Source organism: Cydia fagiglandana, chromosome 19 (genome assembly GCF_963556715.1).
Source record: "Cydia fagiglandana chromosome 19, ilCydFagi1.1, whole genome shotgun sequence".
NCBI lineage: Eukaryota > Metazoa > Arthropoda > Insecta > Lepidoptera > Tortricidae > Cydia > Cydia fagiglandana.
The window spans coordinates 15,696,041-15,768,129 of record NC_085950.1 but is presented as its reverse complement, the minus strand read 5'-3'; the positions used below and the strand labels follow the sequence as shown (position 1 = coordinate 15,768,129).

Sequence of the window (72,089 nt, the reverse complement as noted above, 5' to 3'; positions counted from 1 at the left end):
CTTTACAAAAAGTATTGATATCCCACCAAAAACATAAATGTAAAAAAGGAGAGCCAAGTTCAATACAAAAATTATGCTTGGCTGTGGGGCTCGCCGCAAAAAGAATGGAGATCTAAATGAGTGCCACTGCCAAGTTCTATGCAAAATCCAAATATGTATTTATAGGAACAAAATAACATTATAAACAAGTATTAAACTCTATTTCTTTGCTTTATTGGATACCTATAACAATTGCTGTTATTTAAAAAAATGTGAGATCTTAAAGTAGGTTAGATTTGGCTTGGCCAGGTTTTATCAGAATTACAATATATATAAAATGATTGATATAATGAAAACTGGCCAAGTCAAATCTAACCTACTTTAAGATCTCACATTTATTTAAATAACAGCAATTGTTATAGGTATCCAATAAAGCAAAGAAATAGAGTTTAATACTTGTTTATAATGTTATTTTGTTCCTATAAATACATATTTGGATTTTGCATAGAACTTGGCAGTGGCACTCATTTAGATCTCCATTCTTTTTGCGGCGAGCCCCACAGCCAAGCATAATTTTTGTATTGAACTTGGCTCTCCTTTTTTACATTTATGTTTTTGGTGGGATATTTCATCACTCCAATTACTTTCATAACCTTTTTGAAACACATGCTTATATTTAGTGATTCTAACATGATCACCTACATTTAGTTTTTTAGTTTCTGATGAAATTTGCCTATCTTTTTTGCGATCATATAAATTACACCAAACAGTCATAATATTATTAGAGCTAACATCAACTGGGCGCATTTTAATGCTAGAATGATAGCTATGGTTGTAAGAATGTAAAAGATCTTGTAATATATTTGTGTAGTTATATGTATTCTTATGAGTGAAGTAACGCCACATTTTCATTTTAAGTGTTCTTTGAAACCTTTCTACTATACTTGCTTTAATGTCGGGGTTATTAGTGGTATAATAATTAATATTTTTGCTCTTAAAGTAATCTCTAACCGCCCTTGAAACAAATTCTGTACCTTTATCAGATTGGATGTGACGGGGAACAGAGTTGGCTTCAGTAAATATGCTTTCAAAACATTGTTTAACAGTTACTGAATCCTTCTTCTTCATGGCTCTTGCAAAAGCATATTTACTGAATACATCAATAACACAAAGAATATATTTGTACCCATCATTATATTGACTATAAGTACTCATATCACTTAAATCGGCTTGCCAAAGTTCATTAAAGTTCGAGAGAATGTATTTATTTCTAGTAAATCGTCTATGAGTAGGTTTATGCAGCGTGTACGTATCTTGAGATTGTAACCATTTTTTCACTTCCTCTTTGTTCATTTGACCTTTCATTTCCTTTGATAAATTATTTAAACTGCTATAGCCAGCTGGATTAGAGACATCATAGTAGATTCTGTTAATGTCTAATAAGGAGTCCATCTTTCCCACTCTATTTTCTTTCCGGATCGCTTTTGCTCCCGTGTAGCAAGAGGTGTAGAAGTATTATTATCTTTATCTGTTGAGGCTCTCGTCTTCACAGATGTGGAGGGGGTAAAGGGTTCAATCAAAGGAGTACCTTTAATAAATGCTAAATTTGTAGGATTACCTATGCATGACCTAGGAACTTCGATATCTTTTAAAAGTAAAGCAAACAGTTCCCATCCAATTGGCTTAGGACGTTTAAGACATCTAACGGTGTCGCTTACCAAATCAGTAATATTACTATTTTGAATGGTTTGGTTATTTATAACAACTTCACCAGTCTGTTTCCACCAAATTTTCGGTTTACTTGAAACAATGTAATCTAACAACGTTCGAGCTTTTCTTTCATAAGATTTAGGTAATATGTTTATAATTTTTGATGGACTAATTGGCATTAGTTCTTGATTTATTTCACCAGGTGGTGTATTAAACGATGACGGTGGGCTGCTTCAGTTATATTATCTGTAACTGACTCATTATTTTCATTCTCCTCCTTTTTGTTCACTTTTGTTTTTATAATATCATTACTTTCGTTGATGACTTGATCTAGCCCCTCCATCACGATGGGTATTCTAAACGGTTTTCGATCTGTTTCAATAAAATGTAGAAATCTTTGTAATGCTTGAGAATATAACGTCCACTTTTCGCGATCATTCATTTTACTTTTAAGGATCTTTTGCATCTCTCCATCTAGCCGAGATGAGGAATTTTCGGGTGGACTCTCATTCCGTTTCAGTCTTTCAATAAAATCTGATTCTACTAATAACATTTTTTTGTGTTTTCCATTTTGTTTATGATAAAGAGTTCACTAAAACACTTAAAACTGCACCTAAAATAATAGGTAGAAATGCACCTCCTTTTTGAACTATAACAGTTTTTCTTATTTTATGTTTCCCTTTCGAAACTAATTTTCTTAAAATATCTTTATATTTTTTTAGTTTCGTCTTTTCTTTTTTTTCTAATGGAATTTTCCCATTTAGGACGTTATAAATACACTCACAAATAATGTTGATCTCTTCATCGTCACAAGATTTAAGTAACGCAGTACGATATTTGGGTTTAAGCAACTGCAATGCTTCAAGTAAATGTTTATATGTGTTTACTCTTGCATGCATCATGTAGAACTGACTAAAATATGCTGATTTTTATCATATTTAAACCCCTTTTTAGGTACATACACTGTGCAATGCCCATCGAACGGAAATATTTTTGTTTTGAAACGGCATATGTCATTTGTATTTTGTTTCAGGTCAATCATGAGGTAACCATGAGCCTCCTTTGTAGCATCTTTGTAGGCTTCGTCCACAAACTTTGAGTTTTCTGGGTAAACTTGTCGTGACAGGTAGCGTATTTGAGTTTTATCCCTGGGATTTTTAAAAAATACAATGTAGCTTGTATTCAATGAAATATCACGTTGACCTCGACCTTGATGAAATATGTTTTGTGTAATATAAAAAACACTTAAGTTTCTATGATGACTACCTTTCGTAAAAATGTCAACGATTCGTCCATCTGATTCTCTCATCAAATCATCTATAATAAGAAGTTTAGGTTTCTTCCCATCAAAAATTGAAAAATCTGGTATTCCTTGACTATAATTTACATTTTCCAGATTGTAGAGAGGTTGCATTTCATCATAACACCAAATAATTTCATCAAATTCAACATTACATATCTCTTTGGAGTTATTCAAAAAGTTTGTGACAAATTGAGTTTTACCACAGCCACTAGGACCTGCGACAATGGTGGTGAAAGGATGATAAAAGTGAATCATTATTAAATATCGTAATCTATGTCTATGTGTGTGTGTGTGGGTGAGTGTTGATATGTTAACGGATGGACTTTAAATGGTAATATTCAGAAAGAAGATTACTATTTAAACAACTCAGATATAGTAGAAAAAAACAAAAGGATTACGTAAAAAAATAAATTTATTATATATGATCACACTTTTAATTTTTTTGTTTCTTATTTACAAAACTTCCTTAAAAGATACAATAAAATAAAATTCATACATTTTTTTTTACATGTTTACAAGTAATATCTTAAAAACATACAATGTACAAACAATAATTTGAAATTCGAATGTTCTGTGTGATTAAATTACAACTTTGAAACTTTTTAATTATTGCGGTATTTTATAATGACCCCACGCAAGAGTGTCAGAAGAGTTTTCTAATAAGTATCGTTTTGTATCTTCATGCGATAATGATATTTTATTTATTTTTTGAGTGAATATTATATGTTTTATAGACTTAAATCTTAGCATTTGAGCGCGTTGCAAATTTTTATTAAATAAACACGTTTTGTAATTGTCAAGAGTTAATTTTTTTGTAACACATTTATTGACTCCTTTGGCTTTTGATAAAACACCGTATTTTTCAGTTTTCTCATCATTCTCGTCATATTTTTCAACATCTAAGGTATACATTTTAGATCTCAGACCTACGAATTCTTTTAAAATTCTACCATTATTTTCATCTTTGAAAAACCCTAATCGCTTTTTATTAATTAACGGCAAATCATATTTATTGCTAGGAGGATAGTCAGATGTATCAAAATATAAATTAAGGTCTGATTTTATATCTGCGTAATAATTTTCCGTGAAAATTTGATATACTAAGCTATCAGTATCTGTATAAAGAAGCTTAAGATTGTCTGGATATTTGGTTTTCATGTAGCTGTAGTGAAAGTCATACATCAAAGTTTTTGATACATCTAATACGCAAAATCCCAAATAAATCGGTTTATTATAAAATATTCTAGTTTTATTCAACTGAACGGCCACTAAATTCTCAGAGAATATGGATAAACTATGGAACTCGGGTTTCGCTATCAAAGATTGAACCCCCTGCATTTTTCCTCGATTTTCCCAGTTATTTAATAATTTGACATTTACACGTTTTGCAACATTTTCCATGGTCTTACCGAACACTGAATTATTCATTAGTTTAAAGAAATCTTTTTCAAAATCGGATGATGCCTGTGATCGCATGTGGGTGTTCAAATCTATGTAACTTTTTAACCACATAAACTGCTGAAATTTAAGAATGCGATGGATTTTACTCAATTTCAAACCATTTTTTAAACACTGTTTTAGATTTCTATAGTGAATGACATAATTGGTTTTTTTATTTAAATTAGGAATTATTTTTTTTTCTTTGGAATTACCCAAACAAACGTTTTCAGGACAGAATGGCAAATCTGAATGAGAGTCATGCAACTCGTTAGGGTATTCGAGATCAACTTCTAAAATTAAACCATGATCAGCGTCATCAGATATATTAAAGTCAGTATCTGTATTTACCCATTCAAATTTACCGGTAGGAAGACATTGAGACATAGCCCACCCGTAAAGGTTATTTGCATCAAAGTACATAAGAAATGACGATGGGATATTTTGATTATAATCTGACAAAAAAATATTATTAGCTTTCGCATATCTATTACTACATTGTGATATGCCACCTCGAATATTTTTCGCTATAAAAGCTATTTTATCGATATCAGTTAGGAGTTCTAGTTTTATTTTTGTAGTTCTTAACATTGCATCCCAACTTAATCCCGGAGCAGTATAATAATGAGCGGGGTCTAATCCATACGTCTTAAGACAAAGGTTTCTAAAATTTTCAAATATATCAGTTAACAATAAAACATCAGTTTTTAAATATAAATCAGAATAATCACCCATATTTTTGCATTGAAAATGAGACCAAACATCTTTTGCGTGATCATAATCCTCCTCTGAGATATGACTATCAGACAAGGAACTAAAGAAATCATCTTTAGAGGGAAGAGCTGTTAAGTTTAAAGAATCGTATGATGACATGTGTTCATAGGGATATACACCCTTTCGTAATAAGCGTTTAAAATCCTCCTCGCATGAAAAATTCAATTTTAATTCATGAAATTGTTCAGGCAACAAGTTTTTTGCCAATTTGTCAAGACTACTGGACATAAATTTAAGTGAATCAACAAATCTCAATTTAACTGTGCGATTATTTATTTGCAAGTTCTTAGAAAATGAAATGTATTTCTCTTTGTTCTCTGGAATCAGTTCAATGTCGCCTTCCATCAAACCAAGCCCATGCACTATAAAATGACTATCATAGTTACACAAATTATGGAAAAATACAGGTACAAAATTAGGTGCCCTGTATTTTTCAAAACAAAATTTATGTGCCACTCCTTCATAAAGACCAGTATGGTAATTATAGGAAATGACTGAATCCTCGTTTAAATTTTTATCACAAATATAACATGTACTACTCTGAGAAATATGCACATTATTTGCATTAGATAAAGGCAATGGAGTTTTTACAAAAGTATTTCTCCTACAAATGGCCTTTAAGTCTTGTTCCATATACTTCATAAATTCCTGGGTGCAATTTTTGCCTTTATATGTTCTGTACACTGACAATTTATCATTATAAGAACATTTAATATAGTATCCAAAACTATATACCTCATGTTTTTGTATATTTGTTGTTGAGGATGTAGTAGGATTAATTTTACCTGTTTGAATCGGGTTTAGAAAGGCCTCGAAATCAGCATAAATAACAAAAGGTACCCTTAATTTACGTTCATAATTATCGAAAGTAAGTATATTGGAGGAAACCTTTTCATTGAACCAGTTTTTCTTTTTATCCTGTTCTGAAGGTAAATGTGTACAAACATGGAAACAATCGTTTCTTTGATGATTCATTAAATTGTCACGAGTTGTAAAGTTCGACAAACAACCATCACAAATATGTGCGGCATGCTGTGTATTTGATAATTGTTTGGATACTAACCTAGATAAATTTTTGATATAGCAATAATGCCCCTTACTGTCTTTGGATATGTACAATAAGTTCAAGTGGGTAGCTTTTTTGCACTTTGTTAAGTGTAATGGGCCTACTACGTCATGTATTTTACTTTTCGAATTGTATTCAAGACCAAAAACGTTTATACTTATATCATTCATTTTTTCAAATTTCTGAATATCTCCAACTTTAAGTGGGAAAGTTAAATTTCCAAAATTTAATTTATTTTTATGCGCTATATACGATTTCGTAGTGTTTGAACGATGACTTGTAGGTGGATACAAGCCTGACAATACAGCCCATCTAAAACATTCATGATCACTATTTTTTACATTAATAACTGCTTTTCTGTTCTGAATATCACGTGGTAATTCGATATAGGAAGAACCACGCAATGGATTAAATTTGTTTACATTGACATCTAGATAGTTAAATTTTACTAAACTCCATCCACTATCTTTTCTCTCAAAGTTAAATAATTTTGTTAATATATCTTTAACAACTGACTCGAAAATCTCATCTTTGTCGCTGCTAACATCAACTACATTGTTACATAATTGGAAATCAAATGTATTATTTACTTGTTTGCTCTCTTGAGTAAAATCCGCATTTAAAATAAAGTTTACTTTTAAAGCATGGTGATCAGTGAGGGAACGATCCAATAATGCAAAGATTTTATCTTTATTTCCTAGTAAAATAGATTCGGGAGTAAATGGTTGGTGAACATTTTCATTTAATAGTATTCTGTAAGTGGCCACCCTATTCTTAAAAGCATTTTCAATTAACTGAACATTAACCCATTCAATGTCAGCCCTTAAAACATTATTTTTGTGAAGATTACTATTTAAATGATTTTTAAAATATCTTTTAGAGACAAACTTATTACACACAGAACATTCAATTTCATGATTATTATTTGTACTCACAATGACATCGGGAACTGGTTCGGGTGATGTTGATGTGACAGGTTCAGCAGCTGCTGGACGGTTTTTCTTCAACAAGAATTCTTCAGTCTCCAAAACTGCAGCTGTCCTTTTTACTCCCCGTCCTATTTGAGAAGATCTATAACAATACAAAATAAACATAAATATCTTAATGTGAGATAAAATAAAAATAATTACTAAAATGGTTGGTTGTATATACTAACGTAAGTCTTTTCGACACTGCTGACAATAGGCCTGCATCATAAAAACTCCATCAATCACATCTGATGACTCAGTATTCCCCTTGGAATTTTTTATATGCCCATCACATGGTGTATAATACGGTATAATATCAGAATCTTCCAGTAACGTGTGAGGTAATTTGTTTGAAATGTACCACATTCTAATATTTCTATGAAAATATGATACAATAAATTCTTTACTTAATTCCTCAATCTTATCACGAGGTAAGGTGAGACCAATATGATAATAAGTAAACACCATTATGGGAAAGGATATCACAATACAAGCACGGCACCAAAACACTGAATGATATGAACTCGAGATACCCCGCTTATATAACCAGTCCTCTCCCACCCCACGTTTATCCTAACAATTAGTTCAGGTCACAACAAGTTACGGACCCATCCTTTGTTAAACAGGTACCGGTTAAGAGTTATAAACATGTATGAACAGGAATATTTTTACTTACGCCTCTCGATGAAGTTGGCTCACAAGACGGGCAGCCTCGCATAGATCTTCATTTTCTTCTATTTCTTCACAGAGTCTGATAAGTTCAAGATCGTAGACATCACAGCTCAAAGAGTCCATTATGAAATGAGAAATCATACAGTGCTTTCTTTCATTTAAATAGTTGACTACACGTATAAGATTTCTAAGAGTGGGGACTGTGACCTTTACAAGTGAGAAGTTTAAATTAAAACTTGTTGTAATGTTATACAATAAAAATAATCTGTTACATGGAAAATGTACTTAAGGAGAGGTAAAAAATGAGAAATACGTTAACACAATCATTAAGCTACTACTATCATTAATAATTATAACTATCACTGTTTCTTATTATCTATAAAATATTTCACACTACTGTCCTTAGAAGCTAATTGCTTTGTTATGTTATAAATAATATTTCGCGTATTTTGTAGCTCCAAATCGTCTTCCAACGCAAAATATTTCAATCTGAAGTCCGCATGCTTCCAGTGTTCCATGGGTGGGACGTTTTTAATTGTTTGCATATCATATATCTCGATTTTAATCAAATGTGATGCATACGCCCCGTCGTCTTGTCCGGATGATAAGTTTGCAACACCGTCTGGTGAACTTTTGCTCACATTCGAAGACCGTTTCACAATTTTGGGTTGCTTTTTAGGTCGTTCAAAGAAACTATCGATATTGTTTCCTGAACGTTTCTTTGCGATGGCTTGTTTAACTTTGAAACCAAGCGTACCCTCTTCATCGCTTGATTCGTCTTTATTATTATCCGGGTAGTAATAGTTCTTAAAAGTATTTTCAGTGAACTGAAACAATATAAAACAATAATTTACACACTGTCTACAATCTTGATAATTAAAACACAAAGAACACAAGTGAAAACAAAACAAAGTAAGTTACGGTAATAAAAGACATACTTACATCCATTGTTGGGTCTTTCTATAAACACTTAAACACTTCACTGTTGAATTAACACTATATTTCTATATACTGCAATAGATACAAGGAGCTCTGATACAGTGGACTGCCACGACGGTAATACTTACTCAAACTCATTTCTCTTCGGCTTTTATACTGTGTCACTATGACCAGGGTACAGTACCGTTAAAATCATGTCTCAACAAGTTCATCTAATACATACGCTCTCTTTACTAAAACCCAAATTCAAAAGCATAATAGGAAACAATAAATCCATTGTCGGTATAAAATATAATAGATGTCTACCAATAAAGCAATTATGCTGTTATAACAATGAATAGCAACGCACAAGAAATGTTGACGTATTAGACTAAATCATGTTGAAACCAGTTGACACGTCTCGTTCCTTTTTTTTAATCACACAAAGTAACATGTCTCAACAAGTTCATCTAAACAGACGTTCTCTTTACTCAAACCCAAATTATAAAAGAATAGGTATAGGAAACAATAAATCCATTGTCAGCATAAAATATAATAGACGTCTATTAATAAAGCAATTATGCTGTTATAACAATGAATAGCAACGCACAAGAAATGTTGATGTATTAGACTAAATCATGTTGAAACCAGTTGACATGTCTCGTTTTTTTTTTAAATCACACAAAGTAACATGTATCAACAAGTTCATCTAAACAGACGTTCTCTTTACTCAAACCCAAATTATAAAAGAATAGGTATAGGAAACAATAAATCCATTGTCAGTATAAAATATAATAGACGTCTATCAATAAAACAATTAAGCTATTATAACAATGAACACAAGTGCACAAGAAATGCCTCACACGCCTCGTTATTTTTTTAAATAATAGAAAGAAACAAGTAACTACGAGTTTACTTTATATCGGAAGACTAGGTGAAAGCAGGTTAGTTTGAAATGAGTTAGGTTGATTTTAGTTAGGTTTGGTCAAGTTAGGTTTAGGTTAGGTTTTCGAAGAATAAGTTAGGTTTGGTAAAAGGTTAAGGTTAGTTTAGGCTGCCAAAGGATTACTAGTGTAAATTCTAGGTCAGAAGAAGGTTAGAACTGTATTCCTTATAAATCGAAATAGCTCCAAGAGGTAATAAGATAATGCGGGTTATTAGAGTTGATAGTTAGAGTACCTATGCATCACAAATAAGTACCTATCGCTAATACCTATTGCAAATAGCTGTCGCTAATACCTATTGCAAAATACCTATCACAAACACCTACAGTATACACACATAAAGAAGGCATGAATGGAGACGTCGGTGGGTTAAGGAAAGGGTCCAGGCAGGTAGTATGCTCGGTAACACAATAGCGCGCCCGAGTCGAGATCGAACAATAGAAAAGGGTCGATAAGCCTATTGTTACCGTGGTGAACAAGGTGTATTGTTTATTTCGTAAGTCCATGAAGGAGGCGCCGGGCACTGCTGAGAGCTAGCTCAATCAATTCAAATGGGGGGCTAAATGGTTTTTTTTTTTTTTTTTTAGGTTCAGCAGGGGCGGTGCCTCGGCCTTGGGGTCAGGATCGGGGACCACTGAGAGGCGGGGCCAGAATCGGGGAATACTTTCTACTAATACTCATCGAGACAATTCTAACAACCCCTAACACAATTAGGTTACGTTGTTTCATCAGCATCACAGAGTTCCTATGGCCACCTCCTGTCTCCATCATCAGATCAGCTCAATGGTACCATAATATTGCATTGTCATCCGATACATGCTTACATAAATTTCAGCTCAATCGGAAACCGGGAAATGGATCAAATTTAACTTGCAAGATTTGATTACACACAGACAACGGTTGAAACTAAATAAAAGCTTGTAAAAACAATGATTTTTCGGGAGTTATTTGCGAAATTATTTAGCAGTTGCATAACATCACTTCTTCAAACTATAGGAAGAGTTAAAATCTCACCTGAAAGTTGAACATTTCAGTCATAATGACGAAGGGCAGCGGCTGCAGGCCGGACGCGTCGGCGAAGATGCACACGCAGAGCGCCGCGATGGGCACCCAGCCCGCCATGTACACACCGATGCTCTGCAGGTAGAACCACACGCCGAGCAGACACATGCTGAAGCCGGCGAACAAGCTCGTCACCGCGAGGAGCGGCTGCAATGAGGGGAATAATTATAAAGATTTCTAATAGACTTTATTATCGTGTGTTTAGAAATACTAGGGAAGGGAGTGAGGTCTGAAGTAGTGTTGGCTATTTGTCGACTTTTAGTTTCCACATCTGGCACTTCGCTTATAGCTAATGGTCCGCAGCACAAATCGCTAAGCGGGCGAGGTCAAAGTCAAAGTAAACGGCAGTCCAATACTATAGAGTATATGTAGAGTGTGCGCAGATTTTGTGTCTTCGGCCGAGAGCTCTCTTGGCTTTACTTTCTAATGACGGTTGCTAGTTCTCGCCGGATGATGACAAGAACGGACCTTACTGGGGAAATCATTAAAACGTCAATTGCCTGATATGATGATTAGGTATCATGATAAAAATAATATAAGACATTTGTGCCTAGTAGCTAAATAGCTACTGCATAGACGTAGGTATGTATAAGTTATAGGTAGGTACTAGATTTCGCAAGAATAAATCAGTCGCATCCATAGATATAAACTATGGATGAGCGCATGCATATGAATTGCCCGTTGCGATCTTCATGTCAGCAAAAAAGCGCCATCTGTTACACACTGCGTACAACTACGTGAGCTCGACTCTCGCGATAACTTTGTACGGGCGTACAAGGCTTGTTAAGTTTATTCGCGGTTTATATCAGAAGAGCGTCGATTAAGTTTATGGTTAATCAAAATTATTTGTTGTATTTGTTGGCGTTGTTTGATATCCGTGTCGTCGACACTGACGCTCCTTCTTACCTCTCAAGACCCGTGACATCTGTACTAAAATCAGCTGAAGACGAAAAACAGAGAAAATATTCCACGGCCTGTGAAATGCGACATGCAACTTTCACACCACTTGTAACATCTGTTGACAGCGTCTATGCACCCCAAATGTCCTCCGTTATAAAACATATGGCAGAAACCATATCTCAACGTTGGAACCGATCTCTAAGTACTGTACTGGGCTGGCTGAGATGCAGGATCAGTAACGCCGTTATACGTGCCACCACCATGTGCATCCGAGGCACACGCCACCGGTTTAAGTCCCCCGCCTGGTGGCTTGGGTTCGACGACGGTGCCGCCCTTCCACACATCGACTGAAACCCCTTTTCTACCCTACCTACATATGTCTTAACCTAACCCTTTGCCTATGTATTACTTATGATTCTCGTAATAAATGCTTTAGTTAACATATTTATTGTATTAAAATGGGCGAACTTATCCTTATAAGTTTCCGTTCTTCTACGTTATTTCGTGATGTCATTATCGTCTCAGGTGGCAATGCAATATTTTAAACATTCGCGCAGTGCGGTGTGCCGCCCTGTGTAAGCCGGCTCTGTCAAGGTCGACAAGTTGGCCGAGCTACTAGCTACAGCAGTACAGTTCGATAAGTACCTCCCGAGCTTTCGCGAGTAAAATGCGGCGAACAACTATTTCTGTTAGTTTCTTGCTTGCAAAACAGGTAGAGTAAAAAAGAAGGAAACAGCAATACAAACTAACTATTTTGGCTCAGTGATCCAAAGAGAATCTTGGCCTCCGAAACGAGAGCGTGCCACCTGTCCACAAATATGATGCAAAAATATAAGTAGGTAATGGAAAGTATTAAATACAGCGATGTGAATTAATCGGTGTTTGAAAATGCGCGCTTTGTTTCTAGCGCTCACCTGTTAATTTTTTTTGAGTTTTACCTACAGTTAATTAAAAACTTTAACCTGACAAGAATTAATATACTAGGTACCTAAGTCAACGAATAAAACAATAACAAATACTTGATCTTGTTATTTCGAATGTTTTTAATAATTATGTAAAAGAAACGGGAACAAACTCTGTAAGACAGACAATAGGTACTTTAATTTCGGTAATTATATCCGGTAGGTAATCAACTAATCATATTTAAGTAAATTTACCTATACAAATCACGCAGTATGCATTTCTACTTCATAATAACTTCCAAAGAGAAATGACGTCCTTACAAGGTTAATGCATTAGCGCTATGACGTACGAGCGAACATTAGTTGCTCGTGAGAATGAAATAAAATTATCGTTTAAAATTGGTTTTAAGCAATAAATAAACCTAATTGGAAATTACTTACCGATGATATGAGATCCCATTTTTTTTCTTATACTTCCTATAATGGTTTTTGCACCCTTTTACAACGCAATAAGGCATTTTTGTGTTATGCTGCGTGACAACTTTCTACTGCGCAATTCGCCACACGACTGAGCGCCGGGGTGTGATAAATGCAAATATCACACCCATGTAGCGGCCCCCTTTTTAGTGCTCGTTAGCCGCGTCCTTACGAAGTAATATATATGTCCATGGTCGCATCGCATATAAGTCACGCTAAGCATGTGCGGTATATTGACCTTTGGTTGGCACGAGTCTTCGATTGATTCTTGCACGTGGTGCGTGGGTCAACTGATAGGGAACCTCGGGCTATGTGCGTCAGCATGTCTGGCTGGTTTTCAGTAATTTTACCAAACAGGATATGCGTGAATTTTCTGTGCTAACACTTTCGCCATCATCCAGGGTTAGCCGGCTCCGGCATTAACTCGGGGTTAACCGGCTAAACCAGAACTTACCTACCAGTACAATTTAACCCTGGGTTAGCGCTCAACTCCGAGTTAGTGGCTAACCCTGGATGATGCAAGTGCCCCTAGTGAAATAATATAGCGTCGCCCTAAATCGCATACCTCGTAACTCCATTTTTTTGAAAATCATGTTTGACACTTTTAGATAGTACTATTCTGAACGCATCTAACGGTAAAACTCTTAAATACCAAAAATAAACCGTTTATGTACGATTAAAAAGCAAAATAGAAAACCTCGCAACTTCCAACCGCCATTTTGTAAAAGGAATTTAATACCTCGTATCTTCACCCCGCCACTCCCACGCCAAAATTTTCAAGAAAAACTCATAACTCCCAAGTTTTCCAGGTTCAGGTGATTTAAACAAAAATTGGTTTTAACATTCTGACGGCTAAATTTAACTTAACATTATGTAAAAAAAACTAAGCAAGTCTTCATACAAAATTTTTGGTAATTAAGTTTTTTGTGCCTTCTGTAAAATTTGGTCAGATTGAGTTACGAGGTTTGCGATTTAGGTCGACGATAGGTTATACGTACTTGTAATATACTCGTAGGTTAACTTGGATAGAACTTTCGCTTCGAGTAAACCTAGCCTAAAAACGCCCGGTGTTTTACTCTGTGTATGTTACTTAATAACCAGCGTATCAGTTAGGTACGCTGTCATTGTCACGGTGCGAAGTCGGACCAGTGCCATATTTACTTAATTGTTGGATATTAGCGCGTGGAAGATTTTCCGTTCATTCTCGTTGAGCAGTTGATGAATGGGTTTGTAATTGCATGATTAAAGGAAGAGTAACGTTAAGGACGCTTGCATAGATTAGGTACCTGCGTCTGCATATTTTTAGTATATATACCCCAATGGCTTATCCTATCTTATCTTTCACTACAGTACTTATGTTCGACCTCCGCATAAAATGTCTCTCAACCAAAGTCAGAACCGGGCAAAGTGGATAAGAGAAGTCGGAAAGCGGAACCTACCTACTCTCCACAGCAGTGAGGATCCCAATCCAACGGGATAAATGCTGTTCTGAGCCTGTCTTTAACCGTATCTTACCTTTCTCCCAGCTCGATCAACCAGCTGGCACGCCAGAAACGAGCCGAGGATCTGCACGACGGCCAGCAGGATGGACTGCTTGTTGGGCGAGAGCGCGATGCTGGTGCTCTCGTCCTTGCGGGCCTCCTCGAAGATGTGACTGGCGTATACTAGCACGGCGATGCAGCCGCAGAACTCGCGCGTCAGGTTCACGATCAGCGCCACCCAGAACGCTTTCACGGCGGTCTTGTCGGTGACTGCAAGAGAAACAAGCTTGTCAGAAATCGTTATTATTGGTACGGGCTTTTATAACCGGCGGGACTGTTTTCAGACACTCTGTAAGGTTTTGTCCTCCTGCTGACGCCATAAGCGTTACGTCTCATGGAAATGCGGCTGTTTTCCCATAGGTACCTAGACCTCCAGGGTGGTTTCAAACGGCGTCAAAGGTCTCATTTCGTAGAGGATTCTAAGTTTCCAAAACGTCCCGCTTGGCGCGCGGTTCAAAATTCCATACCAAATGAAACTGAACGCAAGTAAACGCGTACTCACTCGGAGTAATTAACAATGGAGACGCCATGTCTAAAATTTTCGGTACAAAATAGTCTGCCGTTTTTTGCGGGGGAGGGGCACATCAAATGGTACGTCATGTCAGATAAACGTCAGTCCATACATATGGTTGACATGTGGCTGACCATTGGCCGCCTATTTTCGACAGAGGGGAACGCCTGTTAATGGCGGCTCCATTGTTAATTACTCCGAGCGTACTCACGTCACGCTATCGAATGAAATTTACCTACACTAGGGGTTATTAACAACTAGAATTAACACATGTGCGATATTGTACTTGACGAAACGGGACGAGTGCTTTAACTTGTGTAAATTCAAGTCAGAATTCCAATATTGAAAGTGTAACAACTTTTTGCGACAATAACCCCATTTAATGTGTATTAAACAGAAAGGAAAACAATACGGGCAGATTCATCATGTCAATTGGCGAGACCTCCCCGGCCACCGCGACCAATCACAGACCGTGCTGCAGCATCGCACATTATTTCCAATTTGCCCCATTAATTCGTTTGCATGAATTTGTATGGCGTCAAAAGTCAATTGGCCAATGGACCTGTGATCTGATCTCTTGGTTGTTTTGTTTTCCTATTTTTTAACCTTGATTGGTTTATTGGTGCTATCAAATTGTAGGTATAGAATTTGCGAGAACTATGAAGAATCGATGTCCATCCAGGCGAAAAGGTGATACTCAACCAAATACATAAGTACACACCGCTACATCAATCTGCACAAACCAAAATGATTTACTTATTTTAGCTACCTACTCAAATCGGCATTCTGCCATCATGGCGCCACTAACACTTAGGCTTTACAGTAGGTACAGTTTCCTCATGAAGACAACGCAGGCACTAACCCTTGCAAATAGACAGTCAGCTAGTAGGTAAGCATATCTTAGGTAGGTACCTACTTAGGTAAGTATGTCGTACTTACTTTACTGCCTGACCGCCACTTGGTTGATGCTAATGTCAGATTGTGGTCTGTATTCTGAATGTTACTTACACAACAGCTTCGGTGAGAACTTCGGCTCGCTGGTAGTCTGCTCAATGATGAGGCGGTCCACCTCCTCGCTGATACGTTTGTCGTCTTGTGGCAGAGACCGCAGCCAGCTCAGGACCTTCGCCGTTTCCTGTTTAACACCATACATTGATGACGTTTTGAAATACACACATACTTAAACAAAACCAAAATTTAATGTTTTTAATCACCACATTCGTTTTGGTGTCTAGTTTTTTGGCCATGAGGGAGCGGAGACGGGATAAGTGATTCTGGTTAAAGGATTTAAGATGCCCACACGAGTCCTATCTGCCCAACTGTCTGTCCGAGGTCCGAATGTTGTCCACTACCGTACGCATTTCTCAGCCGATCTCGGATATTTCAGTTCATTCGGTTTTTGCGACTTCAGTGCGAGTTTTACATTAGCTCACAGAGCTACTATAGTGATTGTTTCTCTTCCAGCATAGTTGTCACGTTAGCTATCTGTTTACGTATAAATAATCACGTAACTATTTCCCCTTGTCTAACCCAAAATACGCACAGATACATATATATAATACATGAAATGCACGTGAATCTTCTCAATACGAACTCAATGCGCTGATGTTCAATTGTTTGTAGTAGTATAATTTCATTATTTTACACATAATACTGCTGCTGTGCAGTATTTTCATCCAAGAACAATAGGAATCGTGACTTCCTTTGAGTCTCTTTTCTGTATTTTCATTGTGTTACCCTACAGATAATAGATGGACGTTCAGTGAATAGCTTATTTTGTCTATAAAAGGGTCGAGTTTCATTCTTGAAAGTAGGATTGTTTGAGTCTTGGTTGTATCCAATAAACGAGAGATTCCTTTGTACTTCAGATTACAAGAAATGTGTCCAGACTGATGTCTTAAACTGATTCGTTAGGTATTTCTAAAATTTGCAGCTATACTATTAATTATATTGCTGTAATGACCATTACTTAGGGGGCCATTACTTAATTTGAGATAGGTATTCAATTAGGAAGGCGGCATTTTAATTGTGGCCATCTGTGAGTTCATCATAATCTCATCCACATGTCGAAGCATAAATTACTAACGATGTTACTCATGTAGGTAGGTACAGTCAGCATCGAAAGGAGCGGATCGAACGCGTCAAGAGCATCTAACATCTCTAAATATCTAATTGCTTAACAAAAACCGGCTAAGAGCATGTCGGGCCGGGCATGGCGGGCATGCTCAGTTTTCCAAGGGTTCCATAGTTACCCCTCAGTCACAATTCGGCTGCCTTGATAAGTGATTAGTATTAGTAAGTATTATTTAAGTAGGTATATGCCAAGCAAAGGGGAGTAGGTACTTACCTTCACAGTGCTTTAAAAAGGCATTCAAAAGCACGAGAAAAAGAAATGGGAAGGTGTTCAATTGCTCATCCACTACTATTGGTGCTGACTGTACCTACTAACGGCCACTCAATTTACTGGCCATTGATAGACTTTACTTCGTCCTGGGTATCTAATATTTTCAAATCCATCATGTACTTCTTTAATCATATATATGGTACAAAAACAAGTCAAAAAACAATATCGACGGTGGTACATACAGGCATATTAAAAAAAACTCTGCGTAGATTCATACATTTAAGTCACTAAGTAGTACCTACACCTTATAAAACAAAGTGCCCCGCCGCGTCTGTCTGTTTGTGTGTTTGTATGTTCGCGATAAACTCAAAAACTACTGAACGGATTTTCATGCGGTTTTCATCTATCAATAGAGTGGTTCTTGGGGAAGGTTTAGACGAATTAAAATTTGTTGACCGGTATGAAGCCGGGACGGGTCGCTAGTATCTAATAAAATAACGTAGGTAGCTGAAGTTCCAACATATTAATTCTACAATTACGAAATTTCCTACCTTTTTTAGAAGCATTTCGTATTTTGGAATAATCATAATTTCACGCGAGTGCTCATACTTTCAGGATTTAGGTAATTTAAAATTGAATAAGCGGATTCTTGTTGAAAGCTCACAACCTTATTAAAATAGGTCCCTGAACCAAAATCCGTTTCGATCAAAGGGATTACTGCATATCTTTATCTTTTAAATTGGCTTTTCTTTTTCACTATATCGTCGGGTGACAAGCAAAAGTCACTAAATACTATCAAAAAATTCAAGTAACAATGCACTGTATTACACTTGTAACACGGTTTATTGTCCAATAATTTCAATGCTGTTAGTTAGTGACTTTTGCTTGTCACCCGACGATATAGGAACTTGAATTAAACAGAAATAGGTAGGTATATATATATATTTCGCTTGTCTAAAAAATCTTGAGTACTAACATATTAGATTTTATGGATATTTATTTGTACCACAGACGAGTGTAAGACCTAATAATGTTCCTTGGAGAAATGTTATCATTAACATTAACTGTATCGACTAGTAGAATAAATTGCGAGTGTTTTGTGTTTTGGAATTTTTAGTCGGTTCGAGTCCCGGGCGAGGCAAGAGAGTTTTAGAAAATCTATGAATGCAGTTTCGTTTCTTTTTGAAAATAAAGGAACGTCTCTTTTAAGTAAAATGAGCCAACTTAAGGATTTAAGATAGTTTTTATCACACTCGCTCAGTAAAAGTGGAATTGCACGCAGGTTTAGCGGGAGTTATAGAAAAAGCGTTCTCCCTAGGGAGTTATGAAGTTTCTAGTGCCATAATTAACAGTTTTTTGTCTTTATACTTAATTTTTGTATCGCAAGTGTGATGAAAAACATTGTGTGTAACTCGGGCGTAATAATATTGCAAACTCGAGTCTATAAATCGCTCTGGCAAGCCGTCGCAATTTAACTTACTCTCGTTTGCAATATTCAACTTACGCCCCACGTTGCACAATGTATTATTCCCTCCAGGGCCCGACTTATTTTTCCACACTGTATAGGACAATGGCACCTAAATATATAATAAAATAAATATATAGAAAACACTCATGGTATTCAGGAGGGACAGATAACTGTGTTCATCACACAAATAAATGACCTTACCGGGATTCGAACCCAGGATCATCGGCTTAATAGCCAGGGTCACTACCAGACCTGTCGTCGGTAATAATAGTTACCGATACAAATAGTTACTTAGGCCACGTGATGGTTACTTGTGAATGTGCAAGATCGGAACGCGTTATAAATAGATAAATGAGACATTAATGGGATTAAACATTTGCCTTCAAATTACTAGTTTATTTTTGTTAAATTCAGCGGCTCACGCTGGAGGGTAGCGGGATCCGAGGCACGGTCTTGCCGGTGGCCGACCGCAGGAAGTTGGGGGCCCAATTGTACGACAGCCACGTGCGAGAGGCTGCCCCGCCACCTAGCGAAAAATCCTGGAATAGCTCCACCGTGCCAGTTGGCGACTGGACGGGAGGACCCGGTGGGTTATTTCAGGGGGGCTCGGGCGTCCCCGCAGTCTCCAAGTGAGCTCCTCATTGTCCGGATTAGCTCAAGTGATCCAAATGGTAAACGCAACACCTCGACAGGCATTTTTTCACCCATCCCACACTCCACAAATATGAAATTGAAAAGAAAAAAGAATAGGGTTAAACACCGGCTGCACTTCCTCCCATTGAAAGTGCACCTCACCAACATCAGGGGGTTGCACTCAAATATCGATCCGGTCCACCACCATCTTGAAACCGAAAAACCGCACCTATTCTTTTTGACGGAGACGCAAATCAAAACCCCAGCGGACGCGTCGTACCTCAACTACCCAGGCTACTCACTGGAACATAAGTTCAGAGCACGTGCTGGGGTCTGTGTGTACGTCCGCGATAACATTTGCTGCAAGCGTCTCCGTTGCTTTGAGGCTGCCGGGTTTTCCACTTTGTGGATTATGGTTGACTCGGGCTCAGAGAAAACTCTGTATGCCTGTGTCTACCGATCGCACAGCGGAAACCAGGAGACAACTAGGCTCTTTGACCACCTTACTGAGATGGCAGATAAAGCCCAACAGCGGTACCCTGCGGCTCAACTCGTATTCCTTGGGGACTTTAACGCCCACCACGAGGAGTGGCTGTTCCCGTTCAAGAATACTTGCCACGCTGGGAGGGAAGCGCGCAAATTTGCTGTATCCCTAAACCTTACCCAGCTGGTAAATGTTGCGACGCGGATACCGGATGTTACTGACCATACACCCAATTGCCTTGACCTTCTGCTGACAACTGATCCAGACAGGCACTCGGTTTCGGTCTCAGCTCCGCTAGGATCGTCCGATCACTGTCTAGTGAAATCCGTGTCGATCCACTCTCCTCCTGATCTCTGCCCTAGGGGCACGAGGAGAGTATGGCGATACGAGTCAGCGGACTGGGATGAGATGCGGCATTTCTTTGCGTCTTTCCCCTGGCGGCAGGTCTGTTTTTCTTCGGGTGACCCCTCGTGTTCTGCTGAGGCTGTTGCGGATGTGATTCGGCAGGGAATGGAATATTTCATTCCGTTCTCCGACCTATCGCTCGATCACAAGACCCGAGCATGGTACAATTCGGACTGTGCTCGAGCCGAGGCCCTTAAGCAGTCTGCATACCAGGCTTGGGTATTAGCCCGCGATACCGAAGCTGGAGCACAGAGGGTTCGCGCGAGGAAAAAAGCCTTTAACTCAGCTGCCAAGTCCTGCAAACGGGTGCTTCGAAAGGCTCGATTCGACCACGTCAGTCGAATAGGGGCCAAACTCGCCTCCTACCCTCCTGGTAGCAAGCGGTTCTGGTCCCTGTCGAAAGCGGTCGAATCTAACTTCTGCCGACCCACATTGCCACCTCTGCAGAAACCTGATGGGACACTGGCCCACTCCGCGACAGAGAAAGCAAACTTGTTTGCTTCTCTGTTTGCGAGCAATTCACGTCTAGACGCAGGCTCAAAACTTCCACCTACGCTACCTCAATGCAGTTCCTCTATGCAGAGAATTGCTATTCATCAAAAAGAGGTACGCCGAGCTCTGCAGAATCTTGACGTGAATAAGGCCAGTGGACCAGACGGTATACCTGCACGTGTACTAAAGCAGTGTGCGCCTGAGTTGTCTTCTGTACTGACACGCCTGTACCGCCTCTCTCTCCAAACAAGAACGGTGCCGAAATCCTGGAGGCTTGCAAACGTGCAGCCAGTACCCAAGAAGGGTAGTCGTGCTGATCCCTGCAATTACCGACCAATCGCCATTACCTCCATGCTCTGTAAAGTCATGGAAAGGGTACTTAACGGCAAGCTGCTGGCATACCTCGAAGCAAATGATCTGCTCAGTGACCGTCAATATGGCTTTCGCCGAGGTCGGTCTACTGGGGATCTTTTAGCGTATGTCACGCACTGCTGCGGCGAGGCCATCGAGAGGAACGGTGAAGCGCTTGCTGTTTCACTGGACATCTCGAAGGCCTTTGACAGGGTTTGGCACGCAAGTCTCCTTAGCAAGCTTCCTGCATACGGCATCCCTGCTGACTTTTGTAGCTGGCTATCTGATTTCTTGAGTGAACGGTCGATCAGAGTAGTTATTGATGGCTGCTCTTCAGACCTCATGGCCATTGACGCCGGTGTTCCTCAGGGGTCTGTTCTCTCCGCAACCCTTTTCCTGCTCCACATTAACGACATGCTGCAACCCAGCATTGTAGGTTATGCAGATGACAGTACGGTTGTTGAGAGATATTTGGCTAGTGCAGGGGACAGCAGGGAGGATATACGTTCACAGAGAGAGGCCATGGTTGAGCGAATGAACTTGACCCTTAGTCTCGTTTCCCAGTGGGGTGATGACAATCTGGTCACGTTCAATGCCTCCAAAACGCAGACGTGTCTATTTTCCGCAAAACGGAGTCCATTCGACCTGACTCCTTCTTTCCGGGGTGCATCTGTACCTATTGCCGACAGCCTGGAACTCCTCGGCATGGAGCTGAGTTCAGTCCTCAGCTTCGGCAGCTTCATTGAGTCTAAAGCACAAACTGCGGCCAGAAAGCTGGGCGTCCTAAATAAGGTGAAGCGATACTTCACACCTGGACAGCTTCTAACACTTTACAAAGCTCAAGTCCGGTCGTGTATGGAGTATTGCAGCCACCTGTGGGATGGCTCAGCTAAATACCAACTCGCCGCTTTGGACTCAGTGGAGCGCAGAGCCAGGAGGATGATTGGCGACAAGAAGCTAACGGCTAAGCTTCAGTCTTTGGCCCATCGGCGGAAAGTCGCCAGCCTGTCGGTATTCTACAGGTTGCACTTCGGGGAGTGTGCCCAAGAGCTACACGAGCTTATTCCACCGTCCCCATTCTACCATCGGACTTTTAGACGCACGGCCGGTTTCCATCCTTACTTGGTAGATATTCCACCAATTCGCACGAAGCGCTTTGCTTCTACTTTCCTTATGCGCACTGCCAAGGAATGGAATTCCTTGCCGGCGTCTATATTTCCGTGTTCTTATAACCCGGCAACCTTCAAATCAAGAGTGAACAGGCACCTTCTGGGCGAGCTCGCTCCATCGTAGGCCACGTCTACGCCTCGGCTAGTCTGTGGCCATGAGTAAGCCCATTCATAATTAAAAAAAAAAAAATCGTAAATTAAATGGCGTTAATTTTTGAACGCTGGGCTTGATTTTATTTTTACCTTGCGACCGGCTCCGGCTTCGCACGGCTTACCTACACAAAACCTTAACAAATCATACACCTTTTCATACATCTAGCTAGCGACCGGAGCGAACGACGGCAGGCGGTCACTTAAAATTGCGTAAGTAACTGAAGACTATATTATATATTGAACATTAGTCGTTTATTCTTCAGTTACTTACTTATGAAAGAAATGTTTTCAATAAATAGGGACTTATAATATGGCTACAAGTTTTACGTAATAGGTTTTAAATCCTTCTACATTAAAACACCACATACTAGACTGCGAAATAAAAAAAAAATCTTACAAATAATACTTACTTAAGTGGGTAGACTAGAGGCTCTGTGAGCTAATAGACCTTCGCGATAACTCGCGCAGAGTCATTATCAACTGGCTTTATGGTAACTCCCGCCATTTTGAACATTTTTCGAAACGACAAAAAAATGTATTTAACTATCAAACCGGCTCACAAAATGTCATGAGAATCAGCTGATAACTGCGACCTGCAGACAAGGACATCCGGACATACGTAAGCATTTGTGCCCAAGCTTAACTTTGCCATTAAACCAATCGAACTTTGCCAAGTTGTGTACCTACCTCGTTCCTCCCGCACTTGATGAGGTAGGAGGGCGTCTCGGGCAGCCGCAGGCAGATGCAGAAGTGGAGCAGCGGGATGGCCAGCAGGATCCACAGCACCGTCTGGAAGGGCAGCAGGTCGCCCAGGATAAACACCAGCAGGTTGCCCATTGTCTGTCCCACAAATTGGAAAAGGAACCGTTTATTTGAAGTCACACCGTTATTCGAGAATACGTTGGTAAATGAATGGAATTTATTTTTTAAGCCATGTCTGTGGCTAGCATGCGTACGGATTACCTAAAGCTACCTTATTTGCCTAACCTACCCGATTACCTAAATTTTTTCCCCTTAAAAAATATGGAACCCTAAAAAGAGGGCCAAAAGTCCAGTATTTCGGATGTTGACGAAATAGGTAAGGGTAAAATCGGTACGGCGTAATAATATGTGTTTCTTCAAAGTAATATGGTAATTGGAACCGGCTAAGGGACGGATCACTTTGAACTAAATAAATAGCTTAAGGTTTCTCCGTCCAGGGAGGTATTCACCTTTCCTTGAGTAGGTATATCATTAGAAACAGCGAGGTCTCACAGCAACGAAAGTACTTAATAGTAGGTAGGCAAATAGAAATAAAATGTATTGATACCTACTTATTCGAACAGCCAATACAAATGTTAAAATGCCATTAGCTTTACTAATTTCTCAGAAAATTGTAAGAAAACGGCCTGAATTAATATTTTTTTTATTTACTAGGTACCTACTTCGAAGTATAAGACACGGTAAAGATCCAACTTTGTTTAGTACCGGAAAACGCGAAGGACACGCGATTTACACCAAATCAAAGAATGACCCATAACTACGCCCTCCACATACATACATAGTTTTAATCCCCGACGCAAAAAGAGGGGTGTTATAAATACGTTTGACGCCAATGTCTGTGTGTTTTTCCTTGGCATAGCTCTCAAACGGACGGACCGATTTCGATGCGGTTTTGTACGTGAAAGCGATCCGAGCTTCCTTTCGGTGATTCATAGCTATGATTGATAAACATCGATCCAGGAGTTTAAAAAGTATCAGCTCTTTTCCAAAATGATGGAAGTCATTTTCCGCCATAATTGCGTAGAAAGTTTTATTTTAATAGTTATTAGGTAGGTGATGGGGTAGAAGGGGACTGAGACTTGCCAGTTCGCCCGCCTTCGCAGTTCGTTTATACCTCCTAACTTGTCTAGGCAACATCCACCCAGCCTATTTAAGTATAAGAAACTTCACTTGAGATTAAGAACACTTGTACATCAGTTCTTGAAATTAAATCGCGGGGTTGTTTTATGCGATAAACGCAGCGTTATTAAACGCGATGCGTTTGCCACACACTAAACGCAGCATTTTTTTTTTACAATTGGCTGATCGCATGCGTAATGTGTTTATCGCATAAAACAACCGCGCACTGAAGACTATTGAGTGATCACCAGCTGACCTGTGAGAATATAACGAAGGTGCCGGTCATGCCTCGGATGCTGTCCTCACTGATCTCCTTGACGTAGAGCGGGCACACGACGAAACCGCCGCCCGAGCCGAAGCCGATGAGCGCGCGCGCCGCCACCAGCGCGCCCGGCTGCGCGCACGCAAGTTTCACGGCCCAGCCCAGCTGCGTCACAAAAACAGAGGTTTTGAATTAATATCAGACGTTGAGGTCTATGTAGTTGGGGATATATAGGTACGCTAATTCAGCACGCCAAGTGTTACCACCAAGTGGTGACCATACATTGACTCTACTAGCAAGTCGGCACAAACGTAGCGTAGAAATATTCTACTAATTTTACTTATTCGTAATTCGTTCGTAAGTTTCGCACAGCTCTAAGTCTATTATTCGTACGAATTGAAATTTATAAATCTGGCAGACACAAATTTGGAGAATACGATTTTTAAGTTTGACTATACCCGGCTCGTGTTTCGACAAAGATCGTCAAAAAGATACTCACAGCAATTGGTACGGAAGAACACAGCAGCGCGTTCTTCCGTCCAAACTTGTCGACTGCCACTCCAAACACGAACACGGCGATGGGCGCGAAGATGAACATGATGCTCGCCATCCACGACACGTGGTCGTCAGTGAGCGGCTCGCCTGCGGGCGAGTCGGGCCCGGTCAGCAGCGCGCGGTGCGGTGAGATCCAGCCCATGGCTGTGCCGTACGCGAGGATTGGCATGCACACTGGAACAACAATACCATTAAGCTAATTTTATAATTTGACTCACGTGTTTTTAATACTCTTGTTGTCCTAAATGGTGTGCAGAAAATTACACGTTTCTGCATTAGAGCATTTTAGGTTCCAAGTACGATTTTTATATTTTTGTACGATAAGCAGTTGAAATTAAGGTTTGAATGGATTTGTTATAGGTACAATTTCCATTCTGATATTTGACTCCCCATTCCATAAATAGCGTTACTTTTCCCTCAATTGTTAATTGAAAGTACCGTAAAAATACTATAAAAATGTATACCTAAGTATGCGCTTAAAAAAGCACATGTATTTTACTTTTCTCTTATTCGAAATGAAAAGTAGAGTGCTTAACTCGGGTGAAAGGCATCATTTCAGCCTCGGACTATTTGCGCTCTCACTGCGTTCGAGCGCCAAACTACCTCGGCAGAAATGAGTGCCTTTCATCCCTTGTTTAACAATCTACTATAAAGAACGACAATAATTAAGTGGTAGAAACTCCGTCATAGCAAACAGTCGCTGGCTGGTGGTAGGTATCATAATTTATCAATTTGCTCCTATCCACCAGTGGCGACGCGTTTCACTTTGCCGAAGGGAAAAACAGCCTGCAATTTAAGGTGCGCAACCTGTCTAAAATTAGGCAATCCAGTGAAAACGCCACAGATTTTCATTGATGCGAGTGATGTAACCCGAAATCTGATTTTATTTTTCACTTTGTACTTTCAATCAAAGGTTTATTTCATTAAAAAGTTAGCACCACTTGTTATAATAATTTCGGGTTAGTTATTCCAATTGGACTGAAGGAACAAAAATGTATCCTAAATTAAATTTCCGAACTTTCTTCTTTCAACTAACGTTGTTACATAGTGAGGCCTTGTTAGAGGTTATAAGAAAAAATACAATTGTAAATTGTTGGCATACCTAATTCGATTTTCTAGTTCACTGAATAGCTACTAGAAATTAATTTCGGAATGTACAAGGAAACGAAATGTCTCCAAAAAAGTCCAGTCACGATAAATTCTAAAAATAATTGCGCCATAAATTGGTAGAAACATAAAACATTTTTTTATTAAATACGTTATAATATCAATCGTAGAAAATGTGCTAAATTTGGTTGACTGAGGGAGTGAAGCTTAGGGTCAAATAGGGCTGGACATTCATGTTTGCATAATTAATCCCAATGATTTAAAGCGATATATTTTTTTAGCTTCAGATAATTTTGGGTTGCGTCTAATTGCCACGTTACAACCATTTTGTATGGGTTGTTGCAATTATACCGTAAACATCTTTTTTGTGAATATCCGTTGAAATAAATAAAACTTATAATGTTCATCTTATAGAGCACATGCGTGCGGAAAGTGAAAAGAGTCGTGAAATGTATGGGGCCGAATATGCTTTACTATACTAATACTTTAGACCGGGCCGTGTCCGGGCGATGCTGCGGAAGCTCCGTCGCGGACACGGCCCGGTCTAACGTGAGTCATCGTTATTCGTTGAGCGAGGAAGCTGCCAGTTCTTTAGTTATAGCACAATCTTATTTCTGACAGATTTCACAGGGGTTGGGTTGGGCTTAGTTTGAAAATCGTCGAGTAGATGACGACAATACCAGCAGTGACAAATTTGCTCATCTTTGCACTTCAAGTGGAGATCTATACGAGTGACATCAGTACTAAAAAGTTTTTCGCAAAAAAATTATTTTTGGTACAAGCTTTTATTAAGCGGTGGTGGCCGAGTGGATATGACGCCCGACTTTCAATCCGGAGGTCGCGGGTTCAAATCCTGGCTCATACCAATGAGTTTTTCGGAACTTATATATATATGTAGGAAATATCATTTGATATTTACCACTAGCTTTTCGGTTGGGAGGTTCCGGGGCAAACTGCCGAATCCGACACAAGAGCAGACACAACGGAGCCACGCCGTTTTGTCGTCTAAATAGTGTTTAGTTTTAAGCTTATAAAATACATATGTATGTTAGTCTGTAAGGTATTTGTAATATGGGCCTTGTTGCCTGAATTAAATATCTAAATAAATAAAACATCGTGAGGAAACCTGCATACATCTGCGAAGAAATTCAAAAGGTGTATGTGAAGTCCCCAATCCGCATTGGGCTAGCGTGGGGACTATAGCCCAAGCCCTCTAGCGCATGAGAGGAGGCCTGTACTCAGCAGTGGGACGTATATAGGCTGAAATGATGATGATGATGATGACAAGCTTTTATCGCTGACTGTACTTTTCTTACGACAGACAACTAATACTCATCGAGACAATTCTAAAAACCTCTAACTTGCGTTGTTTCATTACAGAGGTCCTGTGGCCACCTCCTATCTCCATCATCAGATCAGCTCGATGCTACCATAATGTTGCATTGTCATCCGATTTATACATGCATGCAAAATTTCAGCTCGATCGGAAACCGGGAAGTAGATCAAATTTAACTTGCAAGATTTGATTACAGATCGACAGACAGACAGACAAACAACGGACAGGTGAAACTAAATAAAAGCTTGTAATATTAAGTACGCCTCATTCAGAATCACGGTCAATTTTTTTGGCTCACCCGTAATTTCAACTTACCCTAATACTCAAAAGTAAGTGGACTCGGGAAGCGTTACATTATTTATTATGAATTAATTACTCGGGTGAGGTAGCTCGCAAGTAGGGCCATCGATTGTTGGCAATTACGTACAGATATCCTCACATATGTTAGTCTTTGTCACTTTGCAATAGGATCTAATTTCGCCTGGCTCTTGCTAATTGTTTCTTCAGCACACGACACCCGCTGCTCCTCATTATCCAACACAATGGTGTCGCTGAGAAACATGAGATAATGGAAAATCTATACACAATTATACATTCACATATTCATGTGTCTCTGGCCTACTGATTAACGTTGGCAGGTGATGTGACACTAGAACGTAGGCACATACATTACATTAGGCCCGTAAATAAGAGATGCTTGATGAGTGGGTAGTGTAGTGGGTAGATAGCTACGACATACAATAAGCCAGGAGTAGCCATTTCCTGTAGAAATCTGTAAAAGACAATCTGTCTGAATCTTGAGTAACTACCTAGGCTTTTATGTGTAGGCTTTTTGGCAGATTTTAACGCGCGTTGGAATTCTTTTAGCCGTGGAAGTGACATACGATTTATTTGTTTCGGTACCGTCTTTACACCTTCGACGCAAAAAGAGGAGATATTATACTTATACCTAAGATGTGTGGTGGTTGGGGGCATCGAAACTCTCAAACACATGAACCGATTTCGGTAAAGGATTCTTGTTATACCCAGATACGATTGTTCTTGAATAAATTTGTGCTAATAAACATCTCTTATTCTTATTCTTATTCTTATTCTTATTCTTAATAATAGATTTAAACTGGATGGTGGACTCATAATAAATGTATCGGATGTTCTTTTCCTGAAAATTGAGTCACTTACACTGTCAACTCAGAATAGATGTGGAATGAAAACAAACATATACAAATTCGTACCTTCTAGAAATGATGATAGATTGTGTCACATTCATGAACTTCATCTAATAATACCTACGTGCATCGTCAAACTAGGAATACATGGAGTGGGTTTACAACTAACCGCAATCATCAAACTTAACTCGGGCAGAATTTTCAACAATTACTGAAATTGTTAATAATTAGTAGTAGTAGTAGTAAACACTTTATTGCACAAAACAAGTACATAACACAGAGAGAATACAATAAATGTGTACAAAGGCGAACGTATCCCGTAATTAATAAGATTAGATTACTCCAAATTTCAGCTGAATCAGATACAAGGAAGTGATTCATATCATTTCATCTTATATGTATACCTAAACCTTCCCCAAGAATCACTCTATTGATAGGTGAACACCGCATGAAAATCCGTTCAGTTATTTTTGGGTTTATCGTGCACATACAGACAGACAACAACAATTAGACATTATTATTTAAACTAGATTTCTTCGTAGCTCACCGGTTCGTTAGTGCGAGCAACACACCGTGCCAAAATATTCACACGTGTCTTATATCCGTATGCTGTAACATTGTCATATGATGTACAGTTTCAAGAATTATGACATTACATTAGTTATAAAACATTGTGGTGGATTTAAAGATATAATCATCCCAATCATGTCAAAATGTTGTGGTTTACACAGACGAAACGAAGAATCTTCATTGGCACTGAATATTATTATGATAAGTACTTAATTGCATTTGCCAAACGAAAGGCTGAAGAGGGACTTATTAAAACTTTCATCATTTTCACATTATTAATTATTTCCGTTTAAGTAATAAGGCGAGAATGATAATGATTTGAAAGCGATTTATATTTATTATATATTATTTAGAGGTAACAAACTTTGCACGGCGAATTTTCAAGCCTTTTTATTTCTCATGTTCTAAAAGAGGGTCATTGTTGTTCTAAAAGGTGTGCAGAAAATGAGACGTTTCGGCACTAGAGCATTTTAGGTTCCAAGTACGATTTTATCATTTTTTTACGACAAGCAATTGTAATTTGGGTATAAATGGATTTGTTATACAATTTCCATTTTGATATTTGACTCCCCATTAAATAACGATACTTTTGCCTAAATTGTTAATTGAAAGTACCCTCAAAAATACTATAAAAACTTATATATAGGTCATGTTTAAAAAAAAACACATGCATTTTACTTTCTTCGTATTCGAAATGAAAAGACATTAACTCGGGTGAAAGGCATTATTTCATCCTTTGGTTAACAATCTAGGTAGGTACTATTCAAGTAAGGTTAAGGTACCTACCTATACCTATTTGCTAGCTTGTGGTACGGCAGTCGGTCGGTGTCGGTACGGGTCTGTGGCTATGCGTGGTATTTTTGGGTATGATGATGATAAATGTTGGTCAGAAGGTTTTAAGAGACGTCTAAGGAATTTAAAGCTGTTAATATGATAAAGTAAGTAGTTAGGTAAATCTAATCTCAAGACGATAGTCACAGACCATAATATTATCTAAAAATTCCAATATAGCTATAGGTACTTAGCTACTTGGAAAGGTGACCTATGTCTCGGACCGATTTATCTGACCGTTTTGGGTAACAAGAATTTTATGTTCGAAATAGTTATATCATAACTCATAAGCAAATAATCGTTGGGAAACGAAATTATCGGCAAATATTTGAAAGCAGTTACCGAATTTTATTGCATTTTTATGAGCACTATGTATAGGTAGGCCGCTTGCGTATAGATATACATATATACATATATATATATACATATACCTACTTATATATATTTGATGGTAAAAGTTAGTTATGTAAGGAAAGATAATTAATTATATTTAGGTAATAAACAGTTTGCGGTCTTTTTAAAGAGGGTACTTACATAATAAATGAAACGAGAAAATAACACACGGACCAAATTTTGAGTTGTTTCCTTTCCTATGATGTTGCATGATAAATACCTAATTACATAATTTTGAATTTTGGAATCTTTCGCTTGCTCGGGTATCAATAGTAGCACGAGAGGTTAAACAACTTTGCCCCCTTGTAAAACAAATAACTATTATTTACATCGAATAAGTACATATTTCGTGTCCACAGAAGATACTTTTCGTCCACAGATGACACTTTCGTGTAGGTACATAGCCGATAATTACTATCGAACATAATATTATGATGAGTGAACTGTGTAGGGTTTAAAAAAGCTTTGGACTTTAATGTATGTATAATCCTCTGAAAATATGTAGGTAAATGCCGCAATAACTCTGAGGCTATTTTTATTACCTACTAAACAACTTTTACTTGGAACCATCCAGATGTCGCCATAAAAAATTTTTGTCCCATTGAAAAATCTAAATGCAACCTCTGTTTCAGTTAGAATGCATTCTGTAGCTTAGATGATTGAGGGCAGTATGATAAGGATAACGTAACCCGGGGTCTACGCCGCGCAATTGGATAAAAAACCGACCAAGTGCCAGTTGGACTCGCGCACGGAGGGTTCCGTGCCACTACGCAAAAAACAGCAAAAAACATCACGTTTGCTGTATGGTAGTTCTATTAAAAATATTTATTGTATGTATTTTGTTTTTAGTTACCTATTTGTTGTTAAAGCGGCAACAGAAATACATCATCTGTGAAAATTTCAACTGTCTAGATATCACGGTTTATGAGTTAAAGCCTGGTGACAGACAGATAGACAAACAGTCGGACAGCGGAGTCTTAGTAATAGGGTCCCGTTTCTTACCCTTTGGGTACGGAATATTAAAAACGGCAAACATTAAACTTTTAACATTGTTTTTGTTTTTATCGAGTTTAGAAACTTACCAACTATGGACATTAAAACTTGATTATGTTTGCTCCCATTCTTCTCCATCACTTGTGAACCTAATTTGTACACTTTGTTCACCATGTTTCTTAGGTATTATTCCAAAAGATCAAGTTATAAATGAAAATCTGGTTAAGTAATATTAAACTCTAATGAAAATAGAATTAAGCGCCCATTTTAACTATTTTTCAAGAATATTGTAAATCGAACTAAACCTAATAGGTACTTAGATAAGTACCTATTTAGAATATATGCGAAAAATCAATATATTTTAATAGATCGCGTGTATACCGGCCGCGCGCGCATTGAACTGAGTCTACTGCCAGTTCGCGCATGCGTAATATTTATGATCGCCGCGCGAGGGGTTAATTGATATATCTTTCGTCGGATAAATAAACAATGATTAGTTATTAGGAGAACGGTGGTTGGTACAGTCAACATCATAAATATCTATATTTAGTAATTTCCAGAAACTAATTTTTTATAATTCTGCGAGCCTATTCAGGTTGAGTCGAAGAAGCCACAAGATTTGTATGTATATTTTTGCCCGACTGACAAAGACTATTTTTTTCCGAATATACATATGTTATATGTATGTTTATCCCCGATGGAGTACAAATATAGTAGATAGTACCTAGGTATGCGTTTAGAGCGCAGAAAGGCTGTTGGTTTGTATGTGTGTTTGTGTTTGTGCACATCTATGAATAGGTAGGTAAGTACATAGGTATAGGCGAAGTTGCATTGTACATTCTGTGTAATCGGTCTTCAACTCTTCACATAGGATGCGGAATTGGAGACCGGTCCGGTGTGCGGTCCGAATGTATTAGTGGGATAACCGCTTATTGATGGATGTTTTAATATCTTTGCAAAGGTCTATTGACCCATCTTATGGGTAAGTCACTGTCTGCCGGAAATAAAATTAAGTACCTACCGTTATATTAGGCGGGCATCCGGTTTTATTATCCAATAGCGGTTTTATTTTGACGACCGGTCTGGCCTAGTGGGTAGTGACCCTGCCTATGAAGCTGATGGTCCCGGGTTCGAATCCTGGTAAGGGCATTTATTTGTATGATGATACAGATATTTCTTCCTGAGTCATGGTTGTTTTCTATGTATTTAAGTATTTATATATTATATATATCGTTGCCTGAGTACCCACAACATAAGCCTTCTTGATCTTACTGTGGAGCTTAGTCAATTTGTGTAAAAATGTCCTATATGTCTTTTTATTTAATTGCCCAGTATTCATTCCATCCCTATCCTCCAAAAGCCAAGTACATTTTATATTTAATAGTCATTAATTACACACTTGCGGATGCTGCCTCAGCGTCAGCGCAGGCAACAGCAGCAATCACTCGGTGTACCCTTTACATTCAATATCTGGGAGACCAAGCTTTGCTCGGAAAACATAAAAATTCAAAAATGCGCGTTTTCCCAGAGATAAGACTTAGCTAGATCGATTTTTCGCCCCGAAGACTCCCACATAACAAAAATTGAAATCTAAGGGCTGTTTCCGAGATCCCCGAAATATATAAATATCTAAACAAGAATTGCTCGTTTAAAGGCATGAGATTGAATTATCGCGTGTGCGTAACACCTCTATTCCGCGTAAGGGAAAGACATACCGAGTTTACCAAATCAATAAGAATTTCAGCTCGAGCACATGTGATCGCGTTACAGAATGAGCGAGTGTATACATATGTGTGGCGGGAGCTAACTATGTTACTTATCGGGGGGCACGGCAGTGCCCCCGCCAAGTCGAGCGCGAAGCAAACACTGCCGTACCATCCTTTACTGGAACCATTTCGCCGCATTTTCAGGCCCCTATTTGAGAACCTCTGGATAAGACCAGAACGCAGAAATTTTGGTCATCCAGTAAGCTATAATCACATACTTAAAATCCAAACTTTCAAGTCTGTAGGTCATTTAGTTCCGAAGTTAAGCGAAAGCAAAGTTTCGCATTTATGAAACTCACTCATGATCATCAGAATAGAACTAGTACTTCCCATAAACTCAGAGAGCTGAAATTTGGTACAGAGTTAGGGTTTAATGGCCACATAAAGGGAAAACCTAAAAATATTGCAATATCAGTCACGTTTTAAAGATCTAAGAACTGCATAAGTAAGTTTGTAATCCCATATAAATATATGATATTACAAAGTTACTGTTGCAGTTCCTACAAATAGTAGGTAAAGTAAAGGTACACTACGATGTACGATGTGAGTATCAATGAAGATATGTTTAGTTATAATATGTGTATACATAGTATGGGTATGAGTACCCGAAAAGAAGGACTGCCTACAAAAAGAGATGAGATCCCATCAAAAACATTACATGTAAAAAGGTGCAAGTCTCGTAACACTTTTACTACAAAAAAGTTTTGAGATGTAATGTGAAACCAAGTCGGTTATTTTAATCAGTGCCAGGAGGTTTCTACAAAAAGAAGTGAAATCCCACCAAAAACATTCTGTAAAAAACTAGCCAAGTCTCGATGGAGCTGCTTGTTTATCTCTAAAAAGTAATGAAATCTAGACAAAGTCGTGCCAAGTCTAAGGTTCCTTACTGCGATTTCTTTATTATTATAGTTAATGTTGTGTGACTTGGCCGTTGAAGGGTACACAAGGGTACAAAACCAGGTGCTCCATGACACCATTGCACCAATCTGTCGCCAGAACCGCTACCCATTGACGATGGAAAATTGCCACTTGGAAAACGTTGATTCAATAACCAGTCAATTGTAGGCTTGATAAAGCTGCGTATTTCAATAATACTTATGTATGGGCGAGCCTGAAACAAACACTTCTTTTTGGTGCAATGGCAGATTGGTGCAATGGTGTCATGGAGCACCTGGTTTTGTACCCTTGTGTACCCTTCAACGGCCAAGTCACACAACATTAACTATAATAATAAAGAAATCGCAGTAAGGAACCTTAGACTTGGCACGACTTTGTCTAGATTTCATTACTTTTTAGAGATAAACAAGCAGCTCCATCGAGACTTGGCTAGTTTTTTACAGAATGTTTTTGGTGGGATTACCTCTTACCTCTAATATTATGCGGTTAGGGTGAAAGGATTTTTGTGTTTGTTATTGACACGAATGAATATTTACATGTAGTAGTAGTCATATTTACATGTAGTAGGTGTCTTCAGAACGGTTTTGTAAATCGAATGTTTGGTACAAACAGCAACACTGCTTACTGTACATCGGTGGACCTTATCACAAAAGGCATAAGGTCCACCGATGTACAGTTAACAGTGTGGGCGACGTGGGCGATGGTGAGTACTTAAGTACATCGGCGATGGCTAGAATCTTAGATAGGTTTTGTCTTAACTGAGGTTACTGCTATAATTTAACTTTTGAAGGGATTTAGATCATAATTCTAAATCCCTTTAAAAGTTAAATTATAGCTATAACTATCGTTGACATATTTAATTGAACACATGCGTGTAACTTATAGAAATGAGTTAAGGTCTACAATTGCACATTTTTATAATATAGACCAACATTATAGCTATAACTATCGTTGACATATTTAATTGAACACATGCGTGTAACTTATAGAAATGAGTTAAGGTCTACAATTGCACATTTTTATAATATAGACCAACCAAGTGCGAGGCGGACTCGCGCACCAAAAGGTTTCGTAGTTTCCGTACCTACATCACATATTTTTTTGCAAAATTACTGAACCTTTAAAACTTAGTTACGGGCTATCGAGTAAAAAGTGTACTTTGAATAATGATAAATGCGTGTGAAAAGTTCACAATTTATCGTCGAGGTCAAAAATACTTGGACGGTCGGCAGGCGTAGGCGGGGAGTCCCACTTCCCAACTCGAGGAAACTTATTAATAAACACCACATTACCTACGCTGTTTCATCGATAGCTAGTGGCGGGACTTACCTGTAAATTGATACAGTCGCCATCAGATGTGTCGGAGCGACTAACGTGGTCAAAAATATCTGAACAACTTAACGTAGGTTACGTAGGTATTAACAATAGAGGCTTTATTCTGATTAGTTATGTATTAGTGGACACCTCGGCCGCTCTGATATAACTGACGGCGGCTGTACAAAGTAGCACCAATAAAGACAGATTTTTAGATGTAAGACACAATCTATGAAATGTCTAGGTGTATTATCGTCTAAAATTATCGTATAGTACCTACCTACGTAGTAGTGTGGATACCGCAATTTATGCCGCAAAACGTACAAGTATTTCGGCACTCTCAAGGGATTCAAAATTTATAGGGGACGTTGACCTGAGACAATGAAATTTGGCAAATAATATCGTCGTACACTACTACAAGCACAGGAAAAAATCTAGAAATGCAAAATTTGTAAAAAAATAAGTTTGTATGGAACCCTCGGTGGGCGAGTCCGACTTATTAAAGTCGGTTTAAAAGAAATAAAGTAAAAGAACCTACCAGTCAAGTCCTTACATTTTATCCAAAAAAGATTGTAGGTAGGTATAGCAACTATGTCGCAATTTTCTTGATTTCCACAATTACTCGTAATATTTTGCACTGCATGAGACACACCAGATCTCTCTTTTTATTCTGCGCTGTTAAGATACTTTGACCATTATTCTGTGTTTAAGCTACAGGGAGAGTTTCAAATATCTGCTTGTAACGGTTACAACGCTACAATTAAAAAAAAAATTGTATGGGGACCCCCCCTATTTTTAACTTTTTTTTTTATTTTTAGATTTTTTCCCACGCTTACACACAATTACCAGGTCATCTGGAAGTAGGTTAGATTTAGGTACTATTATGTCAGTCAGTCAGTCAGTGCTAAAATTTACGACTTTTTGACCTTCATATCTTTATAACCGTTTGAGCTAGCTTCATGAAATTTGGGCTTCTAGATGTCCTTATGGATATAATTAAACACGCGTAGTTTTATGTGTTTACGTTAAAGAGGTTTTGTGTTATAGAAGGGTCAAAAGTGGCAGCAAGTGGTTCGTGTAATATTACACTCGGCGCTGGCTAGCCAGTTCGTTTGCTTGAACTTGGCTTGCAGATTCATTTTGATGCATCAGAGTTAAACATTTCTTTTTAAACGTCATCGGCCTTCTATTTTATCTATTTCGATTTTTTATACTACATCGCTACAAACTATCACACAGCATTGATCGCCACGCCTATCGTATGCGTTGCATGAGAATTTAACCTTGTCGAAATGCACGTAGCGCAATGGCACTGGATCACTGGGAAATAAGATTGATAAATTAGACTATATTTTCAGGGAAGCGCATCAAAACGAGCCTAACCGGAGCTGCAGCCACTGCCGCAGGGAGTTCGCGGCCACACAGCTGGCCACCGCCAGTTGGCTTCATCAGTGCTAGAACATTGGGGAGGTCCGAACACAAGCTGTTCCAAAATGTACTGTGCTCAATAAGGGTAGGTATGTCATTTTCCGTTTTTTTACGAAAATTCCGAACGTTTTCGTAATTCAGAAGAAGATTTATAGGTGAAATTGCGCTTTGTACAGAATAAGGAACTATCAGTTCACCAAATTGTATCGAAATCTAACGAAAAAAAAGCAAATTAAAAATCGACCCATCTGTGACATTTATTGATAACCATAATTTATTGAATTAGGTACATAATATAGTATATTGCAATAAACATTTATTAATTCATATAATTATATTAATTTTTTTCTTCTTATTTACACACAATTTCGAGTATAAGCGGTAGATAAGTACACCAGTACCGTGAATGTATAGGTACATACCCAAATAAATTAGGTAGTACCTATCTCTCTTTTTTTTGTGATTAGACTGATTAGGTATTAATTATTAATTATCTCGAAAGTTATGTTTGTTTTGTTTTTTAACCGACTTCCAAATCTCAAAGAAGGAGGTTATCAATTCGGTTGTATGTTTTTTTTTTTTTATCTTTTTTTTTTTATGTTTGTTACTCCATATCTCCGTCATTACTAGATCGATTTTGAAAATTCTTTTTTTGGTTGAATGTATATGCATACAGATTGGTCCCGTTTTTGTCAAAACCCAGTTCTGATGATGGGATCCATGAGGAATCGAGGGAACTCCTCAAATTCCTTATGCGCACTGCCAAGGAATGGAATTCCTTGCCGGCGTCTATATTTCCGTGCTCTTATAACCCGGCAACCTTCAAATCAAGAGTGAACAGGCACCTTCTGGGCGAGCTCGCTCCATCGTAGGCCACGTCTACGCCTCGGCTAGTCTGTGGCCATGAGTAAACCCATGCATAATAAAAAAAAAAAAAATCTTAAAGGCATACATATAGTGATTTTTGGGTTTTTATCAACAAATCAAGCATATACACCCAAAAAAGTGACATTTGATGAAGTGGAACTGCTGATGATGATCAGAACGGAACACTTTAACGACGCATAGTTCACGTTTGGCGATTTTTCCTTTTCGTTATGTTCGTTAAGCAAGTTAAGTTTTTAAGCCACATTTTTGTCAAGCTCGACTTCTGATGATGGGATCCATAAGGAATCGAGGGAACTCGAGGCATACGTATAGATTTTTGTGTATTTTCATCATAAAATCAAGCATTTACATTAAAAACTGTCGCATTTGATGAAGTGGAACTGCTGATGATGACCAGAACAGAACTCTTCAATGACGCATGGTACACGTTTGGTGACTACGAATTTCGATTTTGACTTGGACTGGGACCCGGACTCGGACTCATACCCGGATCCGGTTCGGACCCGGATCCGGTTTGGACCCGGACCTGGACTCGGACCCGGATTCGGACTCGGACTCGGAACCGGACTCGGACCCGGTCTCGGACCCGGACCCGGACTCGGACCCGGACTCGGACCCGGACCCGGACTCGGACCCGGACTCGGACCCGGACTCGGACCCGGACTCGGACCCGGACTCGGACCCGGACCTTGATCCAGAAAACCACTATGATACCTTAACTAAATAAACAACTATGATTACCTACCATAAAATTAATGTAGGTATAAAGTACGATGATGCCAATCTTACTAGCCCCTCCCGCTTAAACCCCCGTACACCGCACGGCATGCGCCATTAAGTGGGTTAGGTTAGGTTTGAACTGCGATCCTCACAGAACCGAATAAGGATTATATAGGTTAGGTTAGAACTGCGAGCCTTACAGAAACGAAATGCTACTTGAAAAGTGGGTTTGATTAGGTTCGAACTGCGATCCGCACAGAACCGAACTGCTATCTGAGAAGTGGGTTAGGTTAGGCTAGAACTACGACCCTCATGGCTCCTCTTCACGATGGGCCAACGCCGGCCACTCCAAGGGACGCATTTATGCGTTAGAGGGAGCAAGTGATATTGCTATCTCATTCTACCGCATGGCTGCGTCCCTTGGAGTGGCCGGCGTTGGCCCATCCTGTAGAGGAGCCATTATACAGAAGCGAAATGCTAGTAGAAAAGTGGGTGGTTTTACCTCCTTTTCTACATAGTGTACCATATACAGTAATCTTTCATCGGCCCCCATGGAAGTCGGTTTTTTTTTCTTAAAAATTATGTTATGTTTGATTTGAATCAGAATAAATGTTTCTTATTACAATAGATTTTTATATTTTCTTAACTTACCTCATAGGTACTTCATACTGTCCTTAAATAATCTTTAATATAAAAGAAAACCGGTCAAGTGCGAGTTCGTTTAACATTATTATTTATTAGGTACCTAATTCATATCTAATGCTTTTCTATTCGCACATTGACATTGACATTCCGTCCATTCCAAGTGCCCGCATAGGCTGTTTATGTACCTAAAGATTGCTTTGTACCTCCTAAGGTCAATAGGGATAAGTGTGGCTGCCGGATAAGTTTGTCGGACCTTCACATGGGGGCCTGTTCACACATTGATCTCCGTACCATTTCGCAGCTTGTCACAGTGATAATCAATTTTTTTTTTTTTTTTATTATGCATGGGTTTACTCATGGCCACAGACTAGCCGAGGCGTAGACGTGGCCTACGATGGAGCGAGCTCGCCCAGAAGGTGCCTGTTCACTCTTGATTTGAAGGTTGCCGGGTTAATTTGAAAATCGCTACAGATCTCATACTATTATCATTGTGATAGGGTGCGAAATGGTACTGAAACAGGCACTAAATTGCTTGGCAGTATATTTCATTCTATATGTAAGACTGTAAGTATATTATACTCATATATTTTGTGAACTGAACCTTTAGTAAATTCTTGAAATTAGAATTCCAAATACGTGGTACACAATAATGCTTGTTAGCGAACGACATAATCTATTTGTGTAGGTATGTATGAATGATATATACAGTGGTAAAGAAATTAATAACTAGCTTAAATCTAAAATAGGTCCTTGTATGAATTGATGTATGATTATTATATGAAACATCAAACATCAACATTTATTCAGCAAATTGAATTTACATAAAAGCAAAAAATAATAACATCAACAATTTTATAAAATAAAACTAACAATTAAATCTAACGTATTACAATTACTAAGAGATGTATATGGTCTCTTAATGTCGAATTACATACAAAATACAGATAAAAAAAACACAAAAAAATCTATAATATTTAGAGGTGTAAATGTCTCTAGGTGTCAGAACTACCTATAAGATTATATAGTTTATCAAGTTATCCTTAGAGATGTATAGGGTCTCCAAGAGTCAATATCCTGTATAATTAATACATTAATTAAGAGAAAAGAAACATACGAGAGCAGAATGAGGCGTCTCACTGTAATTAATTAATAAAAATTAAGTTACTAAGTATAATAGCTCGTGTTAGCTTAAACAGACCAGTCTCCACAAACAGCACCCGTTCACGAGTACCTACGACGCGTATCTCAGCCATCGCCTCCCTCAACCTTCATTCGGGAAAGTGGCGACCCGATCAACGACGCCACCGTAAGCAAAGACTTTTAAGCGAGCATGACATATACGATATACGTAGGTACAGACAAACTGTAGCCCGTATGTTTTATGATATGAATATCCTTCTCGCTTTACGTTAGTTAAATTGTAACCACTCGGGTAGGTAGGTACATCACCTGCGCCATCGGCGAATCGATTGATACCCCATTCATCAAATTCGTATAATGGTCTCCACGCTGCGGTAGAACATACTTAATAAGAATACGAAAATACTAGGCAGCTTAAATCATTACTCTTCGAAAAATGGCTGCAGTTTATAAAGGAAGGGCATATGACAAGCGTTTGTAGTCTACTTAAACATAGATAGATGCTAGGTTGAGGTGACATATACTATACCCATTTACTTCGCAAATGTGCCCAATTCCCTTGCGTTCACGTAACACAGACAAAGTAGGTGGGTACACGAGAAGTACGCTCGAAAGCTTGCAATGTGTCATTTATTCGCGTTAGCGGAGACGGTTCAGACATGTCGTGTGACTGTAAAAGAAATGGGAGGCGACATTGAACAAGTGCCTACTTTCGTTTTTCTACATTATTGAACATGGTTCCGGGCGTAAAGGGTGACAAATGGGACCTTATTACTAAGGCTCCGGATCATTACCTCCAGGCTGCCAGGCTGTGAAGGAAAAGGCTTAAGAAAAAAAACAACGGGTTGCACTTAGCAATGCACGTACGAGAACTTTCCAAAGTTGCGAAACTTTCCACATGAGAAATTCTCGGTAACTTCTGAGAATGTTCTCGAGAACGAGAATTTATTTATTTATCGTTGTTTATACCATGAATATTCACGATAGTTTAGGTGTGGTCCTTACCCCCAGAAAATTCCGACTTTTGGTCGTCCGCTTCCGGTCAGAAAAATGTATGACAGCCCGGCCAAACGGTCAGACTTAGGTGGGGGGTGCTCGACCAAATGTCATAGAGGGACCCTGGCAGTTTTTGACGCCGCCATTTTTTTTCAATATGGCCGACTTTTTTTTTACTTTTTTAATTTTGTCCTAGCGCGCTGAAATTTTGGTCACGGAATCTCGGGGTCCCCTAGACACGTATGAAAAATTTTTTTTTGGAAAAATGCTACAATTGTGGGAAAACAGGCTACTTTTATTTTGTATGGCAACTTTTAAACGGTGCGTGATAGGTGGAGGGTGCTCGACCAAATGTCATAGAGGGCCCCGAGACAAAACAATCTGCATTAAAAAAAAAACAAAATGGCCGACTTTTTTTTTAATTTTTTTCAAGTTGGTCCGAGCGCGCTGAGATTTGGCATGGCGGGAGATAGAGGCCTCTAGATAGTCTAGATTCTAATTAAACAAAAAAAAATTTTTGGAAAATATTGTCGAAAGTCGAAATGTTCTCTGATATACATAGAATTGAGAATTTAAGCAACTTATTGGTAAATTTATCACATCAACAAAATAGCCAACTGTAATAGACAATAGAGTCTGGCTACTGAAATTTTACCTAAATTTTTGGCGGGATATTCAAAAAAATTTGGGCTGGGCACACTTTGTGTAGTAGGAATTATAGTTTTGATACTCGACAATATTTATGATATTCTGTGTACAAGTAAGGTACCTAAGGAAATAAGTTAAATAAACGTTTACGTGCACTCAAAGTCAGCTCACATAATTTCTACCACTATTTAAAGTACAGTCAACGACAAACACCTAATGTTTACGTTCCAATATTTAGATTTTATAGATATTTTTCAGAACTTTTAGTTTATCCGTTTCTTTGTACACTTGTCATATGAGATTCAGGCATTAATAAATTCACGTACTTAATCAAAGTAATACGCAAATGTTAGAACTAGTACTTAAAGTATCAAAATATTTATAGAGCACCAACCTCCTAATTTGTTTACATTTGGTTAGGAGTTGTAAACATTGCAGTTTTTCGTTATACAACGCTACACGTCGACTTCGCACATTGTCGTAAGCATTTATACGAGCTTAAATAATAGTTGGCGAACCTCACTCAGTATAGAAATTATTAATATTATTTAAAATAAACCCATTATAAACCGCAAACAATTTGAATGAATGACATAAATTGACAACTGACTTTTAGCTTTTTTTTAAATCATAGACAATTGGTGATACAACAACGAAATATCTGTCAACAATTTTTGGTTAGCCAGACTCTAATATATGCATAAGAACATTTAGTTTTAAGTTATGCCTATTTAAACTTTATTTCAAGTATATTCTCTTGTTTAAACAATAATTTCCATGTTGCAGGAATGTTCTGAGAACATTCTCGAGAACGTTTCCGCTTTTTGGGAATGTTCTGCAATTTGTACATTGCTAGTTGCACTCCAGGAGTGCCGACAGAAGTGAAAACTCAATGACTAGTCCAAATGTCTGCAGCACTATGTATAATTGACCTATCCGCCTTTCTATTGAAAAACTTTAGTTCCGAAATTGCTGGTCAGTGAGCTTGTTTAAAATTCGAAATTCAAATTTGTAGCGTTAATTGTTTAAAATTCGAATAGAAATTGTAAAGTTACCTTGCAGACCTCGCATCATCATAAATATATTTGGTCATGATATTTTGAGTTTTATTCACCAGTACTAGAGTTCACTTTTATTAGCGATTTCATCAAGATGTAGCTTTATTGAATTATATTTGAGTGATATCAAGTTAGAATGTAACTGTGAGATCCTCATATTTCAACCCGTACAAGATTAGAACCTTTTTCATGTAATAAAAAAAAATAAAAAAATAAAAATCGTTTATTTCAGACTAAGTAAGTCCATAAAAATGTTAGTTGTATTACAAACTTAAAAAAGGCTATGTTAGTTAAGAATAAGCAAAAACAACCAAAAAACAAAATTAATTTAAATAAGGTTCCACTGACAGGAGCAGGTAGTAGATATTTTTATTCACTACCTGGTCCTGCCAACAGGGCTGCCAGTTCATAAATGTTGATTATGCGATCCTGTGCCCGCAATTATACGAAATTCGATTGCATTATACGAGTACAAAAAAAAGTATTATTTTAAATCGATTTTTTAATAACTGGTGAATTTCGGTTTTTGCGGTAAGCCCCCAAATTGCGGGGATCTTTCTCTTTTACTCCAATGACAGCGTAATAAGAGTGACAGAGAAAGATGCCCGCAATTGGCGCACTTGGATTTTCGCGGTTATAGCCCGCGTTGACGTGTATTTAAGTAGTCGCCGTTCCATTAAATCGTATAACAGTATTGGCACACTGTTTTTTGAAGCATTGACAGTAGTTTAACATCGGTGTTTTTTTCGTATCCAATTATACCGATTGACCAACTATACGACATGTATACGAAAATAGTTTCATTATACGAATTTCGTAGCCTATTATACGATCTGGCAGCCCTGCCTGCCAATGACAACCTCCACCCAGTACTTGGTTAGCGGACAGTCCAGGCGTTCCGCTAACACCCTCAGCATACTGTTGCTGCTGCCACGCACCCTCCTTAGCATCGAGGCAATTCTTTTCCGCCTTATAGCGAAAAAGTCATCCGCCCGCCAAAGTAATGTCATTGAGTTTTTCTTTATTGATTTAAATGCCATCTAAATGAGTGGCCATCTAAACCTTACGGTCACGTGATCGCCTTACGCTGTCTCGAGTTTATCATTTTTTCCCCACCTCAAAAAGTGCCCAGCGCCGCTAAAGAAGTTTTCACTTCAAAAATTTGTTACTTACATAGAAACGAACATGTCAAGTTAAATAAAAGCTTCACCTCTGCCTATCTTTTGCATTATCCTAGTTTAGCATCTGTAGGTAATACTTCCCTACTTAAAAATTATAAACTTGACATTTTAAATTCGGTGATAAATCTTTTTATATTAAATTATTGTTTCTTTAACTCTTGTCATTTACATTTCCTTTATACCTACTCATAACATTAAGCATAACGTTTTATTTAAATAATTAAATATGATATCATTAACGTGGCACAATTATTTCCAGCCATTGTAATATGTAGGTAGCGGTTACTAATGACTGTGTTAACTTAATTCACCTTTAGAGTAATTAATGCAAAATGCCTTTGATGTATCCTCATTTATGTAGGTACACTAAGATAGGTACCTATATTCGGTGAGACGCGTTTAATAACGTATATTCAGACTTCAGAGCCTAATAATTTCGTCAGGGAGTAGACGGCGCGGCGAACCTCCAAATGAATTTGACTTGTCAGGCGTTAAGATTAAATAAAGTTTAAGGTTTAAAGTTAGGTAAATAATTCTTATCGAAAATTCGTAATTAAGTTTTAATATTTATCTGTCACCGTTATTTCTTTAAGTCATTTCTTACGATTGCTGGATGTATAGTCAACTGCAATACTGTCGAATGCGCTGTCAAAAGTGTGTCCATAATTCTCGATATCTGTTATGGTTTGGTACATAACACGTTATTAATTTGACGACCGGTCTGGCCTAGTGGGTAGTGACCCTGCCTATGAAGCCGATGGTCCCGGGTTCGAATCCTGGTAAGGGCATTTATTTGTATGATGATACAGATATTTGTTCCTGAGTCATGGTTGTTTTCTATGTATTTAAGTATTTATATATTATATATATCGTTGTCTGAGTACCCACAACACAAGCTTTCTTGAGCTTACCGTGGGGCTCAGTCAATTTGTGTAAAAATGTCCTGTAATATTTATTTATTAATATTTATTAATTGATAGCCTGTTGAGCTGGTCGCTAGGAAAGGTATAGGTTTTGCTCTAATGTCGACCGCAACCAAACCTTCGGCCGCAACGTCATTTTTATGCCGAAAACGTAAACGAAACTTCAGTCAGACACTACCGAAAAAAACAGTATCGACACGGTCGGAAGAAACCGAACCTTTTGCTGAACACTCATTTTTTTATTTTATTTTCTTTTATTTTCTTTATTGGGGAAAAAAACAGACATAGGCAGATATATAATACAAAAGAGGACATAGATTTATACATTAGTAGGTGCAACCTACATCCTGAGACAATTCCCACTATGATTTGTAAACCTAGGATATTTAAGTGGCATTGTCATCGGATTGAGGTATAACAGGATAATAGATAACAGATAAACTAACATTGATAGACAGACGATAATAATAATCATTACAGTGCTGACAAGATTACACACATAACATTCTAGCAGCGAGATGAGGAACTACATATTTACACTTATAACTATTATGATAAATATAGGACTAAGTATATATTGGGCCAACAGTAATTATCTAGTTAAGACGAATCAAATTTTATGGTAAGTTTAAGGAAGTACTTAAACGCTTCATAACAGTAGGTTTACATTACGTTTAAAATTTGCACGACTATTGTTAAAAATGTCAACCGAGACCAGGTTGTTATTGTACATTTGACATATTCTGCGAAGCGGAGCGCGGACTCCAGCGTTATTCGACGAGGCAGGCAACGCGAACAGGGATGTAGTTCGTGTTCTATAGGTTGGAGCACGGAAACCGATATGTTCAAGCAGTTCTGGACAATTATAATGACCCCCACATATGTTGAACAAAGCAATAGCGTCTTGGACATTGCGTCTACTAGTCAGAGTTTTAAGTTTGTAGCGTTCAAGGAGCTTGTCGTATGACAATGGAGCATGAGCCATTCTATAATGGAGAGCCCTCAGGAATCGTTTCTGAACAGCTTCAATCGCATCTTTGTAGACTGCGTAATGAGGGTTCCAAACTTGGGATGCATATTCAAGATAGGGGCGGACTAAGGAATTATATAACAGCAAGTAAGATGAACATTTTTTTAGAGGTTTGGCAGCCCTTAGAACGAACCCTAACATTTGATATGCTTTTGTTGTAATTTTATGAATATGTTGATCGAGAGTAAGCTTTTCGTCAAGCGTAACCCCTAGATCCTTAACATGATTAACTCTTTGAACAAGTTCTCCTCCTATGTTGTAATGTGTTAGTATTTTATTTTTGTTTTTTGTGAAGGTTATATATATAGGTCATTTTTATACCGAAACCTGCCGAAATTGAAACTTTGATATAAAATTATTCATGTTTTAATGTTGTTATCTATACCTACAAATATATGTAATCAATACATAATACACTGGACTATACCAGCGTAAAGTGGGTCAGCGATAAGATTTTCCGAGACCTGTGTAGCACCCGTAGTGACATTGACATTAGTAGTGATTGCGCTTAATTATATTATCTCTTGATGACACGATCGAGACCAGCTGTCTGGCCTGGCCCGATAATCTTGTGACCCGAACACAATATTTACTGGTAGTTCGCCCCAAACAGACCTCGACACATACAAACATTTTGAGCCCTCTATCTAACCTCCAGGCAGATCCCTCATGTTCAAAATTATAATGTTTATTTACATTAAATAAGTTCATGCATGCCTCATGAATAATGGTTTAAGATTATTCACGTCTCGCGACTCGCGACCCACCCCGGCTTCGGACGGATTAACAAGTTATAAGTAACTAAACCTTCCTCAAGAATCACTCTATTGATAGGTGAAAATCGCATGAAAATCCGTTCAGTAGTTTATGAGTTTATTGCGAACATAGAAACACACAAACATGTAAACAGACAGACGCGGCGGGGACTTTTTTTTATAAGGTGTAGTGATATCGTCTAACAACCAGGGCATTAACAAACATCAAAAGTGCACCACTAGGTTGACCTCACTTTGCTTGGTCGATTAATAATCATCATTATATCAGTCGACACTCTCGTTTATGGATAAACGCTAAAGAACATCATCAAATAGTTTACGTTTTTGATTAGACTTGTACTTAAATCAGTTAGTTAATTCCCATCCTCATTTGAGATCTTTCTCTGTCGAATCCTAAAGGAGCTCGAAAATAGTTTGACAACCTAATCCTAAGCAGGCACAATGAAATAGGTTGGGTTTCCAGACGACGACGTTTGCTTTCGCCGAATAGTTAGGTACTTAATGAGCTGGAGCTTAGCACCAACATAAATACGCACTTCTGAACGATTTTCATTACGTAGCTATGTTTAGGTAGGTACATTATATAACTAGTTTAAGAGAGACAAACTATGACTTCAAACGGAAATTATTCGTTCCATTGCACAGGTCAAAGAAAGTACCAGTAAAATATTCAGAGCTTGTTACAGCGAAATGAAATATGCCTGGCTTTGATACTCATGTATCGAACTAAATCAGCAAAAGCAAGGCGTTTGCCTCACAATAACCTTTACGTTGCCCTCTCCGTCAAGTACAGTGTTCGTTTGATGTTATTTCAAGGGTCGTTAAATATCACTCGATATTTCAAAGTTACCCGGATCACCGGTTATAACGAAGTTATTAAGTATGCCATTATGTTTGAAAACATGTTTATCTGGCGGTTAGGAAATGTTATTAACAGTTTACGAAAATCTTTAGGATTTGTGTGTGTTTTTCTACCGATTCAGCCTTGATTTCTTTTCTAAAATTTGCATAACAATACCTAGTCAAATTGTAGCCAAATCAACTTTAGTCCCTGTCTCGATTCGTACCGCTAGCTTCTAATGAATAATACAAGAAAATGGTGCGTCAGCGTAGGTAATTTATGCTCTCATATCCTTAGTATCAAAATGTTTTCTCGGCAACAAGCTTATTTTTATTTGTGAGGGCATTGAACAGAGCTCTTGCTCACCACGCTCACCTATGTAGATAGGTTCCTCAGACCGATACACGTGTGATCCAATTACTTAAAGGCAATTAATAACGGACCAGAATACATCTGCGCTAAATCTATCCACTGAGGCTAACAAAATGCAGACTGATGTTTATATGCTAGAAATTGAAAGGGCTCAACGTTCTGTTTTAAAAGTGATACTTAAAAAGCCCTTTCGATTTCCAACCACTGATCTCTATGCTCAAGCAAACGTCTTAACCGTACGTCAATTATTTTTAATGAAAATTTCCTTACACACCCACAAATTCTCTAAATTATTGCCTTGTTACAGTTCTTTAATTAAAAAACGCGTTTTTAACTTACCGATTCCAGAAGTACGTTCCGTTTTTGGTAAACGATTTGGTGAACGAATCCGAGTAACCACTTACAACGCCATGCTTAAATACTGCAACCTTAAAGACTGCACCATCATTGAAGCAAAGAAACTCTTATTTAATTTTTTACAATCACTTAACTATGCCGAGACAGAAGATATTTTAGTAAAATAACTTAGGTTTATTTTTCATGTTTTGCAATAGAAATGTATATCTTTTTCTTACTTATAAGTATAAGTTTTCATTTTAAGTCTGTTATATTATATCAAAAACATACCTAAGATATTACTGGACTTGATTGTGTAACTTAGATCTCATATTTAAATTGTAACTGGTTCCCCGCGACACAGGCGTAGCCTAGTGCGGAGACCCCTGACATATTCTGTTATGTGTTCTTTTGATAATAAACTTATTCTTATTCTATTCTTATTCTTATTCTTATATCTCATTGGTTCGAGTATTGGAATTTCAATTGTGACGTCCTGTGAGTTAAAAGGCTGTAAAGACACCACCGACTGTCTAGAGGTCAAGTCAAACTAGAAATGCGCTCACAATTGTAACGATTTTTTTATACCCATCTCTTACTATATGAAACTCCGACCCATGAATACTAGGTGGGAACAAATAGAAAGAAATACTAATAGATGTTGGCCCGGTAGGGTAAGTACATCCCGTACAAGTGAAATGATTTTTTTGCCTTATGGGGTGTCCTTGGATAGGACTTTCTTAACGATTTGGGATTATTGAATATTATCTTTTAATAAAATAGTGCTTTAGGAAATAATCGCTCAAAAAGTCCAAAACAATCGATCCAAAAAGGACGTGAGTGCCGCGAAGAAACTCCCTTTTGCTTAATAAGTCCTTGGTATCTACAAAAATCCCTGTTTTAAGTCTGTCTATTGTGACCAAAAAGAGAAACTACGAAACCCTAAACTGAGAATTTCCCGATATGCTATGCTATTTTATTACCGGTTTTTATAATCTTAAACATGCGTAAAGCGCAATTCAATTCAATATATTTATTTCAGACTGCATATAATAGGTCCATAAAATTGTTAGTATTACGTTAAATTTACGAGTTAGTGCCTACATGCTAAACATACATTAAAATAATTAATAAATATATAATAATTTCCACGGCACAAAACGAATTAACATGTAATTAAAATATATCAAAATTAATCAATGTAATTCCTATTTATTTTACATTAAAAATGAGAGCTCTGCCGCCTGTATGTACAATTGTACATAGTTCCAATGCCTCATAACAGGGCACTAACACTTTTCAATAACGGCACTCAGGAGGCTATTGCTAATTTGGTAGTCACTCGAACTCTGCGCATCAGGGAGGCAACACGTTTCCGCAGTAGTTGGTCCATAGGCTGCAATAAGTACAGTCAAGTTTAAAACTATGGGTGCATAAATCTTACTCAAAAATATGTCCCATAGTTCTAAATTCACTGACGAGCTATGTTGGGACATATTTTTGAGTATGATGACTATTAATGACTGCTCCCATACTTTTACACTTGACTGTACATATTTTTTGCATCGTTTTAGATACTACTATAGAGACTATATGTTCTTTGACATTGATAATATAAAAAGGTGTTGTCACTCGCGACTCTCACTTTATTCAGGCGATACATCCCGAAATGGATGCCATTGATCCCTCCCTCGGGAAACAATCCACTATTGAATCTGGTCAGTAATTGGCGCCAGCAGCCTACGTGCCGGGCTCCCGTTTCCTAATTTGAATCCAGGAATAGACAAGACAAGCCTAATACCTAAGCCTAATACCAATAAATGATGTCTATGTCTATGTCTATGTCAAGTCAACAAGATCATCCCATCCCATGGTAAGTAGTTTATTGACTGCGTGTGTAACTAGGAACAGTTATGTCTAAATAATGGATGGAAATATAACGGAATATACCTTCATACGCAGCGATTCCTCAATAAGTTTTTGGACATAAAAACATTTTAGCACACAATATTTGTTGGCTGTATTATTGGCCCCTAAAAAATTAGATTCATCGAAAGCAAATCCTAATGAGCTAAATCTCTCTCTAATATACTACCCATCGACAAGTTCTACTATCCACCTCCTAGGTACGTACATCGTCAGATTAGCTCGATGGTATCCAATTATTGTATTAATATCTGCAAAAGTCTAGTTAATATTAATTATATAGCTAACTAAAATGTAATAATACATTATTAATTTGTTACTTATTAAGTTTAGGATGCTAACATACTTACGAGTAAATCAATTTGATATCTGGGAGACCGACATTTGTGTCTCAACTCAAAACTCAATTTTCCAAAGGATTCTAAATCTTTTATACGAAATCACGTGAATTATGATTATAGATTTGTTGTTATGAGGATAACAGGGGCATACGGACATTGGAAACGAATGGACAATTTTCGTTTCAACTTACGCCTTTGGGGTCAAATTCTCTTCTCAAATTCGAAGTAAAAATGATTCGTACTAATGTGCACCACCCCACCCCTGACACTACCGATTGAAATTTTAACCACCGGCCATACTAGTATAGTGCTTGACTTTTATAGGTCATACTGAGCAACTTTAAACGATGATGGTACCAATGGCGAAAATGCGAAAAAAACAACGGGATGCGCTCCCGGAGTGCCGACAGAAGTGAAAACTCAATGACTAGTCCAAAATATCCGTAGCACTATGTATAATTGACCCATCCTCCTTTCTATTGAAAAACTATAGTTCTGAAATTGCTGGCCAGTGAGCTTCAATTTGTAGCGTTAATTGTTTAAAATTCGAATAGAAATTACCTTGCAGACCTCGCATCTTAATATATTTGGTCATGATATTTTTAGTTGTATTCACCAATACTAGAGTTCACTTTTATTAGCGATTTCATCAAGATGAGACTTTATTGAATTATTGAATTATATTGGAGTGATATAAAGTTAGAATGTAGGGGTGGAGTGGTGTGATGACCTCCCCGAGCGGAAGACAGGGGGAAGTTTGGGTGGGCTTCGGCCCGCCCAAAGGTCCGTCTGTCACCCCCGGTCCACCCTGGGCAACGTCACTAGCGACTGGCATTCGTGCCTCTTTCTAGTGGCGGCTAACATCCACACTGGTGTTGTCAGTAGGTGTAGGTTACTACTGACGACCTATACATAACCTGCCTGTGCTAGGACCTGCACAGTTGAGCGCCGTACGCAAGGATGACGGGATCCTGGGGATTGAGCCATTGCCAACCCGCGTGGCAACACGTCTGCTTCGGCCCTAATTTCGGGCAAAACGGTGGCCCGGGCTACTAGCCACAGTCCGGGAAATGGTCTAGTGAGGAACCGTAGGTGGGCTCACGGCGAGAAGTGAGAGGGCCGCAGAGGCAGTTTCGGCTGCTGATGCGGTGGTGAAAGGCCATGCTGACGAAGTGCGTTTAGGTGAATCGGGCGGAGGGCGTCTGACCTGGACGACCCGACGCCCCACCTTCACACATTTCCGATGTCGCGCAACTAGCCAACTTCTCACTTCTATACCCGAGTCGGTGTCCTAACGACTGAAAGCACCTTTTATATGTGTGAGTAGGCGTTCCCAAAGGTGTGGGCCCTTGTAGGGTGGGAGCCGATGAGGATGAAGCAAATCGTTACGCACTATGGATACCAGGTCGAACGAAAACCCCCAAGCTGATCCAGCAGCGTCCATCGCTAATGGTGAAGCCACACAGGCGAGACAAGCTGTTCCTGTGACAGTGCGTCAGACCGGAAACCCAGCCTGTCCGCAACCCAGTTCATCTGGGGTGCAGACCGGCCCAAACCCCTTCCAGGACTGGCAGGTAGTGGACCGTAGGTCCAAGAAGCGACCCCCTGCTGGGAAGCCTCACCCTGCCAGACCTGTGAATCCTTCTTCTAACCCACCCCCCCCTGTTAAATGTCAAGGTGGGGTGGCTAAGAAGAAGAAGAAGAACAAGAACCAGAGGCGTGCAGCTCGCCTAGCGCGAGAGCAGCAGCTGGGCAACACACCAACACCGACACACTCTGCAACCGGTGTGGGTGTGCAGGCTTCCCAGAAGCCGGCACCCAAACCGGCGCCGAACAAGCAGGCTGCTGCTGCCAGGCCTCCGCCGAAGGGAACAGGTTCCACCCTACCCCCTAAGGCTGGAACGTCGAGCGGCAGCCCTACGGGTTCGACCGCAGATCCACCCAAACGACGACCTGGTAAGCTCGCACGAGCCGCTGCTAAAAGGATGCGAGACGAGTCCTTCTCCCCGCAAGGAGATAACAAAAAGCAGCGACTAGTGAGCCCAAGCCAACCGTTGTCGTATGCACAAGCAGCGGTATCCGACCTGACAATCGTCATCACTGACGCGAAGTCGGGGAAGATAACCGCTGACCACTCCAACGCCATCCTCCGCGGGTTGCACCAAGCAATCGTGGAGGAGGCTAGGAGAAACCTCCCAGGAGCCAGGCCACCCAAAATCAAGGGCAAGCCCATCTTCGCTGAGGGGCAGCTGAGGGTCTTCGCAGAAGACGAATACTCGGCCGCCTGGTCTCAGCGATGTGTCCAGGCCCTAACCTTGCCAGATATCTCCCTTAAGGCGGTACGCCAGTCGGAGATGGCAAGGAGAATTAAGTGCGGGCTCCTGATACCGAACATCAACAACTCGTCCTGGGAAGACGTCCGTCAGGCAGCTGACGGACTAAGGTACCAGAACGAATGGGCCAAGGTTGGATCTTGGTCCATTATACAAATACTGCGGCAAGACCAGGGGTGGTTTGTCGAGTTTACAATCCCCGAAGACCTCGTCCCCGCCTTCATGGAGAGGGGGAGATCCCTGAACTGTGGGGTGGGCAATGTCTACCTCAGGTTCAGGGGTCCCGGAGGCAAATACCTGGACCAGCCTCCCACCCTGCAAGGTTCCACCCTAAAGGTAACGGGAGCACAGGTCCCCACTGAACAAGCCGCGGGCACCTCCGAGCAGAGCAAGTCTGTCTCCGGGGAGAAAGTTGCCCCCCTGCATCTACCCAAGCCGACGATACCCGAACTCTCGGAAGATGAGCTACTTGGCACTGGTGAGGGACCAGCCGGGACATCATCCGAGGGTGAGGACTTGTCGGCTTGGATAGAGTCGGGGTTGGCTGACATGTTTAAGGAGGGAGGGGAGATGCAAGATGCTGCCCCCACCACCGACAACATGGACACTAACTAGTGTCATCCAAGCAAACCTCCAGCACAGCGTGGCCGCTACGGCCCAGCTCAGACGCTGCCTGGTAGGTTTGCCAACAGCCATTGCCCTCCTACAAGAACCATGGGCGGGCAATGGATACATACGCGGGCTGTCCGACACCAAAGGTAAGCTCTACTACTCCACGGTACATGCCGTCCCTAGGGCATGCATCCTAACTACTAACAATATTATTGCACAACCGCTCACTGAATTCTGTTCCAGAGACCTGTGTGCGATTAAACTACAAGTTCCACTGCCAACAGGCTGTCGCGACCTAGTCCTTGCCTCGGTGTACATGCCCGGAGAGGACGAGCCACCGCCTGCCGAACTACTACGACTGGTCAACCACTGCGAGAGATCAGGCCTCGCAATAATCATCGGGGCCGACTCCAACGCACACCACCCGCTGTGGGGAATGGAGACCAGCAACAACAGGGGTAAGACACTTGTTGAATATCTTGTGACTACTAATCTAAACATTCTAAATATAGGCGCTGAACCAACATTTGTAAACAAACGATGCAGAACGATTATCGACCTGACTCTGGCTTCGGAGGAGGTCAGTGAACTAATTATGGGATGGCATGTCTCCCAGGAGGCCTCCTGCTCAGACCATAGATGGATTCGCTTCAATCTACTAGCATCTAGAGACACACCAACCGCCCGGAGGAATCCCAGGAAAACGGACCGAGCCACTTTTAGGAAGGTCCTAGGGGAAAGCCTTGACCGGCTTCCACCGAGGGATGACCTTCGGGAACCGGCTCAGATAGAACAGCAGGTAAATATCTTAACTGATACCCTCGTAGACAGCTACCACAAGGCGTGCCCCTTAAAACCACCGGCAAGGTCTGCCATAAAGGGTCACCAGTGGTGGGGCCCTGAACTGGAGAGACTCCGGGGGAAAACCAGAAGACTCTTCAACAGGGCCATGAACACAACGGCTGAGGTGGACTGGGATAACTACTACGAAGCCAAGGCCAGGTACAAAAAAAGATTGCGGTACTGGAGATCCCTGTCATGGAGGAACTTCTGCAGCAGCATTGAAACACTTGACCACGCCAACCGGGTAAGGAAAACCTTAGCGCACAAGCCCACATCACAATTGGGCTCACTGCGTAAACCCGATGGCACATACACATCTACCCCTGCAGAGACCCAACGCCTTCTCCTGGTAACTCACTTCCCAGGATGCGTAAGTCTCGCCGATGCAGATCAGCAGGACGAGGAATACAGTACAACGGACAACAACTGGCAAATGGCGCATAGAGTCGTCACCGCTGAGAAACTCAGGTGGGCCATAGACAGCTTCCATCCCTTCAAGGCAGCTGGTCCGGATGGGATCTTCCCCGCTCTCCTACAGTGGGGTCTAGGACTCATCCAGGAAACCCTGACTGATATCATGGCAGCCTGCCTAGCCTGGGGGTACGTGCCCAGGAGATGGAGAGATGTGAATGTGGTATTCATACCTAAACCAGGTAAGAACGACTACACAGCTGCCAAATCCTTTAGGCCCATCAGTCTCACATCATTCCTGCTGAAAACCTTGGAAAAACTGTGCGACAGGGACCTGAGGGACCGAGCGCTAAAGAACATACCGATGCACAACAACCAGCACGCGTACAGCTCAGGTAAATCTACGGAGTCGGCTCTACACATGGTCGTAAGCCGCATTGAGAGAGCCATCCATGGCAAAGAAATGTGCCTCGGCACTTTCATTGACATAGAGGGCGCTTTCGACAAGACTCACTTTTCCAGTATAGGGAACGCCTTGGAAAGCCACGGCGCTGAACCCGGACTAATAAAGTGGATCATGAACATGCTAAATCAAAGGACAATAAGGTATGTAGGTGAACCGCAGGCCGTAGCGGCGGTGCGAGGATGCCCTCAAGGGGGAGTTCTGTCACCTCTGTTATGGAACCTAGTAGTCAACAACCTCATAACCAAACTGAACAAGGAACACTTCTACACAATAGGCTACGCTGATGATCTGGCAATATTAATATCAGGGAAATTTGCCAGTACAGTATGCGACCTCACCCAGGCAGCTCTTCGGATCGTGGAACGCTGGTGTAGAGAATTTGACCTATCAGTTAACCCCACCAAAACAGAAATGGTAATGTTCACCAATAAAAGGGTACTTGGCAACTTTACCAGACCAACACTTTTCCAGACTGAGCTACAGCTGACCGATGAAGTTAAGTACTTAGGGCTGACTCTCGACAGTAAACTCAACTGGAACAATCACATCAACAAACGCATAGACAAGGCGGGAGTAATCTTCTGGCAGTGCAGAAGGATGATTGGTAAGAGGTGGGGACTTAACCCGAAAATTACCCTCTGGCTCTATAAGACCATAATCCGCCCCCTACTCTGTTACGGTGCTCTGGTTTGGTGGCCAAGAACAAACCTAGGCAACGTACGAGACAAGCTACAAAGACTCCAGAGGCTCGCATGCGCGGCCACCACTGGCTGCACGAGGTCCACTCCGACTGCAGCCATGGAGGTCATGCTAAACCTTTCACCGCTGCACTTACACATACAACAAGAGGCCAGTCTCTCAGCGGTAAGGTTACGAACCCTCAATATATGGTCTAACACCACAGGAGCTCTTCACACAACATGCCTGGAAAAGTTATACAGCGAGTTTCCGGTGCTCATGGCGGGTACGGATCGAACTCACAAACAAGCCATTTTTGACAAAAGGTACAAAATACAATTATTTGAGGACGACAACTGCGAAGGACTCAATCCCCGGGAGCTGAGAATCTTCACTGATGGGTCCAAAACAGACAGCGGATCAGGCTCTGGAACCTTCTCAGAAGACCTGAACATGTCAATCACCACTCCGCTAGGAGCCCATAACTCGGTATTCCAGGCTGAGTGCATGGGCATTATTAACGCGGCGGCTGCCATCACTGCAAGGAAGGTAGTAGGATCCTCCATCCGCATACTCTCCGACAGTAGAGCAGTCTTAATGGCCCTAAAAAGCCATATAATCACATCCAAACTTATACACGAATGCCACGAACGACTAATGGAGGTATGTCAGAACAATAAGATCACCTTACAATGGATCAAAGGACACAGTGGATCCCGAGGCAACGACGCCGCGGACGAGCTCGCCAGACAAGGATCGGGTGCGGGGCCTATTGGCCCGGAACCGATCCTCCCGATACCGTTTAGTAAGGTACGCTCAATGCTGCTGGCACGTACAGGGAAACTACACACAGAACACTGGCTGAACCAAGCTGGATGCAGACAGGCCAAGCAAGCCATGCCTAGCATGAACGGTAAGCTCACAAGGACGCTCCTTCAACTAGGAAAGGTTCGACTGAGTATGGTAACCAGTGTCATAACAGGTCATGGACTTTTTAACAAACATCTTTTTATAACAGGTGTCACAGACAGTCCCCTATGCCGTGGGTGCATGGAGAAAGAAGAAACAGCCTCTCACGTGGTGCTGGAGTGCAGCGGATTGGCCCCATACAGGGCAAAACATCTCGGATCCCCGAGAGACCTCCCCGAGGTCCTACTCAACATCAAAGGTCTGATAGGATTCCTCGAGGAGCTGGGCTGGCAAGACTAGCCCACCCCATATCACGCAAAATAGGCGCAAGACGTCGAGTTGCGGAAAATCGCCCGTACTACAACAACAACAAGTTAGAATGTAACTGTAAGATCCTCGTATTTCAGCCCGTACAAGATTAGAACATTGAGCTTTATTGCTTAATATAAAAGTCCAGTTTTTAAATAATTGACCTGATTATGATACGTTATGACTAAAGTTCTTTGGTGAATAACATTGTCCGTTACACATGACGTCAGCGCGTTACGCGTTACGCGTTACGCTGTCTCGAGTTTATAATTTTTTCCCCACCTCAAAAAGTGCTCAGCGCCGCTATAGAGAAGTTTTCACTTCAAAAAATGTGGCTGTCCCATAGAAATCAGCGGCATAACATCAGCCGTAATGTATGAAACAGTCAAAGTTAATATTCAATATGACATGTAAAGTCACTACGCAGAGTAGGTATGGTTGGTGTTTAAAATTTTACCGTGTATTTGGGTAAACAAAAACAGGCAAAAAATTAAGCCAAGACGAGTGCTTTCGATAATAACATTAAGAATCTTCCTTAACATTAAGAATCATAACTTTAAGAGTACTCGATGACTCGCTTCCGTACGAGTAGAACACTTGGGTAAAGTGCCGATCTGCCGATGCCGGAAAACAAACGCATAATCAATAGCCATCAGAGCATCACTCCAATTACCGATAATCGGCTTTTCTCCGCAACTATCGGCAATGTAACTGTCGAAATTAGTGATATATTGCGAGTTTTTCACAAAAAATGATAGCGGAATTAGTAAGCATCATACTGTATCTGTTAACAAAAGAGTGAATTCGCGGCAATTTCGGCTCTTTGTAAGTACTAGCGGCGTGCGTGTATTTTAATGGTATCAAATCGTTAAGTAAAGTTTATGAGTAAGTTTATAATTTGGTAGATTAAGAAAAGTAAACTTGATGATTTGATGAACCCAGTGGTTCTTGGTGGTTTATAAGCCTTCTCTAATTCACATATTTGCAGTAATAATTTGTCTTTTTTCTGTCGGAAATTATCTTTTCATTTCTCACGCTCTGAAAGAGAGTCATTGTTGTCCTAATAGGTGTGCAGAAAAGATACGTTTCTGCACTAGAGCATTTTAGGTTCCAAGTACGATTTTTTTTTAACGATAAGCAATTGAAAGTATAAATGGATTTGTTGTACAATTTCCATTCTGATATTTAACTACCCAATCCATAAATAACGGTACTCTTGCCTCTTACTAATACTAACGGTACTCTTGCCTAAATTGTTAATTGAAAGTATCCTCAACAAATACTATAAAAATGTATACTTAGTCATGTTTTAAAAATGTACGTGAATTTTATTTTCCTCTTATTCGAAATGAAAAGTAGAGTGTTTAATTCGGGTGCAAGGCATCATTTCAGCAGAAATGAGCGGCAGAGATGAGTGCCTTTCATCCCTAGGCTAACAATAATATACTATATCATTTCGGGGGCCCTTGCGGATACACTTTGACCCATAGGAATATTAGAAAGCGTCCGCTCGAAACCCGAATGCGGTGGTTGCTACGAGTGTTATTAGCATACTTTTGTTTACTTAGTTTCTACTAATTAACATAGTTTGAGCTCTGTGATGTTGTAGTAAACTAATTTGAATGGAATTTAAATAAGCACCTGAACCGCTTACACGCGTGCACACTTTACAGTCGTGTAAACTATTGTAGGTACTAAAAGGCAATCTTAGGTACACTTATTACAAATTTTTCATTTAGGTAAATAAATCGAACTATTTTAGGCCTCCTTTGCTGGTTCCTTAAATATAGCTACAGTTTAATTGTAAACATCAATAAAGCTTCCTTTCCTATTTTGGAAGTCCTGGATTAATTAATCATTACATTCTAATTTATTAACTGTGCGCCTGTCCGTTTAATAAGAATTGATTGGGAGAATCAATTATTTTTGCTCTAAATTTTATTCTAGGCGTTAAAGAAAGAAATACGTTATCACAAATGCTGGAATACGAGATCGTAATTAACTTTAAGTGGATTTATTTTTCAAAGTATAATTTATTTGATAGGTTTCTGGGAACATTACTTGGTAATGAGGATTCAATAAACCAGTATAAAATATGATCTCGTCCTAATTTTGCTTGATTCAGGCCAACCCCCGGTCGACGCTCGACACCCAATTCTTCCGCGGGTTCTAAGCCTACATTAAGGGCCGTTATTTGAACCAGACATGACAAGGTGCCTCTAAAGGGGTTACTACGTGACTAGACTCAACATAAGAGACCTATGGATGTTTGTTATAGATAGGTATGGCCTGCGGTCATCATTACAATTTTGCCGGAGGGTGCTGACCTGCAGTGCGTGTGGCCGGCTGAGCTCACGAACTTCGCTCTCAATAATCAGTACTAAGCAGTCACCGTGGTCGAAACCGGCCAGAACAGTATGATGATGATGATGGGGCTAAATACTAAAAACTAGTGCCTCTTCAGAGTCTTCGTATCGCTCCAAATAACTATAATTATTATAAAAAAGAACCTAACAACAATGTTAGCAGCGCGCCGGGGTGAGTTAATAAATTAAAAACGGCAGTTTCTGGATGAGACTCAATTTTGCCGGACGTAGTGAATGAAGTGTTGTGTTCCTGCCGTTGAGTAAGGTTGGCAGAGCTCAACGAGGGTGCGGGGTGTAAGGGTCGGCGACGCGCATGTACCTATAGTCAGACCGTAAAAAGTCAGCATAGTACAGTCATTATATCCAAAAAACCGACCCTACCCGTGAATAATTAGTTCTTGGATTTTTTTTTCGTAGGTCCCTCGGGGGGGTCACTGGGAGTGTAAATTCAAAAAGTAGACTGAATCAGGGTCCTGTGTATATTCGAAAAACGGTTTTTCTTGAATAACTCTGTCATTTTTGATTTTACAGTAAAACCGTGAGGACAAAAATTTTAGAAAATTTGATTGACACGATCTAGTCCATTTAGTAACATCGGCATTCATTTTCGGCCAAAAAAATCTTTCAGTAACTAAACGTTTCGTAGTTCTGATACCGGGGTGACTTAGATTATGTATATAATGCCATGCTTGTTTTCTAAAACTTTCAGGTAAATAAGGTCTAATATTGTTTGTTGACACTTCGCAGTAAATATTTTTCTCACAGTCGGGCAAGCTAACTTGCTTAAACTGCAGGGTATCGTGTGACGCTTGCACGCTTGCCCGTGGGTAATCGTCACTAGCTTGTCTTACTGCTAACTCTGCGTAATCAATTCCCGTGGGACAGTAAATCGCTTCTATCCTGGACAAAGTATCTGCAACTACATTTTGCATACCACTTATGTGATATATATTAGTAGTGAACTCACTTATGTATGACAGATAACGCACTCTCCTGGGACTCTCTTTATCACTGTTTACCTTACTAAAAGCAAAAGTTAGAGGTTTGTGGTCCGTATATATACTAAGATCACGACCTTCTAATAGATTTCGGAAATATCGCACAGCGGCATAAATTCCTAGCAATTCCCTATCATACGCTGAATATTTCTTTTGCGCATCCGATAGTTTACGGGAAAAATATCCTAAGGGTTGCCAATGTACGTATTTAATATTATTATTTCGAAGGTTGCAGATTGAAGGTTGTAGACGGAGAAAGTAAAGTATAAACACGTGTAGTAAGTAAAAGATTCGTTTAAGGACTAAAGCATCGCGGGCGCAGCCGCGGTTATCAAGTTACAGTATTCCTGTGTGCCTACACCATTTAATTACATATGTCATTAAACGAATCTTTTACTTACTACACGTGTTTATACTTTACTTTCTCCGTCTACAACCTTCAATCTGCAACCTTCGAAATAATAATATTAAATAGGTACGTACATTCTCCAAATACGTGAGGAAATAACGTCCAAAACAATTTTTTCCGTCCTTAATATTTTTTTAATAAGAAAAGAAAAAAAACAAACAATTTTAAGAACGCAAGTTTTCAAACCTGTAAAGCTTACAAACATAATAATATTTATACCTATACTCTTTGATTATATTATACCTAAGCAATATTTGTACAATCTTACAAAGTGGGCCTGCAAGAAAGAAACAGGTCATCGTCCCCTTATCGAGCTCTATTCTACTGGTAAAATTGTAGCTTTAGCAATAGGATCCAAAATAATACTCTGTGGTCTGGTTGTTACATTACAGTCTACCCAATTATTCCTTTGAGAATACCGAGTTGCGTCAAACAAACGAAGAAAATTGTGTGAAAAGGAAATGAGTAGATAATGTCGTGAAGAAAATAATGAAGTGTAAACGAGTAGCAAAGGTGCAAGTATACTTACGAGTACCTAACGTGATTATTGAGGGAAACATCTACTTCATCTGCGTTATTACGACGACGAAATGAGACTGCAAAGCGCTCTCGAATTGGGGTGTCAAGTCAATTTAATATTCTGTGTAATCATTTCCCAATAAGCCGTAACAAAAAAATACCGACTGCAAAAAACAGTGTGTGTTTTATGGTGTTCAGCATCAGCAGTTTTACTTCACCAACTATGAACTGTTTTCCGAGTGAAAATACATGAGCTATGGGTGTGCCCAAATCACTATTAGTGTGATCTGTAATACAGATGTCACAATGAAAAAAAGCGACCAAGTGCGAGTCCGACTCGCCCATGAAGGGTTCCGTAGCGGCAAGTAACATAATAAAATTGCGGTTTACGATTTATGACGTATTTTGCATGGTAATGTATATCATATATTTTATTTAGATTTATTATTCACTTATTTTAGAAGTTACAGGGGGGGGGGGACACATTTTACCACTTTGGAAGTGTCTCTCGCGCAAACTATTCACTTTAGAAAAAAACCGGGCAAGTGCGAGTCGGACTCTTAAAAAAGTGGCTGTGACATACGGACGGACAGACAGACATGACGAATCCATAAGAGTTCCGTTTTTACCATTTGGCTACGGAACCCTAAAAATAAAACCGGCCAAGTGCGAGTCCGACTCACAAACGAAGGGTTCCGTACCATTATCTATAAAAACGGTCACCCATCCAAGTACTGACCCCGCCCGACGTTGCTTAACTTCGGTCAAAAATCACGTTTGTTATATGGGAGCCCCACTTAAATCCATCATCTGTGAAAATTTCAGCTGTATCACAGATCACGAGATACAGCCTGGTGACAGACGGACGGACGGACAGACGGATAGCGGAGTCTTAGTAATAGGGTCCCGTTTTTACCCTTTGGGTACGGAACCCTAATTAACGATGATCAACTCCGGCCAACGTGGGACTCGAACCCACATCCTTGGATTGCCGGTCCAATACGTTACTAGGGTTACTACTGCTATTAGTGATTAGATTAGATTAGATTAGATTAATTTATTTCTTATTGAAAATTACATGATATTTAACAATGTCATAAATGTCATAATGTTTCCAAATAACATGAATTCACAAAAAGATCGTCAGATTGTAAACAATAATAATAATCTTTAAAATAATTAAAAAATAAGTAAAAAATATAAAACAATCAAATAATCATAATAAAAATTAAAAGTAATAGTCTAATACAGTAAAATAAAATGTCAGAGAGCGTAATAAACATACTAAATACAATGTCAAATAGTTACCTATGTATGTCAAAATAAAGCGGTCAAAATGTATATAATGCTAGGGCACCCTAGTTAATATAATGTCAGAATAACTAATAATATTGCAAAGTCAAATTAAAATAAAATTCCAAACAAACAGCTAAAAACAATAAGAAATAAAAACAATAAAACATAAAATATAACAATGTCAGATTAAATTATAATAGAAAAATATTTACATTTTAATCGCGTTTCATGTCAGTGTATTCTTTAACAGAATACAGCGATTTTGTGATTAACATTTCTTTGAGTCTGATTCTGAGTGTGCTTAATATGTATTAGAATAGTTCTCTTAATTTCTAAAAGATCATATTATCAGGTAGTAAGTGTCGGAAGCCGGTGTTGCTCGAAGGGTAGTAAGTACCGTAAAATGGGGTGAGTTGGGACAAACCAGTTGTTCAAACCTCAATAAAAGTTTATTTTTATATGTGGCACGTTGATTTATATACTTACGTAGGCACTTGAAAAGTGTTCCGGTAGTATGTACTTTAGTTTTTCAATAACAATCTGTCGTCTCATTTCATAGATTCAACGCTAAACACAAAATAGTCGAAATCCCAGCTCACCTCGTAGTGACGGTTAGGGGGGATAGGAATTGAGTGAGATAGGACAATTGCTAGAATTGGCACTATATTACAATAGCTGTACTTCTCAAGAGAATAAAGTATTTACGTAACAATGTGATAACTTTAACTCACTCCCCTACCATCCCTCCTCACCCCATTTATATCCCAACTGCTTTCATAATTCCTACTCACCCCATTTTATGGTATCAGCTGACTTTTAAACAAAACAAGATGTTTTCAATTCGGTCCAGCCGTCCTCGAGAAATCGGGGGAAAAGTACCGCTACATCTGTCCAAATTTACTTAATCTAAATTTAACTAACCTCGCAACTGACAAGCTGTCAATATCAAATAGCCCGGGCAAATTGCTTTTCCACGGGTTGATACTTGATAGATACATGGAGGTAATGAAAATTACCTACCGATAGAGTTAGACCAAGAAACGTCTGCAGCGTTTTTGATAACCCACGCAGTGCAAGTGTTATTTTAAACGTCAAAGGGCACTAATAGCACGAAACAAAACCGTGAAAACGTAATTGTCCATTTATAAAAAAGCGGCCAAGTGCGAGTCGGACTCGCCCATAAAGGGTTCCGTAAGTAGCAGCAAGTCATCATCATCATCATCATCATCTCAGCCATAAGACGTCCACTGCTGAACATAGGCCTCCCCCTTGGACCTCCATTCGTACCGGTTGGAAGCCACCCGCATCTTCTTCCGGCGGCTTTAACAAGGTCGTCCGTCCATCTTGTGGGTGGACGTCCTACGCTGCGTTTGCTAGTCCGTGGTCTCCACTCGAGCACTTTTCGACCCCATCGGCCATCTTCTCTGCGCGCAATGTGGCCTGCCCATTGCCACTTCAGCTTGCTAATCCGGTGAGCTATGTCGGTGACTTTAGTTCGTCTACGGATCTCCTCATTTCTGATTCGATCACGCAGAGAAACTCCGAGCATAGCCCTCTCCATAGCTCGTTGAGCGACTTTGAATTTTGAGATGAGGCCGATAGTGAAAGACCACGTTTCGGAGCCGTAAGTCATCGCTGGTAACACACATTGATTAAAGACTTTCGTCTTGAGGCACTGAGGTATGTCGGACGAAAAGACATTACGTAGTTTCCCGAACGCTGCCCAACCGAGTTGGATTCGGCGGTTGACCTCCTTCTCGAAGTTGGACCTACCTAATTGGACTAGCAGCAAGTAACATAATAAAATTGCGGTTTACGATTTATGACGATTAAAAAAAACCGGCCAAGGCGAGTCGGACTCGCGTTCCATGGGTTCCGTACATTACTAAATTTTTAACAATGTATTTTTTATATGTGAAACGCGAGTGAATTGCCTTTAAAAAACCCGTAGGGGTCGGATCAAAAAGTAAGTAATTAGTCCGACTCACGCTTGACTGCATATTTCTAATAGGTTTTCCTGTCATCTATGGGTAAAGACCTATTTTATGTATTTTTTTCAAAATTTTAGACCCAGTGGTTTCGGAGATAAATGGGGGGAATGGTAATTTTTTGCCTATTTTCTTGAATTACTTCTAAACTGTTCATTTTAAAATCATAAAAAATATATATTTGAGATTCTTATAATGAGCTCTTTCATTTGATATGTAACACGATCTTCTTCTTCTTCCTCGCGTTATCCCGGCATTTCGCCACGGCTCATGAGAGCCTGGGGTCCGCTTGACAACTAATCCCATGATTTGACGTAGGCACTAGTTTTTACGAAAGCGATTGCCATCTGACCTTCCAACCCAGAGGGTAGACTAGGCCTTATTGGGATTAGTCCGGTTTCCTCACGATGTTTTCCTTCACCGAAAAGCGACTGGTAAATATCAAATGATATTTCGTACATAAGTTCCGAAAAACTCATTGGTACGAGCCGGGGTTTGAACCCGCGACCTCCAGATTGCAAGTCGCACGCTCTCACCGCTAGGCCACCAGCGCTCATATTTGATATGTAACACGATATAGTTTAAAAAGCTTTATTTTTTAATTTTCTCATTTACCCTCCAAAAGTGGCCCCTACGTTTAAAATTCATTTGTTTACGTTACATGTCCGTCTTTGGGTCACAATCTTACATATGTGTACCAAATTTCAACTTAATTGGTCTATTAGTTTCGGAGAAAATAGGCTGTGACAGACGGACAGACAGACAGACATGACGAATCTATAAGGGTTCCGTTTTTTTTTGCCATTTGGCCACGGAACCCTAAAAATCAACGCAAGCTAGTTTGAGCGTATTTGGTAGGAAATAGGAATGTAGTAGTACCTAACAAGTATTTGGTTAAGATAAATTAAAGAAATAACAATTTATTTGCATACAAGATAAATCTAAAATAGGCCCCTAAGGCATTATACGGTCAACCAAGAACGTGGTCTACCATTCAGATGATAGAGTCGAAAAGTGGCAGACCACTTTCTTGGCTGACTGTACCATGGATGCTGGCGGCATTTCCTCGCTGTATCGCAATGCTGCTACGTTGTGCGAGGTAGCCGCTAGCTCTTTGGTCACCAGTTACGTCAACCAGACGCTTCGCGATTTCTGTGAACAACTTGTGCGCGCTGGGACCCCATGGACCTTGGGTTTCAACTCCATTAATTAAATTTTTATTTAATTATTTTATTTTATTTATTAATAAATCAGGCAACAAGGCCCATATTATCTTACAGACTAACATACATATGTATTATGTAAACATAAAACTAAGCACTATTCAGACGATAAAACGACGTGGCTCCGTTGAATCGGCTGCTCTGCTGCTCTTGTGTCGGTCGGTCTTGGTGGATTTAATATTCAAACTTACCTAATAGAAAGCTAGTCTAGAGAATTAATAGATTAGGTTAGGTTAGTATACGTACAATTTTGATTGTGAAGTCTACTAACTGCGTGTGATATTTGTTAGAATTTCAGAGAAACTCTGCCACGTGTATTAAGTATACTATATTATGTACTTAGTACACGTGAAAAAGTTTATCTGAAATTCTAACAATAAGATATTTCTTAAGCGCTATACCTATTTCTGAATTTGCTATATTTCATAAGCGATCAATAGCATAGCATGACAAAGATTAAGCTAGAAAGGTTATTACTTCTTTTGTGTATTAATACGTAAATCCGAACATAATAAAATAAATTACCTATATTTGGTTCGGGGTAGGTAAAAGAAAATTATTTGCGATCAAATATTTATATCGGTTGGCGCTTAGGCTATTATTACCGACGCTCCGATACTAATGCGGTGCTACGCGACGTAAGCACCTAGACCAGTGTCACGTCAAATATTTTCTGATGAAGGATAATCTCATTTTGGTGAAATAAAATAATAATTTTATGTTGGTATAAACTAAATTTTAGCAAACACAAAATAATATTTCAATTTATTTCTGATACGGGTAGTACTTGTAAAGCGATAGGTCCGCGGTACACTGAGAGAAAAATCATCACCAGGAATTAAAAAACAGTTCTGTACTGGGGGAAAAAATGAAGTTTTAGTAATAATTATAGACGTTTCACTATTTCTGTAAAGTTTATTTATTTCTACAAACAGCTCAGTAATCCCAAATATAATTTCAACAAACAGATAATAGAAATTGCAAAAGTCAATTTGTTCCTATTAGCTAACTCTCCTTGTCCCCGGATTAAGTTTATTTTTGTAATTCTAAGTGTATTTTTGTTGTACTTTTCTCTCAGTGTAGGTATTTCGACGGGTGACGACACAACGGGATCTTTCGTAATCGCCTAGATACTAGATACACAACTAAAATATAAAGTTCAAGTCTCTTTGAATACACAAGAAGGAGGAAATGAACCGTGCCTGGAGGGTAAATATCAGCCTACGGACTACTTTTATATTGAAAAAGGCAATACTCAAAAGAAAGTTTCATTTGATATCCTTGTGTGAATTCGTGACGGAAAGGATACTGAAGGTACCTATCTACCTATAGTACCTACGCGTGCAGCGTCAAAGGCTGTCAGTGTTTGTTCCACGTTTGTTCAATGCGAATGAAATCACGAATGAAAAAAATATACAGTCGTAGCTAGGTAAAGCTTGTATCGAAAATATCAATTTTACAAGCTTTTATTTAGTTTCACCTGACCGTTGTCTGTCTGTCTGTCTGTCTGTGTGTAATCAAATCTTGCAAGTTAAATTTGATCCATTTCCCGGTTTTCGATTGAGCTGAAATTTGGCATGCATGTATAAATCGGATGACAATGCAATATTATGGCACCATCGAGCTGATCTGATGATGGAGACAGGAGGTGGCCATAGGAACTCTGTGATGAAACAACGTAACCTAATTATGTTAGGGGTTTTTAGAATTGTGTCGATGAGTATTAGTTGTCTGTCGTAAGAAAAGTACAGTCAGCGATAAAAGCTTGTACCAAAAATGAAATTTTTGCCTAAAACTTATTATAAATTTTATGATGGTACGAGTAAAATAGTACATTGTACCTACCCTACCCCGTTCCCCCATTTTCTCCTAGTATACTAATCAAAACACAAGTGTAGGTATGTTTGTCTACATATTAATTACTCATACACTTGAAGCTTTTATGATAATAACTATTCCGACGCCAGTTTATGGGTTGCTTGTAATAAAACGCAGTGTGCGGTAGCTTCCCGCGGAGCTACATATTATAACTAGTTTATATAGCAATAGCTACTATATAAATGGAAAATTTCGGAAATATGTGCAGAAAAGCGTTTTTTAGGTGAAAATAATCATGTCAGTTAAACAAATATAGCAACCTATATAAACCTTAATTCTCTGTCTGACTGTTAAAAACATCCCTTCAATCTTAGTACATAATTACCTACCTAGTAAGTATCGAATAAGTGCCAACTTGAGTTATCGAAACGAGGATAATTAATTAGCGCCAAGGTTAAAATAGCTTTGATTATACGAAGCTAGTGCAATAAAGGCACAATTTCATTGCCCCCATTAAATCCCCGCATCGGGTTCAAAGGAATGTCTGATCCAACCTACTGTTGCTTTCCCGATTGAATCAACAGTAGGTATTCGGCAAAATAGTCTTGTCTCGTCACGGTGATTATGCGTTTTGTTGTAGGTACTTTTTGATCGGACAAAAGCGAAGGCTCAGTTTCAGCATGGGCAAAATGTATTGTTTGTCCTTCTCGTCGTCTCGTCTGTTCTCCAGGACGCATTTCTCAACCGATTCTGAAACCTGTGAAACCATGTAAGCTGTTCACAGAGCTAAAGCGAGAAGCAGCGAGCGAGCGAGTAAGTAGCAAGTAGTGTGAGTAAAGTAGCTCACAGAGTAGACAATTTTATAATTAGGCATTACTAACCCCCTTATTCTAAAGTTGTCAAGCCGATAATAATTGTCGGAAAGGGACAAACAATTATTATCGGCCTGTCAACTTTAGTAAACGTTTATGAATAAGGGTGTTAATGTTTAAGTTAATTAATGCGTTAATTCAGCCAAACAAAACGACCAAGAGTCGCAAACCCTATCAATTAAGAAATTTTAACAAAAAGTGGCCAAGTGCAAGTTGGACTCGCCCATGAAGGGTTCCGTAGCAGCACGTAACAATAAAATTGCGGTTTACGATTTATGACGTATTATAAAGAAAACTACTTACTAGATCTCGTTCAAACCAATTTTCGGTGGAAGTTTGCATAGTAATGTACATCATATATTTTTTTTAGTTTTATCATTCTCTTATTTTAGAAGTTACAAGGGGGGGGGGACACACGTCATCTAAACACCTCAAGAAAATGCTATGCGAATGTGGTTCTTACAAATTTCTAGTGTACCTATGTCAAGTTGCCACGCTACATTTGTCTGTGTATATAAATATTATGACGTCATATGCGATTAAAATCAATTAATCTTGTTACCCGACGTAACGCCCACTTCGTTTGAGCGTTTTATTTAGTCAAGTGGACATTCCACGGGGGAGTTAACTGTGCAGGCGTAAATATTTCCGTGCGCTTACAATATACATGAATGGTAATACAATGTTATCCCCTAATGTGTCTTATTGAGGATGGGTAGTTTGTGGTTAAATTGCGTGTATATTATGCTTGACGTCAGGTTAGATAGGGTAAGAAGTAAGAAGACCAGAAGTGGGCAAGACAAACACTTGTAGGGAACCCTCATACTTACTGTTGTTTGTCTTGCCCTGAGCAAAATGACCCCACATGTCCTGTAAATGTTTAAAGAGATGAGTGGATCAAATGGCGTTGTTTTGCTAGTTTCTGTGCCTCTCAACATAAAAAAACCGGCCAAGTGCGAGTCAGACTCGCACACCGAGGGTACCGTACAAATTTAACTTTTTTTTCTACAATATACCTAGATTTTAGATTTTTCCCTGTACTTGTAATGTAAGACGATATTACTCGTTTTTCATAGTTCTAGGTCAACCGGAAGCTAAATTTTACATAAGTATGTATACTTGTATAGCCTGTAGGTATGAACTAGCAAAGTCAATTCCAGGACCTTAATTACAGCCCAAGTGAAGTAGAACTAGGCACTCATATAGATATCAATTATTTTGCCGGCGAAGTCAATAACGACGCATATTCTTAATGTTGAACTTGGCCCTCATGTTACATTTATATTTTTGCTGGGACACATTTTTTGCAGCATACGATACGACCGTTTATCGTTTTTATACTAAGGTATACTTAGAAGTTTGTTTTAAGTTCAATTCGATACCTTCACGCGACGACAAAATGATCCTATATGGGTTCCGTTTCTTTCCTATTGAGGCGCGGAACCCTAAAAATCATTGAAATTCATTACATTTTACTTAACCTGGCAAGATACCTATAGCGTTATTAGGGGAGTTTTACCCCTTAAATTGGCAATTTCGCGCAAAGACTCTTAGCTTTTTTTCCCGAAACAGAATCATTGCGGATATTGAGGTTCGAGGAGGCTCGAACTCACGACCTTCCACGTTTTGTGCTAAATTAAGGGTTTTTTTTTTTTTTTTTTTAATCTTCGTTTTTAAAGGGAACCTTTATCAGACGGGACATGTCGGCTCCGTTGGGCCTCTACATTACCTACATCACACACACATCACATTACATTATCTAGTTTCAATAAATGTTATACTAGTTATCAAAAAAATGGTACACTAATTTTGCAGTTTTAGATAGGGGTTCCGCCAAAATCGACTGAAAAACCCCAACATCCATTTCTTTATAGCCCCCAGCTTCAAATAATTGTGCCCTCTTGTCTCGAGTCCGGACACATTCCATTAAGAAGTGTTGTACATCTTCGACGGAGCCGCAGATATCGCAATTGGGCGAATCTGCTTTCCCCATCAGATGAGCAAACTTATTTAATGGAATGTGACCGGACCGAAGCCTGTGGGCACGTACAATATTCGCCCGGTTTAAGGGTTAAAACCTATTTAAGTAGGACCATTGCCGCCGGAGTAATATCTCCTTATATAAAGAAATCCTTGGAAACATTCATTCACGTGTACAAACAGCATCCCATTCCAATCGCATTTATTCAATTATTCGTTCCGTCGTGAGTTAGGTTTGTCATTTGGAATTCCGTTCGATTTGTACACGTCTTGCATGCAATATATGAGTACAACTGTACAGAAACGTACGGGGTTGGGTTGTTCTGAAAAAGTCCTGCGCTGGTATTAATTATGTTTTCATTTCTCACGTTTATTATCTATGAAGTGGGCTGAATGTGACATTTAATAAACAATGAAAACTCGCTTCTAAATAGTTTAATGTATATTTTCTATTCTGATATTTAACTCTCGATACGATCCTTTACTTAAAATGTTAAGTAATTGACGATGACGATTGACGATGGACATCATGACACTTGGACATATATGCTCCTAAACGAATTGAAAGTACACTAAAAATACTATAAGTTTATACTTAGTCATGTTTTGTAGAATACACATGTATTTTGCTTTCCTCGTATTACAAATGAAAAGTAGAGTGTTTACCTCGGGTAAATGGGTGCCTTTCATCCCTTGGTACCTTAAAGAGGTGTTCGTGGGTTACTCGGAATCTATAAGTAGGTACATGTACACTTTAACACCTCGTTAGCTCTAGGGCCCTCTTGCTTCGAGATGACACTCTTGTCGACTTGTCGAGCCCTCCTGTGTGCCTAGCCAACGCGCCAATCGTTTACGTTCCGTAGCGTAGTCATCTCTGTCTAACACTCTTTCATATTAGTGCAACAGAGCCAGTTGCGTTTCGTTCGTTACGAAACGTAAACGGTTGACACGTTGGCTACACAGCCTGGTGTACACTTGTACAGATGCAGGTGCTGATACTGTAGCATACTCTATAAACGCACCTGTCATAACATCCTTTGTAAATACGACGTGCTGTCAAACCTTAGGAAGTGTCA

The 72,089-nt window shown here is 39.3% G+C and overlaps 3 protein-coding genes and 1 long non-coding RNA gene across 4 annotated transcripts in view; 1 reads left to right on the top strand and 3 right to left on the bottom strand.

The window, feature by feature from the left end:
• The window catches only part of LOC134674064 (facilitated trehalose transporter Tret1-like), a 40,762-nt gene extending 8,608 nt beyond the window's left edge, over positions 1 to 32,154 (bottom strand). Inside the window, exons 1-7 of the mRNA XM_063532114.1 lie at positions 31,847 to 32,154; positions 25,306 to 25,535; positions 24,801 to 24,971; positions 23,351 to 23,503; positions 16,173 to 16,299; positions 14,628 to 14,863; positions 10,786 to 10,980 (exon numbers count right to left, since the gene is read on the bottom strand). Coding sequence (XP_063388184.1) covers positions 10,786 to 10,980; positions 14,628 to 14,863; positions 16,173 to 16,299; positions 23,351 to 23,503; positions 24,801 to 24,971; positions 25,306 to 25,535; positions 31,847 to 31,931 — 1,197 coding nt within the window. The 5' untranslated portion in view covers positions 31,932 to 32,154. The remainder of the gene's footprint in view (positions 1 to 10,785; positions 10,981 to 14,627; positions 14,864 to 16,172; positions 16,300 to 23,350; positions 23,504 to 24,800; positions 24,972 to 25,305; positions 25,536 to 31,846) is intronic.
• LOC134674022 (uncharacterized) lies at positions 2,329 to 9,554 on the bottom strand. Its single transcript, XM_063532068.1, has 2 exons — positions 7,914 to 9,554; positions 2,329 to 7,340 (listed from the first exon to the last, which is right to left on the bottom strand). The coding sequence occupies exons 1-2, from the start codon at positions 8,048 to 8,050 to the stop codon at positions 3,599 to 3,601; spliced, it is 3,879 nt and encodes a 1,292-aa protein (XP_063388138.1). The 5' UTR covers positions 8,051 to 9,554; the 3' UTR covers positions 2,329 to 3,598.
• A 21,666-nt stretch (positions 32,155 to 53,820) lies between the features above and the next one.
• LOC134674066 (uncharacterized) lies at positions 53,821 to 57,585 on the top strand. Its single transcript, XM_063532116.1, has 2 exons — positions 53,821 to 54,386; positions 57,345 to 57,585. Exons 1-2 carry the CDS (start codon positions 53,894 to 53,896, stop codon positions 57,533 to 57,535), a joined length of 684 nt encoding a protein of 227 aa, XP_063388186.1. The 5' UTR covers positions 53,821 to 53,893; the 3' UTR covers positions 57,536 to 57,585.
• A 4,680-nt stretch (positions 57,586 to 62,265) lies between these two features.
• Positions 62,266 to 62,634, bottom strand: LOC134674084 (uncharacterized). The gene is made up of 2 exons (XR_010099558.1): positions 62,482 to 62,634; positions 62,266 to 62,360 (listed from the first exon to the last, which is right to left on the bottom strand). It is a non-coding gene; the product is annotated as an uncharacterized LOC134674084 (long non-coding RNA).
• Between the last annotated feature and the right edge of the window lie 9,455 nt (positions 62,635 to 72,089).

What these genes read in the sequence shown, in the direction of transcription:
- LOC134674066 (XM_063532116.1), top strand. Translation starts at nt 53,894, where the DNA reads ATGCTGCCCCCACCACCGACAACATGGACACTAACTAGTGTCATCCAA. An exon ending in GGAGACCAGCAACAACAGGG is followed by an intron (nt 54,387 to 57,344) that starts GTAAGACACTTG and finishes TTTTTATAACAG; the next exon opens with GTGTCACAGACAGTCCCCTA.
- LOC134674022 (XM_063532068.1), bottom strand. Translation starts at nt 8,050, where the DNA reads ATGATTTCTCATTTCATAATGGACTCTTTGAGCTGTGATGTCTACGAT. An exon ending in AGCCAACTTCATCGAGAGGC is followed by an intron (nt 7,341 to 7,913) that starts GTAAGTAAAAAT and finishes GTATTGTTATAG; the next exon opens with ATCTTCTCAAATAGGACGGG.